Source organism: Chaetodon auriga, chromosome 5 (assembly GCF_051107435.1).
Source record: "Chaetodon auriga isolate fChaAug3 chromosome 5, fChaAug3.hap1, whole genome shotgun sequence".
In the NCBI taxonomy this organism is placed as follows: domain Eukaryota; kingdom Metazoa; phylum Chordata; class Actinopteri; order Chaetodontiformes; family Chaetodontidae; genus Chaetodon; species Chaetodon auriga.
In genome coordinates, this window is record NC_135078.1 from 7,914,439 (window position 1) to 7,986,527 (window position 72,089).

At 41.6% G+C, this 72,089-nt stretch overlaps 1 protein-coding gene across 1 annotated transcript; it reads right to left on the minus strand.

The window, feature by feature from the left end:
* Nucleotides 1-12,322: 12,322 nt before the first annotated feature.
* htr7c (5-hydroxytryptamine (serotonin) receptor 7c) lies at nt 12,323-35,318 on the minus strand. The gene is made up of 2 exons (XM_076729743.1): nt 34,516-35,318; nt 12,323-14,543 (listed from the first exon to the last, which is right to left on the minus strand). The coding sequence occupies exons 1-2, from the start codon at nt 34,980-34,982 to the stop codon at nt 13,805-13,807; spliced, it is 1,206 nt and encodes a 401-aa protein (XP_076585858.1). The 5' UTR covers nt 34,983-35,318; the 3' UTR covers nt 12,323-13,804.
* Between the last annotated feature and the right edge of the window lie 36,771 nt (nt 35,319-72,089).

Here is a 72,089-nt window from a genome sequence, read left to right on the forward strand (position 1 = left end):
TGGAGTGAAGAGCCGGAGTTTATGTACTGTGGTGGTGATTGGTGAATGAGCCTCAGGTGTGCAGAAACCAGGTAAGATTAGATGACAAAATCATTCTTGTCTTTTTTTCTTATCAAGGGCCATTTCAGTTTTTCTAACACCCTTTGAGGACCGTCCCAAATTATTGAACACATGTATCACTCTTACCTCTGGGCTGACTGGAACCGCTTCTCTTTGGGGAGTCGTCTGATGTCAGATGGTAGAGATGATTCCAGCTGCACTTACCACAGTTTTAATTTCACTTCAGATGATTTCATATTTGAGAGCAGAGAGCTGAGAAGCTGCTGGAGCTTGAGGTTCAGCTCTGAGAGGCACTTAGTAATGTCCACCATGAAGGACAAATCACACAAACACTGAGTTTCACATCAGAATTTCCTTCATCTCTCTGAATTATTCCAGACAAACTGACACTCTGGAACAGTTTTAATTTGACTGGTGCTAGCAGCTCCACAGCAGCAACAACACGCTCCTTCACAAATTCTCCTTCTGAATGAGGTTTCAGCTTTATAACTGTTCTTGACAGTTGCCATGATGCAATGATGTGATATCAGCGAGTTTGAGCATGATGTGCTCATATTTCTGAGTTGCTTTTTTGTATTCATGAATTGCCTCGCAGACCAGACAAAACGGTCTTGTGGACCACATATGGCCTAGTTGTAACTTGTAATGCCTATTTTAACCAAGATTTTGATTTAAGTCTATGATGTAGCAAATACAGAGTAGTCCTTGTTGCCAGGTTTACTGTGGAAATGAATAAGGTAACTTTCATTGTTTATTGTCTGTGTCTCGTCTCAGATTTATGCCTAATAACTTGATTGTACTCCAATCTGTGCCGTTATGTATGAAGTGTACTGTATTGTTTCATCACAAAACCAAACCAGGCAGCCAGATCTTTGGGGACATTTCCACATATAATCTTTAGCACAGAAGCTAATAACAGTAAAGCATGTTTTGTTGGAGGAGAACAAATGAAGGTATGACAGAGAAAAGTGAGAAAAGTGATGGATGATGGTATCCATGGTATCTGTATTTAATTCCTCCCACATAACAACATGCTCATTATTTGATTTCAGAGCACTGGTGTCTATCAAATATGCACAAGTCAGCTGACCCATTCAAGCAGTGCTGTGCTATCCTTTAGGGGCCTGAGTAATACAAGCTGAGCTATCAGCAGAGAAAATCTCAGCTACTAAATCTGCTCTCCCGCCCTCGCCGCTTGCATGCAGACAGGGTCACAAATAGAGATGACTCCAACCCAAATAAATCCTGGTAGTGGAACGCATAGTGCATGGCTCATCCAGGCCTTTTGACTCCGTAGTGCACCCAATAACCTTGACCAAAATAAGAATCACCCCCGCTGTCTGAGGCAGGTAGCCCTCATTTCTGATGATATCGTGAGTAATGTGGACAATTACACTACACCTCACATTTACCAGGTTTGGGAGAATGGAAAAGAAGTGAAACATCACTGAATGATGCCCAGATGGAGCATAATATGATTCATGAGCAAAGAGGGTTTGTTTTGGTGCATGTGAAAGAATGGAATAAAAGAACATTTGTACTTTCACCATCCTCCTCAATTGTATTGTACTGGCACTCAAGGTTTGTTTATAGGTGCAGTAAATGAAAATGCAGTAATATGCAATAGTGAAACGAACTCACTACTGCAAATGAACTTTGTTTAAGAAGTGTTCCTGAGCCGCTGGGGTAAAATCCTTTATCCAATCATGTGTTCACAAAGTGGTGAACCTACCTCCATCCTTGCTTGTGAATGACTGAGCGTTTCCAGGATGCCCCTTTCATACCCGATCATGATACTATTAGTGTTACCAATGAACCTGTTTACCTGTGGACAGACAAACAGGTGTTTTTAGAGCATTCCACATCTTTCCAGTCTTTTGTTGCTCCTGTCCCACCTTGCTTAAAACATGGTGCTGGCATCAAATTCAGATTCATTGTTTTCAGTTAAGTATTGTCAAGAAGGATCAGTAAATTATCACATTCTGTTTTATTTCTGTTGTACACAGTGTACCAACTTTTTTTGTAAGTGGGGTTGTAATTTTACACCCACAAAGTGCAACTAAAAGAGTGTTTGATATGTGTAGTGTGGATGTGTGTGCTTGTAGAGTATAAATGTGCTATTTTGTTGCAGGACAATATTGTGTTAATGTGGTGTCTAATAAAAAACATCACATTTTGTATGTCTGGCTTAATGTAAAGGATTTGAATTGATAAAACTGCAGAGAAAATGGTTTCACAGTGAAATAGAACCACTCAGTCTGTATTGCTGACAATAGGTTACAGCTCTATTGATTTTAAGAAAGACTAGGCCTGTGAAAAAATGCAGTCACCTTGCAGGTTGTGTGATGCACGTAAATGAGGAGGCGGTCAGTTATTTTTGGTCATGGCTTGCGAATCTGTGTGCATCTAAGCCATTTTACAAAAAAGAAAAAAAACACTTGCAGGATGTAGACAGTTTCTACGTCCTTTTTATTTTCTATCAAACAAAAAAAGTCCATTCTGAAACCATCAATCCTGTTCATTACTATGATTGCATCTGCTCCTCCATGCTTTGAAATCAGTAATTATAGACCAGCTGAGTTGTGTGAGATGCCACATGGAGGCTGAAGCCAGGAGCATCAGCATCTTGTGTCAGTGAGCATTGAAATCTCAAGATGGAAGCAGTAACCAATGCTGTCCTTTAAAGCTTGTGTCCTGAAGGTCGTTTGGGCTGCATGAGTTGCATTTAGCCTCTGTAAAGCACCGCTGCCTTTGGAAAGGTCATAAATGCTATACAAATATCACAAAACCAGCATGCCATCGTCAGTATCGAAGCATGGAGACGGCCCTCATAGTGTCAAGGAAATCAATACAGGGAAAAGGCAGTTATTTAGCCCAATCTCACAAATCACAATTTGCCTCAGAGGGCTTAAGGTTTTGGTGATTGGCACTGCTCAGGTGAAACACCCAGTGCGTTCTATGGATGGCAACACCAGCCTATCAGTCAGTCCAACACTTTGATCCAAATCAAAATACCTCAGCATCAACTGGATGGGTCTCCATGAACTTTTGTTCAGACATTTATGTTCTCCAGAGGATGAAGCCTATTGGCGATGATAATCTCATGACTTTTCCTGTAGCGCCACCGCAAAATTTTATTTTGAGAAATACTGGCTTGTGAACAAATTCCTGCTAAACTAAAGATATTTTCATTGGATGTATTTTGTGTGTTGTGCTAAAAGCTGTGCTAACACATGATAGCACTGTCACTGTGAGTATGCTGACGTTAGCATTTAGCGCAAAGCGTCAAAAATTCAATTACCAACTGTTTATCTCATAATAATTGCATACCAGTGGTGGATGGAAATGTACATTAGTTGTCATTTTCTTTTACTATTTTTCTTGCAAATGTGGTAAAAAATAATCTCTAAATTTGAATGGAAACTGAGCTACAGGCCACTAGTATGATTGTAGACTCTTGTTATTGTAGCAAACCACAAACATCAAATGCATCACTTCCTTTACAACAGAATCAAAGATCTTGTTGTTTGAAACGGTAAATATGCCAGCTAGCATTCAGAAACACACACAACACTACAATCATGATTGCAGTAAACTGGCAATGAAGATTAATTCTTAAAGCTTCAATTTTACTGCCCATGACATAATCAGAGATTTGATGGAGAGGAAGTGCTTTGAGAAAACTCTTGTCTTGCTCCTGCTCCTCATCACAGACAGTAAACCTGAGTGACCGTGGGGCAGTGCACTGTGGAAGTTGACGGGAGCGAATAGAGCTGAGATTTGAGAGCAATCAGACAAGGTGTCAGGATGACAAATCCTCGCGCCGGCTCGTCCCCACAGATCCGCAACAATGTGCAGTGACAAGAGGTGAGGTCGGATTGACTGCTGCTGTAACTGGCTCAGACAGCACAGGAACACCTGAGTGTACTTGAGTCTGCACTCACAGACCAGCTGCTGTCAGTCCTCGCTCAGCACCCTGCTGCACCGACAGAGCCTTAACAAACTGACATAGGCAAGCTGTGCGATTTAATTCCCACCTCACCCACACGTCACGACTTCTCAGGCTGTCTCTCTCTCACACACACACACACACACACACACACACACACACATACACACACACACACACAAACACACACACATACACATACACACACAAACAGAGAGAGAGAGTAACTAACCCCAACTTTTGTGCAATTAGTGGCAGTTAAAGATTTTCAGAGGATGGCAACTGATGGCAGTGAAGTTGAGCCATATAAAAATGTGCTCAGTGTCCTGGTTAGATATGATAAAACGGTTTACATAATGTGGATCAGTGCACACTTGTATACTGTGCTCTGTTTACATAAACAAACTTAGGAAGCCCGCAGAGAGTAGTCTGTGAGGATTTTTTGCATTTCAGGAAAAAGAAAGTTGGTGAAACATTTAGACATTGAAAGTTGTAGTCAGTGTTGGCTACCGAACAGAATGCAAGTGAAGCTGCAAAAGGCACAGATCACACCAAAATCTCATCAAACAGGAAATTAGTTATTTAGACTTCACAGCAAAGTACAAACCGTCTGATCCACTGCAGAGAGCACTTCTGGGTATTTCAGTTCCATTGTGAAGATGTCTACTGCGGCTTAAACTGACTACATAATGCTCCAAGTTTAGCGCACTAACCATCAGCATAAGTGAATCTAAAAGCCACTGTGTATAAAAATTTGAATTTCAAATGAGTTTAAATGATCCAACAATTACATAATAATTCTACATAGAGTGGCTTTTATACAATTAATGTTTTGTACATTGTTATCTCTAGCATAAAAGGCCTGCTACTTAACGTCCCCTCAGCATGATAAATGGTGTTGCATTTTAAATCCGAGTCCAGCAGACAATCACTGACAAAGAATTAAATCATGACAAATAATGTTCTTTCCAGGTCAGGTCATTTCCTGTCACTTCATAAGCAGCATACCGAGGGTGCTGGGGGCAAAGGACAGTCCATTATCCTCAATCTCACCAAACTGCTGTTTTCTTTCACTGTTCCCAAAAGACAGAGAAAAGGCAAAGTAGTTTAGCAGATAACAAGCAGATGACCACATGTCATTTCTGATGATGTCATCAGGGTTATATCAACCAAGGCTGGAAAGTTTGAAAGTTGAAATGCACTACAAATTGCAGGTGTGGACAGAAAATGGGACTGAAGTGGGATTATTCTTGACTTGAAATAATGGTTGATGATATTTGTAAATTATAATAATTTTACAGTGAAGACTGATTTAGAGACTTGGTTTTTTTTAGTTTATGTTCATCATCAGTTGTCATAGATGTGTACAGTGTGTAGGTTCTGTGGAGGACCCAATGTAGGTTGTTGGTTATGGATGCAGTGGATATCACAAATAATTATGCAGTATTTTTAAACATAGTAGCATGTGGCAGATTATACTTCAAGCAACTCAATCTCAATATCTTGAGCCAGGCAGCTCTATGGGAGTTTTAATTTCTGGAGGATCTAACTGCAGAAACTTACCAGTCTGTCTGAAAAATCTGGTTTACAAGACACTTCCAGTTACTGAAAGAATCAGATTTTAATGGAAAAACAGAACTGTAAAGAACAGAACTCTTCCAACCCTGGTGTGCATATGGTCTTTTGCATTGAGTGCTTTTCATTAATGCACAATGAGCTCCCTGAAAACAAGGGATGAGTTAAGGAGTGCAACTACTTTGATGTACTAAGCATATTAAGTGAATATGGAAATGGCAGTATTAGAACATATGGGTGGCTTTCAAACAGACACACACACACACACACACACACACACACACACACACACACACACACACACACACTTACAGATCTGTATCACAGATGCAGTGCAAAAACAATGGACAGCCTCATCCTATACACATCGTGTAGGAGGGCTCTGAGTCTTGGCAGTCTGCGATGTGAACATGTGTGAAAATACAAGGCAATGAGTCAACACCCAGATACTCCGCAGCTAAAGTAAAACACAACATCCATGACAGCAAAATCAATAAAACTTAAGCAGGCAGATATCTACTGTGTTCACTTTGAAGTGTACAGCGGCAGGTGCCCTCATGTACAGTTCCTTTGATGCTGGCAACCTTAAAAAGCATGCATTTACCTTCCAGCAGTATGACAGAACCTAATTACAGAAAGCGGCCTCCAGAAAATAAAATGAGGGGAAAGAAACTATTTTGGTTGTCACTTTGACACTTTGCAGATAACTTCTCTGCATGTTAATTTGCTACAGGCCCATCCCTGCAGGAAGTGGCATGGACTAATAGTAAACTCTCGTGCTGTGATTGGTCGCTGGTGGTGGCCGTGGGAGGAAGTTGATATTTCAGGACACAGCACATAAATCGGATTAACACATAATTGACATGTTTACCGGGGTATTTATAGCTTCCATTTGATTGGAAAGTAGGGAACAAGGCTAAATTCACGGTCCAATTACATTTGAGGATATAACTGCGGGGTACGCATGTGCCCACGCTACCTTACAAATCTGATTTACTTTGCTCTGTGCTTGAAATTAATTGAGGCTGACCTTGAAAAGGCGTAGGTAATTGAGATACTTCTTGCAGCTGCGTTGAAATGAATGACCACTTTTATGTTAAGCGTAAAAACAGTGAAACATTATAAACTAATAGAATGAAATTATGTAAATTTGCAAACCTGTAGCTGAACATGTCACAGAGTGAGGCTACAGGCAAAGAGCATTTAATTCAAATGAGCTGCCGTTGGTGTGTCACATTTGCCTAAATCGCGTTTTCTGTGTCAGTGCCCATAGGAAGTAACAAATAAGGACTTCACAGTAAAATACAAACAAAAAAAGAGTATGCTGTCGAAGATTTCTACCAGTCTTCAGCCTTTGAAGAAGAATCAGGGGGAGACATTCCCCTTTATTGTCAGACATCATGCACATGCAGGACACTGCACACGAAGGTGAAATTTGTCTTCCGCGTTTCACCCATCCCGGTCGTCCTTCCTCCACGGCAGACCAGGAGCGGTGGGCTGCCATCCAAGCGACTTTTTGTCACCATTGGTCAGGTGGTGGTCTTCTTGCATGTTTTTAGTGGGGGTATATTTTACGGAGGATACCCCAGGTGAACACGGGGAGAACATGCAAACTCCACACAGAAAGGCCCTCTTTTTTTGCAGCAGGCACCGAAGGCATGGTGGAGGACACACCCCCGGTGCCCGCAGCGAGAATCGAACCCGGGACCTTCTTGCTGTGAGGCGACACCGTGCCACCGTGCCACCAGCTCTTCAGTGTGAAGCTTCACAGACCAAATTCATGCTAAACACAAGCATGCTTTGTGTACTTTACCGGCTTCACCTTATATGATATCTATGTTCAAAAGCTCCAAACAGCTGCCTCTCACTGCCATTTAAAGCTGGCAGATGCCACAGGTTTGGTGACATCTTTGTTGCTAAGTGGTTGTTGCTTCTGTGCTGCACTTCTGACTGTAGTGGTCACTTGTCAGCCAAACAGAGTCGGGTGGGTGGACAGTTAACATTCTTCTCATTCAGTTGATGCAAACCGTTTCAAGATAAAATCACAACAGCAGGTACAGTCAACGGCAACAACAAACAACCATTTCTAAAATTACCTCAACTACAGTATGAAGTCTCATAGTAATTCATTGATTGGCAAACTTTTGTACAGACATTCATGGGCCCCAGTGGATGAATCCTACTGACTTTGGTGATGTCTCAGGTTTCGTTTAGTGCCATCAGCAGGTCAAAGTTCCCATCACCCTCAGCTCTACTTTGCGCTGGGTTGGTTACATGTCAAAAAAATATTTAGTCTAAAACATAATAATCAACAGAAAGCTGTTCTATCATAATCAAAATTACCCAGCAGATGTGCTAAACTTGCTACAGATGCTAAAGGCTACCTTGTGTTGTCTGCATGAGTCATTGAGGCAGGTGCGGTGTTAGGGGTGGGCCTGATGGGCCTGGGCCCACCCACTTGTACAACTGGCCCACCCTAAACGACTTGGAGAATTTTTAATAAAAACACTAACACTAAAAACACTAACAAAAATATTTTAATAAAGCCCTTAAAACAAAAACTTTCCATTTGAAAAAAAAAAAATATATACAACACTTATTTGGCTATTATCATGTGAGGTCTAGTCCGGTCACAGTGAGCCATCATTGGTCACTGCAGACATGTTACGCTTGCGCACGCATGTCACAGTCTGGCGGTTGTTCGGCAAAAAATGGTGACTGAGAAGGGCAGTGGATTCTATATCGTAGGCACAGGCTGCTACACTTAAATGAATGCATCGCTATGGGACAACAGTTTCATCCGTTTTTAGACAGTCTTTCGCCCTCTGTTTCATGTTGAATACAGTAACACGTCATTTTCCAACTATGTAGAAGCGGTGTATTTAGGAAATTATATCATTGCTTTTTTTATATTCCTGCAAATGCATTTCCCATCGAAACTAGAACTTGTAGAAAATGTAGATAATATGGGAGGTAGAGCTAAATACTCCTACCTGACTTGACTGTCTTCAGATTACCTTCACAGACAGTTAAAGTCATGAATGAACGGCGCAGTGCACCATGCTCTCTCTCTCCTGTTAAAAGTCATTGTAGCTCACCCAGTACTCTGAGTACTCTGTTTCTTCCTCTCCTTGCAATCAATTTAAAGAGTAATCCAGTCAGATCAAACAAAAATGAATTAACAGGCATTAAAATGTCTGTTTTAATAATGAATTGATGTATTGATCCACTTGATCCATCGCGAAAATATAGATAACCATATAACACAAACAACACATAAGGTCTATCTGCATTGTGTATGACAAGACAAATATTGTTTGTTCATATTATACATGCATTTACAGATTGTTTCATTGCTTTACTGCTCTATAAAAGTCAGTGGTTGAGATAAGGATAAGGATTGGTTACTTATCTGAAAATGTGTCAGATTATTGCCTTGTTGCCCACTTGCTGGTCACCATAGGCTAACTGCTGTAGGAATCATCAAACAAAGGCTCTTTCCTAATCAGAGTGTTTACATACGAGGGTGTAAGGGACACATTGCAAGATAGTAAAATTGCAGGGCTTCAGATCTCTTTCCCCATGCTTAATCAAAGCTTCCCAACTTAATTACTGGGTCAGATTAAAAATAGCAAAGCCAGAGTGTATGTTCCCCTGTCAGCCCCCACAGCCTGTCAGAGCTGGCAACTGAGCCTGTGGGCAGCATATGTGACAGACTCATCTGCTACTATCATTTCCCCCTTTAATGAATTTACTACATCACACATAAAGGTTTCACCCTGTTCTCCCGTTCACTGATAATGATGACACACATCGGGAGTCAGCGCAGGAGGCAAGCCACACGGACTGAGAGAGCAGCCTCAGCCACAATGAACATCTTAGGGGAGACACACAAAGTCCACACAGGCTGCCTGCTATTTCATGTGCTAAAATGAAATGTCAATATGCTGTCCGAGGCCACATTCCCACTCTTTACTTCAGAGAGATTCAAACATTTTTCTGTCGCTGTGCCCCAAATAGACACACATTAGGCTACAAAGCCCCATTTAAATAGATTTTACACCTTGGACTCTGATTTGGGTTTCGGTGTTTGTTGAATTAGTGCTGAATTATGTAACAGTGTTCAGTGCACTTGGAGAGATACTCATGGTGACAATGAAAAGTATAATTAGAAAAGTCCTTATGCTCTAATTGGGAACAGTCACACTAAATCATCTGACAGATGGCAGCGTGCGGGAACTGGCCAAATGTACCGCCAACCCAAATAAGCAGATGATTTTTGGAATACTACGTGATGACATAGTAAAGAACATTAAAACAGCTTTGGAAATTTGAACTGAAATCAGATATTTTGGGTGTCATTTAGCAAGTGAGTGTAAAGCAGGTAGAAGCTATAAGCAGATCCACATCAATTCAACAACAAAATGCCTGTCATCTTTCCACTTTAGTACAATAAAATAAACCGAATTCTGCTTGAGAGAGCAATAGTAACCTTCAATGGTTTGATGCTACCTGATTTGTTGATCAGTACAGTCCACCCTTTAGGTCCAGAGACTGAAATATCTAAAACACTATTGATTTTAATTATATTTTGCACAGACATTAATGGCCCCCAGAGGATGAATCCTAATGACTTTGGTGATGCCTCAATTTTTCATCTAGTGCCATCAACAGGTCAAAATATGATTCTGATTTATGACCAAATATCTGCAAAACCATTGATATTTCCATCACCCTCAGCTCTACATTGTGCTATTTGCTAAATGTCAGCATGCTGAAATGGTAAGCTAAGATGTGAACTCGGTTCAGCATGTTAAAGCAGCTGTAATCAGTGTAATCAAACGATCGATCAAACGACTATATGTGAAAGGGTGATGAATACTCAGTAATTATCACTCAACTCCTCTCAGCTGTTTTAGCCCATTGTTTTGGTTGTATGGCCTGCAACTTTACAGATTTGGTTCATTCCCTCAGTTCTCATAGTATCGTTTTCAACTGCAGAGTCCGTTATTTCCCGTAGGAGTCCGTAGAGAAGAAACAGCGCTTGAAGGAGACGAAGCATTCACCAGGTGACCAGAAACACGACTCCAAATGAATGCTATGTTGGTATACGGCTGGATGCGTAAAATAAGTAACTGTTTGCAAACAAGTTTGCCAAATCAGCTTTAGAGGGTGATAATATATCAATGTTTTGTTCACAGCTTGTCCTCAGGACAATCAAGTAGCCAAAAATGTTCTTGTGAGTGTATGAGCAGTGTATTGCTGATGTTGGCATTTAATTCAATGCTGTGCCCAAGTACAATATCACAGAGCACGTGTGGCTGTAGACTGTTAGTCGTGTTAGCTTTGTAACAAAGCCGTTGGAGTTTTTTTTATTTTCCTAATGATTTAAACTGATGATTATCATCACATTATCCTTGTACTTAGAAACACAGCCTGAATAAGTCTGCATTGATATGGTAACACACATTTACACATTGCACCTGACTGCTCACTCCATCTGCTTCTGCTTGTGAGACCAAGTCTAACTTATTCCACTCTGGTTTGAACATTTGAACTACAAACCTTCTGACCACAAGACACAACCCATCACACATGTCCATCTCCTGTGTCTCTCCAGCACAGTTTGAGCCATGAAAGCAAGCAGACAGCTGTCAACCAGACTCTGAATAAAAGATTTTGCTTTGAGCAGACGGAGAATAAAGGCATTTTGTTCTTTTTCTGAGGGGTGGGGGGTCGTCATCATCCTCAAGCACATCTTCAGAATCCTTGCAGTAGCGCAACGGCCTTGCTGCATATTCTTCAGAATGTTTCAAAGGCTAGTCGTCTTTATTCACCGTGATACACCTATGAATGTCGTCAGCAAGGACAATGGATTTTGTGCAACAAGCTGTGTGCATCAGGCTGTTGATGAGTTTATGCTCTCTGAGGCTATTGACACACTGTCAGAATGTATTTAGGATATTGATAACTGGATGTCAAGTCATTTTTTACAGTGACAAGAAGGAAATCCTGGGTATTGGGACAAAAATAAATTTTTGAGTGGATTTAAATATTTTAATGCTCGTTTATTAGGCCCTACATGGTCTGGCACCCCAATATTTCTCTGACACGCTTGTGAGCCATAAACCAGCAAGACCCCTCCGGTCACCTGGAGCAGACTGTCCGGTTATCGCCACAAAAACTGGTGAACTGCCTTTAGCTTTTATGTGGCTTGAATATTCTACTCAGTCATGTTAGCTGTGAAACACTGCCGTCTTTTAAAACTCAACTGAAAACAGCAATCTGATTTGCCCGCCCTAATTTTTTATTTTTACATCTTTTATTGGTTTTCTCACGTCTCATTTTTTTTTTTTTTTACTGTTGATTGTAATTATCATTTTTATATAATTTCATGCTATCCTCAATTTCGTAATGGTTCGAATTCGCATCTTATTTTTAGTGGCTGGTTGCTGGTCTTAATTATTTGAGTCTCTTTATGGTTTTTAACTCATGTATTATGCATGTGTTTGTTTTATTAATGTTTATGATGATGTTTTACTATCCACATTTGCCTCCACCTGGGATAAAAGTTTATTAAAAAAAAAGTTTTGCTTGACCGATATGGATTGTCTCCTGTTAGAAAACCACAGAAAAATTATCCATCAATTCTTCAAGTCTAAAGAACAAGAACTCTATCACTGCACCAGTTACGTGTGCATGATTGTATATCATCTGAGGTTACCAAGGCCACGGTGACATTTTAACCAAGTGTTTCTTTATTTACAAAGTGATGAAATGCTTTGCCACTTCCCCAGCTTCTCTCTGAGGATAACGACAAAACGGTCAGACAGAGCAATAACAGAGCAGTTGTAGACATATTGATCCGACACAATATAAAATAGCATTTAATTACAAAATGAGGTGAGACAGCGGCACATCTCTTTAGAATTTCCTCTGAACAGATGCACCGCTGTCTCACATCAGTATTCTCAAAAATCGAGGTAGAAAAAGCACACACTGCTCAAATGATGACTGATTTGACACGGGTTCATACAGGTCACCAAAAAGTTCAACTTGGAGTGTAGTCAGCAGGGAAGTGACCACATCCTGGTTCAAAAGGGAGACAAAAACACTGTTGACAACCAGTGGACCAAAAGAGTCTCAAGAACATGTAAATTCTCAAAGTGAAATTTCAGAGTTCAACTGGTTTAGCTGTACAAAACCAATAAGGTCGGCAGCCAAATGTGGAATGACACCGATGAAGGCAAAATAACACGAGTGAAAACAGTCCACAGTATCATGGTTTCTGACACATACCGTATTGAGTTCATTTTGAATTCAAGTGTCCAATAAAGTGTTTGGGTGAAACATGGAAACACTACTGCCAAACTGTCACTCACTATCCAGAATCTCTTATGATTTATGTTTACAGTGGCATGTAAGACAAATATGCTTTGAGCAGACACTAAGCAAACTACTTTCACTTTCCTTTTATAGCAACAAACACTAAGATTTCATGAATGGAGAAAGGATTTTAACACCAATTTCCACCCACCTCCATTCCCTTGGCATGAGCACATTTTAAACATTTGTGAAATATTTAAGGTGCCCTGTTAAATTTAGTGAGAGGACCAAATTGAAAGCTATGACTGAGGTGATACAAATATTATTTAACACTGGCACTAACAACAATACATCTCCAAGTGTTCAAATATCTGTTTGAAATTAATCTGGGAGGTGCTCAAATGCATTTTAAGATGAAGATGTTCAGAAGACATCGTGCAACAAAACAAATGTTTTTCCTTATCAAACATCAATTTTGTGAATATACAGAAATCTGTTTGCTTTCTGTTCCCTTTGAAAGCCCGAGGATGATTGATTGTGTTTACATGTCATTTGCTTTGTCACTACATTATCCTACCATAAATCCAGAGCCACCACTGAATTGTGGCATATGCACAAAAGCAGTGTCGACTTGAATAGCCCATCAAGTACGCTCTATGATTTTCTTTCCCAAAATAGAATGACTGAGTCACACACACACTGAAGTGATCGCGCTGTCTCTCTGCCTTTGCGGAGGGGCTATAGAGCCACCATCAGTGACTCCCATTCTGTCAGTCTTTGTCTTATCTACAGGCCTGCTGTGTACAAGTCGCCCTTTAAGCACCAAGTGTACAAGCACAGGGCCACCAAACCCCACCTTTTCAGAGTCAGTATAAGCTGCCGGAGTGCCCTGCTTTAAACTTTAAGAGCCTCATGCACGCCCACAGCAGACAGTCGGCGGTTGATGTTGCGATAACGACAGCGGAGAAGGTCACGATAAGTGGATCGCAGGTCGCGGTTGAAGAAGGCGTAGATGAAGGGGTTCATTAGGGAGTTGGCGTAACCTAACCAGAGCAGCGTGCGCTCCAGCCAGATGGGCACACAGCTACACTCTACTCCACAGATAAAGGGCCTGGCAGTGGACAGGATGAAGAACGGCAGCCAGCACACGGCGAAGACCCCCACGATCACCCCCAGTGTTGTCGCTGCTTTCTGCTCCCGCTTGAAGATGGAGATGTTTCTGCGTTCACGGTTCAGCAGGCGGGACAAGGCGGCACAGTCCTCTGCCACACCAGGCGGCTTCAGGCCCTGCATTCGCAGCGCCTCATTAGCCACCGTTTCCAGCCGCTCGCGACGTGAAAGGTCAGTGAAGCGGTGTTTGGCGCCACTCTTGCGAGCCGCCCTGAAGATCTTGTAGTACATGACCAGCATGACCAGCATAGGGATATAGAAGGCTACAGCTGTGGAGTAGATGGTGTAGCCAAAGTCTTGGCTGATGAGGCACACACCGGCTGTGTGGACGTTTTTGGCCCAGCCGCAGAAAGGTGGCAAGGTGATGGAAGCTGACACCAGCCATACTCCCAGGATCATCTTCGCCATCAGCTGACCGTTCTGCCGCGCTGGGTAGGTGAGAGGCCGTGTGATCCCCAGATATCTGGCAGGAAAGGAGACAAAAGAAGTATCAGGACTAACTTCCAGACAGGCTTTGCTTTTTGACTAAAGGCGTTTGAAGCTACTTTGACATTTGCTCCAAACCCTTTAATACCTCGTCCAGTGCAGTAGCTTCATCACAGCACAAACAAGGAGGGTTATTCACTTGTGACACATAAGGCCTGTCTTCATTGAGATGAAACAGCAGTGTGGTAGACGTCTCAGGAAGAGGTCATAAGCTCAGTCACTGCCTGGAGGGCCTTTAGCTGCTTTTCTTTGGCTTTGGAGGAGCTTAGCAGGTAGAGAGGGAGCTATCAATCAAATGGGCAGCACAGTGGTTTCAAATAGCAGCTGGAGGTGTCAGAAAAATAAAGATAAAGTGAGGTGTGAAAGGCTTGAATTTGTACAAAACTGTGAAAATAGCCACTATTCCTACAAAATGATAAATCTGTGTGTACATCTCAGCGTGTTTTGGCTCTGTGCCCACAGCCTTCATCAGCATCAAATGCATCATTGATGAAAGCTGTGGGCTATATATGACAGTCCTGGCTGTTTTTCTGCTTTCTGCTCCATTGTTAATCAAGATAGAAAGCTTTAGGGACCACTGGCCAATCTGTCTCATCATCCACCAGTGGTGCTAGCAGCACTGTGGACACCAAATTCAGCTCAGTCAGCCGAGGCTGGGTTCTTCACTTTATCAATGGCTTTTAGATGTTGAGTGTCAGATTCAGTGTGAAAGTGTTACTTTATCTTTACACAGTAGCCTTAATGTTTATAAAGCGCACTTCAGCGCTTGTTACAAATGCCACGGGACTGTGTAGAATCTGCACTTAATATTCTGTTACAGTCAGATTGAAGGACAGGCATTAATCAAAAAACTTGGTTGTCAAACATTCTTGATGCCAAAATTATTCAGAAATCCATTCCAGTGCTTTTGCAAAAACTTTGCTGGCAAACAGTGCAGCAAGAAACAGTCTTTTGGAAATACAAAGTCGAATTTATCCAAGTTTTAGTTCACCACAAGCATGGAGTCCAGTATCTCAGCTGCACACACACACACACACACACACACACACACAGAGGGAGAGAGAGAAAGAGAGAGAGAGACGGTTCTAATGTTTTTTTTATCAGCTTAAGAAAGTCACCACATGTGTAATGTGATTGGCACTTGAGGCATTTGACTTACATGCAACTCACATCACAATTTGTCAGCATTGCCATGACAGCAAGTGAAATGGCTGCAATTCATTGGAGACAGGTGTCATTATTTTGGAGGCTCAGGTGGTCAGGTGGTGGCATCGTGAGCCATAAGAACAAAAAATACATCAAAGCAATTAACTACTACAACTAAGTTAAATTTGGTAATGCATGTAAGTCAATTCGAATCCTCTGGAATCACATGTCCGAAGCCCAGAAAGACTTTGAGGTTTCCATTTAAACTCAGGTGCAACACACTATTACAGTGTCCTTCTTCATGATTCCTTGGCTCAGGTTCCATATTATGTAAGAACTGCTGTTTATTCAACTACCAGTCCCTCAAACCACTGCTCTGCCGAGCTTACTTAAAATGTACGTAAGCTTTACAGGGGGGACTGAACACATCCAGGCGAGCAATGTCAAATAGATACAAGACAGATCCTGAGATGGGTACACTCCACGCGGTGGGAATTCTTAGGAATACATAATGGAAACCCAGTAATGCAACACTCCTCTTTGAATGCATTATTCAGTAATGAGGAAGGTGGCTGTGGAGCTTATTTGTGGGGATATTTGTGTGTCTGTGGGGGGTGGAGGGCAGTTCTCCACAAAACTATGACTCATCTTTGGCCCTTTAGAAGGCAGAGCTGTTTTCAGACGATAAAAAAAATCCTCTCACCATCCTTGTGGAGACAAACAACTGCCAGGTTGGATAAGACAGCACACATTTTAACACTTCATTACACAGCTTCCTGCATGTGTTTTAGCAGGATGAGCTGATGCAAACGTCTGTGAATCCTCCTGTCTTGTGCGTTTTTGACACAAAGAGATTGAACTTTACTGACCTTTGTCAGTCAGGAACAGAATACAGCATGCACAGCAGTTATATAACAAGGAGCACTGCAAAATGTGACGTACTACAACATACCAAGTAAACACATGAAAATAAGTGCAATATTCTTAGAATATAATGTAAGTGTAAATCAGTGAAAGACTTTTAAAATTGCAATAACTGACTGGCCACTTGGGGGCAGCAGAAATAAGCTATAAACAACACTGGCATATCATCACATTCACAAGCTGTTAGGGACATTGTCGGACTTGTATCTCTGTCCACTTGATAAATGTAAGTCCAACTCCAACATTCACTTATGCTTTTAGCTCTGTTCTCCATAAACTCCTGAAGAAAACAGCTGGCTTTTTAGCTGCTAAATGCTCCACTATGTTCACAAGCTAGTTGCTAACAGTGTACTGTAAGTCTGCTGTTTGCTGCTGATCAGGTAGTGTTCAGTGTACCATGGGTTTTTAGAGCTTTTCAGTTGAAAAAAGCTGCCTGTAGCAGCTGGAAAATACCGAGAGCTGTGGGAGTGAATAATGGTAATGATACCAAAACAAGGAGCTTCAAGATACGAAAAGATCAGTAGAGCTAAGAGGGCCTGCAAAATCAGGTTACATAGCACATCGTCATGCTAAAAAAAAAAAAAAAAAAAAAAAAAAAGTGGCAAAGGATTATAATCACCTCCCAGCAAACACCATGTGCTAAACAGTAAACGTGACGCACACAGGGAGTTTAGAGGGTTTTCTTCATATCTTTGGTGGATTTGGGACATATCCACAGCTGCAGCAGCCCGCGGGGATTACCCAGCCACAGACAAACAGTGTGCCCGAGCTAATGGAGAATTCCATTACTTCCGCTAGGCTACCAGCTCGGGCACAGTAAAGTGAACTTTTTCTGCGCTGAAACACTGTAATCGGCCCTGGTGAGCAACAGTCGTCAGTCATCTCCAGGAGCACCTCTCAAACCTTTTATGTCTGAGAGGGGATACACTGTAAAATATTTACCAAGCTGCAGCTGGTTTGGGCAGAGGAGAGGTAAATTTAGAACAGGTTCTCCTGAAAAGAAAGTGACAAGACGGGGAAGTCTATCAAATGACTTTTTTCAGAAACTTTGCACTGGAGAATCCTCACTCATTCATCTTAGTGAGGCATACAAAATTCCTATGTCACTGCACTTGAGGGCAATCCAAAATGAGCGTGTGAAAAAGTGGTTGGCCATTTTAGGGAAAATATCTTTTTTTGTGTGTTACAGTGTGACTGAAGTGGGCACAAAGATGCAGACGTCGCCTGAGGTCAAAGCATTGTTGTTGAAGAACTGCCTCTTCAAGACCTGAGATGTGCATCTTGCCTGCTTTTTATCCAGCAGTCAGGAGTGTGCATTCACTGCTTTCATGCCTGGTTTGCTTTACATCAAGTGAATGAGAGTGCTGGAAAAAGGGGAAGACCTGCAAACACCCAATCCATTGTTCACTCTATCCTCAGTGTAAACTCTTGTTGTTAGAGAAAAATCAGGTATCTGCAAAATATTTAAAAGAAAAGCTTGTTTTCTTAATGCTTTTTTGGTGTATGGTGTTCTAATAGCAGGTTTTAGCAGGCTGACTTCCCCTGAACCAGTATGATTTCTCTTTAGGCAAATGATAGCTGAAAACAAAAAGAAACTGTTCATTTCAACAAAAGTATCATCATAGAGTATTTACTCTGAGATGCCCTAGACTGAAGAGCGCCAAATCTGTCGAGTGAGAGTTCTGGGATTTCTCCAACATCAGACAACAAACTCAGTCCTCAAGGAATGCTTCAACTCTCTTATTCTATTTGACAAACCTCCGTAAGACAGAGATTGAGCTGCTTCTCTCACAGAGCGCACTGCACAACATCAGCAGAGCTGTAATTTCCTCCTCAACAAGGATGCAAAGGAGCAATCCCATCTGTTTCATACTTAACGCAGAATCCAGCCTTACTTCTGCTCAGGATACGGTTGGGATGAATGAGTAAAATAGCAGCAGTAGTTTTTTTTAAATCTCATTTAGACTCTTACATAAGCCAGACTGGTTCATGCCTGGACAGATGTACTTCTTCCCTCAGATTTGTCTGTTACCGCCAGCCACAGGACTGCCAACTTAGGTCAGGCTGGTGTCAAATGCCCTGTGAATAACTGTTGGCACTTCTTAAAGCCTACATGCAGAAGAATATGCTTGGGAATTGCCACCTAAGACAAAAGAAATAATAACCAGAAAGTTTGTAGGTCAAACTAAAGGTCAGATCACATATATTTTCCCCACATATCATTATGTTTCCACTTAGCCCTATTGATATCCAATCAAGGAGACAGCTGCTAATTACTCTTTAATTACTGTTTAATTGTTTTTGTATCAGGGACATAGGGAGAAATAAAGCTGCATGGGCTGCTATATGTAAGGTTTATATTTCATTCAATTTTTCTTTTTTATGGTGAAACATAAGCACTTAGCCTCAGTATTTTTAGCCACACTAGCTGTGTGGCTCCAGGGATGGCAATGTCGGTCAGTCAGCCGGTCCAGCACTTTGGCCCAGACTAAAATATCTTAACAACAACTCCTGGATGGATTGCCATGAAATTTTGTGCAGACATTCATGCCCTGTCAGGATTTGTAACACAGTCAATTTTCCCATCTTATAATTAATAAAACTCCAAAAATGACTAAGCACTATTACATTGACATTCCCATCAGCCGCAGCTTTACTATGAGTTGAGTGACAATTCCAAATGTTAGCATGCCAACATCGTAAACTAAGATTACAAGCATTGTAAACTTTATATCTGCTAAACATCAACATGTTGTCAATGTCACTGTGAGCATTTTAGCATGCTCACATTAACATTTATCTCAAAGCACCGCTATGCCTGAGAGTAGCCTCACAGAGGTACTAGCATGGCTGCAGACTGTTAGTCTTATTATATGGTAGTTTTTCCATCTCTTATTTTCCCTTCACAGTTCAGAGTTAGTATAAGATCAGATTTACAAGACTGTGAGATAAAGATCATTCCACTTCCCGTTCTCATCTTAACAGGAAGTGTTGCGAAACAATTATACATGGTTTCTCTACCCAAGAGGAATAGAGAAATTTACTCACCAACACAAACCTTGAAATCAGTCAAACACTCCTACAGATTCAGAATCAAAAGCACAACACAAAAAGCAGAAAGCAATGGTCATATATACAGACACAAAGGGGATTCTGATGGTTGCTGCAGTCCTATAAGGACTTCTAACAGCGACTACCTTGAGGGCCATGTGTGACACTAAAATCATGGAAAATCCTTAGCATGATTCAGGATCTCTGGCCCCTTGTGGGCTCCCTAAATAATTCTGGTTTCCAACCCCCACAGGCTGCAGCCCTGACTACCCTTTCAAAACTGCCTCATGCTTCATTTTATACCGTTAATTGTGTTGCAGTTGTAAGCTTTTCTAAATGGTGAGCTATCCACAGAATCACTGTGTGTACTTGAAAGACACACCTAAAAACAATGCTTCCATTCCTCTGATTTTAAGTCCTGACACCTTTATGATGTCTGTTTTACTTCCTCCTAATTGCTGTAAAGCAGCAATGTGGATATTTTATTGCCTTCGCCGCACAGCACACCACCTGTTCCCGTCTGTGGTTTACTGGCTCTCACAGCAATAGAGATGATGGGCAGCTATTAATGCCATGGTGATGAATGGATTCTCCTTCCAACAGTCAGCGTGTCCATCCCTGTCAGAGCTGGGTGTCCTTGGACAACAAAGCAAACACCCCACGGGCTCTACAAAACAGAGCAAAGAATAGCGTAATACAGTAGAGGAGATATGGTGACTGAAAGCCTACACATAAGGTCATTCATCACATCTGAAGGCAAAAGAGCATGTCACTGCTCCAACACTTGAATGAGATTTGGAAATCCTGGCGTTGTGTACCGAGGGGTGAGACATAATAATCACTGGAATGACGCCACATACTTTGGAGTCCTTGGTGGGAGGCATTCATAGAGTTGCTCTCATTTGACCCTGATTACTTACTCTCCTCCACACGTCTGGTCAAGTGGTCAATCCCTCGGGGGGGGGGGGGGGGGGGCTTTTGCCGTATGCAAATACATACACAAATGCCTGCTACTTATGGCAAAATTATGGCAAAATTGATACCATGTGGTAATTCTGAAGCTCCAGCTAGCAGCCGGTTAGTTTGGCTTTGCATTAACACAAGAAACAGAGGAAACAGCTAGCCTGCCTTGGTCAGAAGGCAACAAAACAAGCACCTCTAAAGCTCATTGATTAACATGTTATATCCACTGAAGTCCTTCAACACATTGTGTAGGTCTGGACTCCAGGAAGTTACAGTGCCAAGCAATAGTCTGGCCCTGTTTCCAGTCTTGATGCTAAGCTAAGCTTTCCAGCATCTGACAGCAGCGCATGTTAGAGCTATAGTTCAGTGACCAGCTCCATATATAAAAGTGCTCTTCACCACCACCCAGCATCAATTGGCCTTTACTTCTATTATTGCTGCTGCTAGCTGGTCTTCACTGGCCAATAGCTGTCACGCTCTGCATCACAAACCACCCAACCTTCACCATGTTACCTGATTTAAGCGACTGCTGCTGCTATTTTCCATTGCTGCTACTGCTGATTTCTGTTTCTGGTTAGTGCAGCAGTCACCTCTGCATGACATGCTGAAACACACCACTGACCTCCTGCCTTTATCTATACATCACTGCACTTCAAAGCTGAGTACAGTATCTGTAGTTCATTTTAGATTAGAGAAAAAGAAAAAAAAAACAACACTTGAAAATCCCATCACACACATTATTTAATGTTGTTCTCTTCCTTTTTCAGCTCACTCTCCGGACTCCCAGTCCCAGCGGACTCTGACAACATCATCCAGCCGCGATCTTTCACTGCCGTTTCGACCCCTTCATTCTGATAATGGCAGTCTCAGAGAGCTGCTCTCAGCTCTCTCAGTCCTAAGGATACTTCGAAAGCACTCACACGTCTCTTGATCTGTCAATATATCATTCGGCCCACAACAGTGTTACATGTGGCTCCGTTCATTCCATTACTAGTTCTGTGTATTTTCCGTTCCTTCTCCAGAGATGGATTTGTGATTGAGTAACTACTTTGAATAGAATCCTCCAACTGTATTTTTTAGTACACTATTGACGGGTGTTTGTGACCAACGATCAGGGTAATGATCTAAATGTAAATGAAATATATTGTCAGGGAACATTTTGCATATTGATTCAGTATCAACATTTTGAGATTTGCCAGATATGTTTCCCCCCAAAGGTATGTGCTGTTCCAAGTTGAACAAGTTAAAGTCAAAGTGAAGGAAAGTAGTGATGACTATAGAGCACATTAACATCCAGGATCTGAACTTAGTCAGCAGCGAGGGTCACCGCCTAAATTATCAGATTAAATGTTACAGCCATGATCTGGCTTCATGCCAAGTTATCTAGTACGATATTAAATTAATGTCACCTACTCTGAAGAGAAATAGGAATGACCAACTGCAGAGAGCACAGATTGCCATTAGTCGTTATTTCATAAATTTGCAAAAGATCATATTTCTCTGTTAATGCCTCTGTCATTTTCATGGATTCACCTCTAAAAAATAAGCAAAAATAATGAGGCAAACACAAAATGTACATGTGCATAACAACAAAGAGGCTTTACTTTATTTTCTGACCCTGTTAGGAAGCTCACCAGTGTCACCTTGTGTCTCTGGTCTTTTGGGTGGTATAGCATGTGGTGTGCATTGTTTCCTGAATCTAGGCCAGAATGTTTTTCACAAGAGATGAGACGAACTAAAATAAACAAGACAGTTCTCTGTGTCGCCGGACTCTTATCAGTCTGCCTCGTCACGCCGTTTACTTTTACTTTCTGAATGGATTTTTTGCCTGCTTGTTAAGCATTTAGCCATTTTTTGCTCCCTGTCAATTCCTTAATGGACTTCCATTATGATGGCAGCCATGGTGACCAGATTTGTGATGCAGCTACAACAAATCTAAAGACCTCTCTCTCACACCCAGAAAATAAATCTAATACCAACATGTATATGCATGCAGTGGTACAAGCTTGGAAAGAATCTTTAGTTTGCATGTAATGTGGCATGTGAAATGCTATTAATGCCCAACAAAATGTACATTTACTGTGGTCAGCATCCCAAATGTGAAAACTCATTTAGTGAGATCCCAAAACGCCCTCTCAAATATTAATGAGTGCACACACTCTCGCTTCATTATTATACAATGACTGGAGTCTGTTAGTGGAAGGTGAATAAGTGCCAGCGAGTCCATCTTCCTCTCTTTTTCCTGTCATGATGATGTGAGAGAGTGAGTGTGAAGAGCCCCTCCATCTTTGTCACCTTCCCTTTGGTTCTGTCACCGAGTGCACTCGCTCTCAAAAGACACCTCCAAAACTAAATAAGCTTAGAGGAAGTCTCAGACGTGGAGGAGGAATCTAATTGTCCACTTCCTCCCGTTTTACTTCTGACCTTTTAGAAAAAATGTTGAACAGTTTTAGTTACCAAGGATACCACAGGCTGCTCCTCTTTTCAGCCGACTCGCTTTCTTCCAATTTGGCATCTAGCAAGCAGTTAGTATAGCTGAAGTAGCTGTGTGGCCCATTATATGTCATCATTTCATGGCTCTGCAAATAAAAAAGGACAGTGAGGAGGAGTTGAATCCAACTTGTTCCTGAGTCACTACACACTACCATGTAACATAGAGGCAAATGTTGAGGACTGCTCTTTTTTCCACTTCGTAGTCTCTTACTGACCTTTATTTATGGGACATAGAAATATCAGATATTAAAAAACCCAGCTAAGAGCGAGTGAATCCTACTGATACCTGTATTACACCTGAATTCTGTCATTTAATCCTCAGAATTCATCTTGTGCACACAGAAAATATGAGTCACTGTGATGTAATTCTGACACATTATAATTCAAGGTTGCTCAATCACGTTTTCAGTTTCATATGCCTCATATCCATTTTTTATTTAGAGGTAAAACACAACAACAACAAAACAGACCAAAATCCCCAAATCAAACCCGTACAATTCACATATAGCGCTCAAAGTTCCACTAGAATTAAATGCAGCCTTCATCTCTCCACTACAATAAACCTCTTCCATCGTTATCTCCACCAGGTGTAGGCCTGGAGGGGATCATGCATTTGGTCATGTGTGTGTGTGTGTAATCTCGCATACTGGTGGACCCATCCGCCTAAAATTTTTGTGCACATTTATGACTGTATGCCCAGGGACCTCTCATGGTTGCGGTGATTCACGTTTTTTTTTAAAAGCCTATTTAATTGGCTGTTCTGTTTTATAACCTACTGTCTCTGACTGCTGACTGCTTACTCCTTTTAACCAGACAGCAGTGATCAACAACTGCCTCAGTTTGCACCCAGACACATCTGGCGGCAGTGATGTGCAAATCGGCTCCGACGTCATCTTAATTCCCATGTGCTCGTAAATCGCCTACCCGAGCAGTTGTGTTGAGCAGCACAAGCTTTCCAGGTGATTTCCAGGTGATTTCTTTAGTGTGTGTTGTTTGATGTCGATAATGATCAATTAACATGAGATCTTTACTGATCCTATCAGCGTGTTGGAGATTGAAATAATCTGTGAAGTTACGCTGCTGTGCCTGGCGTGTAGATGCGCACAGTGTCTCTGTTATCGTATCGTTTCTGCTAAGGGGGCATCGCTGCAGGTAATGTTAGCGCTATTTTTCTCATTAATGATGAATTATTTCACCTACCCACAATCCATCTGCTATTAATCAGGCTGTTAATTTTTACAACCCGGCACACCCGATGTGCAGATTACCCATGGTACTGCAATCCGCACTTCACTGCCTGGCAGGGGTCTGCACTCTGCTGAGAGTATTCCTCTAATTCAAAATCTTTTTAGTGTCAGTTTTCTTCAGAATAGACAGAAACTCCTCCATTCAACAAATTCACACCAAGAGCCCGGAAAATAAAGCTTTTCCCATTAAAATAACAAGATAATTTAGCTATATAAAAGTTTGTTTCTGCACAAAGTATCATCGCAAAACACCTCTTGTGAACCTCTCTTGGAAAGGTAGATATTGTACAACATGACATTACGAGAAATGATGATACCATAGGCTCAAATTCCATAGAGCAAAAATGCATTCAGCAGTATCAATATTGCCCTAAATCATAAAACATTTTTCTGGACTCATATATTTTCATAAAGCCTGGCTGTGTTTAAAGGACTCTGAATTGCCTTGTTGAGGGCCGCTATACAGATAAACCTGCCTTACCTTGCCTAAGGCCTCTCTCTCTAAAGAGCTACCTATATAGGCCAACAGTTGTCTCATCACTGTGTTTAAATAGCAGCTCATATGTAACATCATCAAAGAATCAGAGATGTACAGGTGTTCTTCATAATGTAGATTCTTGTGCTTTTCAGAATTTTCAACCTAATCGAGAGGGAGGAGAATTTAGGACTTTGTGTTCTCCTAAATGATTCATTGGATCTATATGTCTTCAGCCACGTTGATTGTGCCATTTTAATGGAAAACATGGAACCTATAAATCAATCAATTGGGTACTATCCTATAAAGAGACATTTAGATAAAACAAATGGGAAAAGTGCACAAACAGAATACTGTATGTTCAGCTATGTCAGATGTAATCATTCAGACTCAAAGCGTTGACAGCAGTTTTCCTGCTTACATCTGCAAGACTGAATATTTTTCAAGAGAACAAAGCAAATTTCACATAATTTGATTTTACACCAGATGACAAGATCAGAAACATAAGATATGGAAATGGAACTAGGTTCCTGTCTGAGCACAGCGTGTCCTAACCAGACAAACCCATGACTGATGACAGGAATATTCATTACAAGAGCAATTTTACTGCTGTTTGTCTCGTCTACGAGCAGTGAGCAGTGTCTACGGGAGACAGTAATTCTAACTTACTCAGCTATTCTTCACATTAAATGTACAGTACCACATTTCTACAGGAATCATCTGCTAATCTGAAGGCTCGACAAAGCAAAATACCATTCGAGGTGAGTAAACCCAGCTGTGACAACAAGGTAATAATACTGATCCAATGAAATAAAGGTCACTCTTGTGGTGCCAGAGCAGTGCACATAATGATGGGAAAGAAACAGTCCATCAAGTAATAATGCTAAACAACACGAGACTGATATGAACGAAACACATGAAGGTGTTTGTTTCTTATATAAGTATATTTCGTCTACTGTGGATGGCTTAAAATCACGAGTCAATATGCCAGATTTGGGGAGATGAAGTGAATCACTCATCTGCGCCTGCCAGACCATTGGCTCCACATTCACATGCACCACAGTATGAGCATTAAGTTTTATCAGTTGGGAAGTAAAGAAAAGTACTTGTGGTTCTTTTGAAGAGGTGTCTTAAATTTACACAAACCATGGACAGTTTTGAACTTTGCAGTGGCATAGTGTAAATATAGTAAACACACCGGGTTTACTGGACGCATAGATCCTCACAGACACACCCACACAATGCACAAACACTGGCAAACTGTTCTCAGATAGCTAGCTAATATTTTTAGCCATAGCTGCTGAGTGGCTCGAGGGATGGCAACCTTGGTCGTTCTACCACTTTGGTTCAGACGGAAATATCTCAAGTACTTTTGGATGGATTGCCATGGAAGTTTTTTACAGGCAATTGTGCTCCCCAGAGGATGAATCCAACTGACTTTGATTAATTCTTAATCTTTGGTGGTGTGCCACCATCTCAACATCTACTGGATGGACTGACGCAAAATTTGGCACAGACATTCACTGTTCCCAGAGAAGGCATCCAAAATGTCCAAATGGAATCCCTAACTGTTCCTCTTTTTCCACCATGACGTTCACATTTCCGGTTTGAAATGTTTCGCTGCCTGTTGGATGGATTGCCAGGATATTTGGTATACATTCTTGCCCGATCTGGATGAACTTTACTAACTTTGACTGTCCTCTGACTCTTCACGTAGCACCATTATTAGGTCAAACAACATATCTGCAAAACATCAGCATGCTAGTGTTGTCATTCTGCGCATATTAACATGCTGATGACAGCATTTAGCTCACCCCTGTGTCTAGGAACAGCACCGAGCGGTTTGCATGGCTAGAGACTCAGTCTTGTAGGGAGACTGACATTAAAAAACATCAGCATTTAACTCAAAAGTGAGACAATAAGAAGTTATATTGAGGAGTAGTGCTTGTAGCACAGTGGCTCTTTGTAAGAAGTTAGTGAAAGGGACACAAAATCACACACAGCTTTGAACTTAGGTGTTGTATCTAGAAACAGTAATTATGCACTCTCCTGTCTTACTGGGGCTAATCTGCTGTGTTGGCTACATCCTTAGACACACACACACACACACACACACACACACACAATCCGCCAACACTGGCAAACTCTTCTGAGCTCCTATGAGCTAATAATATATTTTCAAAGTCTTTTTACTTTGAATAATTTAAGTTTTCTACTCAACATCGACCTACTGTATACAAATCTGTTTTCATGGAGCTTTGAGGATAAACATCCAGAGACAGTTGGACCATGTTGCTGTTTGTTTTTATCTTTTAACAGGTAACTAACTTATGTGTCCCTAAAACCTTTTTCTGATGGTCAGAGTATGCACAAGTGATTTAAAGATGCGGCTGCAACCAACAAAAACCATCTCATCATCATTCTGACTCAATGATATAATGATAAAATCCAAAGCTTAAAGCTACTTAAAGACCTTGTGGTGAGATTCTTTTGGTCAACTGCTGTTTTCCTTTGGTCCATAATGAATTTTTAATCTCAAATGTTAATCCACTGGATTACATTTGATGTTGCTTGTGACTGGAACTTTCATATTCCCAGTGTGTCACATATACACTCACAGGCATTTCAAAGCATGCAGGGCTGCCCACAGTGCAGTGACCTAGTTAGTGGTCAGTTCTGGGGTTCAGTGTGTTGCTCAAGGGCAGTTTGGCAGCGATAGGTTGCCATAACTCAATTTTCTATTTCACAGCTGGAATGCAAACTTTGTTCAGTGCTGGAGGTTAAAGTACTAACTTCTCAGCATCTGCCTGACCTGACAAAGATGAAGAATTTCAGCTATGAAGTCACATTTAAGGACATCCATTTAACATTTTCATCATACAATGCTTGAGTAATTAGTTCAGAATTGATCAAGAACTACAATAGAGTGATGCATCAGTGAGATAAGGCAGTTATTGAAAGAGATTGTTTTGAAAAGCTGTTGTCTTTGGCAGCATTATAGTATTTGCTCAAATACAGACATTTATGGTTTCTGCTCCAACATAAATACACATGGATGCACAAGATTGGTCATCAGATTAAAAGCTAACTTGTCAGTAATTGTTTATAGGATCATTCATACTGCTGATTTAATGGACTGTATAAACACTGAGGCCGTGCACACAGAACCAAAGGCCAACACATGTGTTGCATAGTTATTCTGCAGCAGCAGCAGCAGCAGCAATATGCTAAATGTCCAAAACATATTATCTGCAATCACCAGCATGATGTGTGTGTGTGTTTGTGTGTTTCTCTCAGCTGCATCAACAGGAAGCCCATTATCTCACAGCTCGGTAAATGCTTGTTGACCCTTTCTTAAATCTTAATGAGTAACAGACCCCACCTTTGTCATGCCAAACACGAAGCATGATTGATGCCACACTAAAGTCACTCAGCACTTTGCCCTTTTCTTCTTCCTACACCTGCAGATTGCTGGGTGGGTGACAAGCTGGGAATAGTCAAATAAAACTCAGACCTCTACGAGTGCGCTGGCTACTCATCTATCATCGTTCATGTTCATGGGTTTTTTTTAACAGTTTTCACCAACCCTTGGTTCACCAAAACATCAATAACTGTGTAGAATTTCAGCTAAAGGACACATGAAACAGAAACCTCAAATTATGGTCAGATGGTTTTTACCTGAAAGAATGGACATGCAAATGATTTAAAAAAAAAAAAAAAACAACAGCCCGTAACAGCACCGTTCATAACCTAACCTGTCATTTGTGAAAGCACTTTGGTTGGATATTTTCATTTTAGTCTTTGATCCATCGACACCACTGGCACTATTCAGATATGATGCAGAGCTGGATCTGGTTCAAGAGTCCGCTGATTAGTTATGTAGGCAAATCTGATTTAAGTGGCTCTCTACAGAGACAGGCAATAAATCAACAAAATAAATCACATCGCAGACCATGTGCCAGTGAGGCGTGAATCTCTGTGCTGTTTAAACACATGTAGCAGTTTCAAATTGTATTTTTCTCTGTCATAAATTCTAACCAGTCCATTATAAGAGCAGGGACCAGCCTCTCTCAGCCTCTCTCAGCCTGCTAAGGCTTTGACTGAGCTGTTGACATTTTGATGGCTTAGCAAAATATGTCTTGAGGGAGGCTGGTATGGCAAACACTCTGTCATATCAAGTGTTTATGTGATAAAGAGTGTAATTTATATTGTGAATTAATATTGGTCACGTTCTCTATAATTTTCCTTGGTTTGGTTACCTTGACTGATTGACATGAGCTGTCATGGACCATGCATGTTTGCTTTTAAGATATTTCTATATGATTTAGAAGACGTTGCATAGGCCCATCATAGAAAAATATGATTCCTAGAATACTAAACACTGGTACAGACATTGCATGTCCAGTCTGTCGCATTTAACAAGAAATCCAAAGCCTGAAAAGAATAAAATCTGCTAAATATGGTAACTTCCATATGGTGTGAAAGCAGCACACCATGATGAACCCAAGCTGGACCTGCTGTAGCAGCCACAGATTTGACAACGAGCCAGAGGTAAATATATTCGTTTTACTAATAAACCAATGAGAAGACCTCAAATGATGGTTGCTTACACCATGACAGATAAACTGCTCCAAATCTCAAGTGAGCTCTCATCTAAAAACCTCTCAGTGACAATAATCTGGCAACAGACCAATCAAATAGTCGACACGACCAAATTTTTGCTCTCCTTCCTTTGATTTTCTGCTCTTAAACATCTCGGGCCCCTTTGGGCCCATTCCCACGTACTGATCACATGACCAGCGGACGATTTGTCTCGCACTTCATGCGCTTCTCTAATAAAAGTCAAACAGACAGAAAACTGAGCTGTGGTTGATAGTACAAGCAGCACTTATCAATGATTAACTTGCCAAATGCCTTCTCCCAGCATTTTTATTTCATGGCTCTCTGAAATATTTTCATTGACGGCAGTTTTGCTCTGGAAGAAGTGCTCGTTTACAAGATATGGGTAATGATGGATTTTAAATTTAAATATTGCTCCCTCTTTAAAGATGAGAGTGGGCTGTCTTGTCTGCGTATGAAACAGCCGTAGTGGCTTGTAACATTAAACGTGTCTCTTGTGGCTTTTAGAATCTCTAAAATGCAGCACTCTCTGTAAACTGGTTGTGATCACAGGATTTAAGAATTCAGTGTAAAATCCTATTTAGTACCGAAACACACTTTCTGTCCCGATTTAGCATTCCTTTATAAGCGTGAACTGCCTTTGATCTGATCGCACTGGCCTTGCAGGAGATGTCCAATCCTCCACATTTCAGCGAGGTGGCCGACAAGTGGGAAGTGAATAGTGCCTGAGAGAGTGGAGCTTAGGCGTCACATCACATTACCTGAGGATGCGTCAGCTAGGTCAAGTCATCTGTGTCTGCTGCTGCGTATTGATGTTCCCCAGCTGCACTAAGCAAGCGTTGTCTCTCCTGGGACAAACTTACGCGTCAACCTCACAAAAATATTATCAGATGTCTGGGGTGGGTCGATGTGCGAGCTGTGTGTGAACTCGGCTCATCATTGACACAGGATGTGAAGGCTGTGGCTAATCCTGCTGCCATCTAAGGGCCCTAGCCATAGCGTGATTTCCCACCTCAAATCCCCTGCAGAAGCTTACGGGTGTGATCACACCTACACTGTATTTTCTTTAGTCTGAAGCTTGGTGGAAGAGTTTACTTTACTGCAGTTATGTGATATTTTTTCTTGACCTACATCCCAGCCATTTTCCACAAGTTCACTGATACTTAAGCCAGGCTCTATTTGATTTTCTGCAAATTTAGCTGCTGTCTGTCTCTTGCTATACCATTCCTTCACCATTCCTTTAGCACTGCCTTTTCTTAGATGTCTGAGGAACTACAGAAAAGGACTACCCTCTCTTCCGACTGTTGTGAATAAATCATTCATATTTGACGTTTGAATTATTGAACATACAACATATTACTCTCAGTGAAGGTAAAAACTGACTGTAACCAAAAGAGATACTAACATTTAAGGAAGTGGGCACGAAAGCGGCTAAGCCTCTGCTGAAAGTGCATGCTGGGATATCTTGTGAAAGAGCAGACCTACATTCATTGAGACAGGAGGCCTTGGGTATATAACTTCTCGTTTATTCCCTTCACAACACTGAGACTGGACTCTTCTGCCGTGACTGGGTCAATGCTGTGGTGTGTTAGGTTCAATGTGCAGTGTTGAATCTCCACTTAAAAGGCTGGAGGTGGTGATGGGCACTCATCCATAAGCATGGCTTTCACAGCCATAAATCAGCATTTGCACATACACTACAAAATCAATACTTCTGAAGAGGACTCTGGAGTCGTTTTCATGTGGGCCAGGCTACATAACCTTTCTTCAAGTCTACCAATAGCTTACTGTTATTGGTTAAGAATGGTTACTAAACTATGTTTTCTAAGGGAAAGGATTGCTATAGAAGGCGCTTTTTATAGCAGTTTGCAGGAGGGAAAAGAGGCAATTGGTTGGACATTCAGATTTGGAATTAATGTACGATTATTTGTTTATTATTTAAGTGAAATGTTATTCAAAAAGCTGAAAGGTAATTTCTCACCTCCATTAGATGCATAATGCTCAGTAAGTAGGGTTGGGTGCATACACACTATAAAAAGTTTGGCTGTTGATATTTCTGGGTGTTAAGGGGCAATTTTGAATTTTGCATCAACTTTTATTTGCTCTGTATTTAATTTGCTACATGACATAAAAGACAGTCAGATAAATTGTTCCACTCTAGTTATTTCATCCATTAATGTTTTTTTCAATTGATTTTCCACAAAATGACATACATTTTATCATGATATGCATTGAGACCGTGATATAAAATTACATACACCATGATACAGAAAATTTGATTCATTTTGCCCACCTCTAATATGAAGTCGCAGATAGTGTTCAGTCCCCCTAATCTAGAGGGTTAGGGTTAGGGTACTCTGTGTACTGCTTCACACCCATTAACCACAGTGAGAAGACATTGTTTGCTGAGACAGGAAATGTGTTTCCTTTCCCAGCCACTGCCATCTCTTTAGCTGCTCAGAAATCAAACAGTCTTTTAAAAAGTACTTAAACTTTTGTTTAAATATTTAAAATGTCTTTGAAAAGCACCATTTAACCACAAGATGATTGCATCTTGAGCTTCAGTCACTATGTAATAGGATCATCGTGCACATTTCCTTCTGAATATGGACCACTAAATGGTAACAGCAACTAAAATCATCTTTAAGCAGGTCCTGCATTAGTAAAGGTGTGCTCCTCACTCACAATGAGTACTTACTCAGTCTATAAACAGAGTCTTCTTCAGATTGAGAGAGAGCCTTCTTCAGGTGTGGAGTTTGAAAAACATGGACATTTACCCGGCAAGGAGGGTCTAAAAAAAGACACTATTGACTTGCAATATGAGAAATGTAGGACTGTTTTGTCCTGATCCATCCTTAAGACTAACACTCAGGATAGCTCCTGCTCTGCAGCATCAATTTTAATCATTCTTTTCTAAATATATCCCCTGCTCCCCAATTTTATGGAAGTGCAATACATTGCTGGTGTAACTCTATAACTATTCTTGAGACCCTGACGTATTAAGTACAAGGGGCCAGGGTCAAAAGTATTTTTAAATCTTGGTTATTTAAGTTTATATGCTGGGGTCCAAAATGTCATTGCTCTCCCAGAGCCCCACATGGTTTAAGTTAGACTCATGTTGAGTGGATGATGAATGTCATGAGTCCTTGCAGGATCGGTAATTCATTGGCCCTGTGTTCGAGGGACCACTCCTCTAGCACCAAATTGTCCATACTGGCACATACAGTGCAGCATCTCCTCTGTCACCCTAAAGGAGCTCTAAGAGACAATCAATATCCCTCTGTGCAGCAGAGCACCTAGTCTTCAGGGACTGCATAATCCCCGCAAACAACCCTGTACACTGCTGAGCCTCACTTGCTGCACTCAGCCTTACTTCAGCTTTATTTTAAAATGCATGTCCTTGTATGGGAATCCTAAATGACAGAGCGCCCAAATTAGAGCTAATCATGTGTCTAATTGGCAATTCTCATCCTAATGAATTATCTCTATGATTCCCACTGTGAATCATATGCCAAACACACTCTGCATTGTTTAATTAGAACAAGCCTGTTTTCATGGAGATCAACACAAACAGTTTACAGAAGTGTCTGTTCAGCTTGTGTGGGGATGAAAATAATCCTAAACTGACGTCCCATTTAAATTTAAATTCTCGGTTGATCTTGCAGTCAACATGATGCAGGGAGACATGGAAAAGATCCTCTTGACTTGTGTGGTTGTGCGGATGTGCACTTAGATTTCATGGTAGCAGATTCAGTCACCTATCTTTTCAGACATGCTTGCTCACAGGTGGGTCCATTTGTCCTTTCTGAGCATATGAGCAATTCACAACAGCCATGAGACCCGACAGAGCCGGTTTGCCACACTCCCACTTATCTCCCACTGGAATACAAAGCAATCGCACTGTATCACAGCATGATATCTGTGATCCAGTTCCTCCCATAATTAGCTCTTCAGGCATACTTAAGTTTCTTGTCCTCAGTGTATCCACAAGAAGGAAACATGCATAATTCTGGGCATAATGCATTGAGGGAATAACGCCTGATTGGTGAGCTGGAGGAAATAATCAGATAGTTAATACTAACATGAATCTCTGTCTTCATTATGGTTAGTGAGGCAGAACAATGACACCGATCACTTGACTTTCATTTCATTGTGGATTATAGTGGGAGCAGTGGACAAGTCTCATTTGTCACAAGCTGCGAGCCTCAGCGCTGGCATTAAGAGCTGTAGTATACCTGAGATGCAGAGTGGATCTCGATGGGTGGGGAGGAGCGCTCAGGTTCTACTTTCCCCATTCTGAATGTGGGATTTAAACCAACTCACAGTGGGGCATTTGGGAATGAACTTTCATGAATAATTTTGGAACAGCATGTTGTTGCAAAACACCAGGGTGGTAAACCTCATATTTATATGTGTTAAGTGAGACAAGAAAGCTGTTTTAGGGTTTGCTCAGATGTGAACTTTACTGACTGCACTGTTTGTGTAAAGTGAATTCCAGCATTTGCTCTGGCTTGATTGTTAAGGGGGCTTAATAACAGAGAACAGGTGCGACCTGTGAGCCCTCAACAGCGATAAAGGACGATGCTGAAAAATCTATCAGTCAAAGCAGCTTTATGGTAGTGCTGTATTGATCCGAAATGTGTAATTACAGGAAACACTACCCATGGTTAAGTCTTTCAAATGAATTAATGGGGCTATAAATTAATCACTGTCCGCTTCTTAATTTTCTGGTTTAGTGATTTCAGCGGCACAGATGGCAGATCATCAATCAGAGGAATGGTTGATCTTGATTCAGCATTCAAATCTCAAAAACGACCAGTTATTTGATTAACAGTTCATTACCCTATCTGGCACTTGATCTGTTCCTGCTCTCAATGTGCTTAAATGGTTTAAAGCAGCTTACAAAAGGCCATATACAGTATGTATTTTCCACGTCATTTCAAACGCACTGCATGCGTAATTTTGGTGCCATTTAAAATCGATAGGCTCCAATATCAAAGCAGCTTTAGTTGTTAACTTTGGAAACTTACCTATCAACGCTGATCACACACAGGGTCATGATTGAAGCAGTGCAGCACATTACATCCATGCCGATGAAGATATTGCAGAACACCTCTCCAAAAAGCCACTTGCCCCCGGTGAGGTCTGTCACTATTACAAACGGCATCACAACTATAGCCACTGACAGGTCCGCCACTGCTAGGGATACCAGAAGGTAGTTTGAAGGTTGCCTCAGTTTCTTCACCACGCACACCGCAATCACCACCAGCGTGTTTCCCATGACGGTGACCGCCGTGATTATCGCCAACATCACCCCGATAATGATCTTCTCTGGGCGCCCGAAATCCTGCAGCTGCTCCCCGCACGACTCGTTCCACATGGTTGTGGGACTGATAGTGACGAGGACGTTGTACAGAAGCTGCAGAGTGCCATTGATAACTTCGGAAATATCCTCCTTCTTGTTAAAAGTGAGCTCAATTCCCGAAGTATTGAACATCACGACGTTATCTCGGTGCGGGTGCAAGGGACGCCTCGCCAGCGCGGTCCAGTTACGCGCATATTTGGATATGTGTGACCTGCTCTCGGCTCCTGACCAGCGGTTTTACATCGAGGATGTTGCAGCTGCACCACAGCAGAGCTACCAACAACTCACTAAGGCTCCTGACTGGTTCCTGTTTAAGAATGATCCGTCTGGGGAAGTGCTATAGATGCGTGCTCCATCCCCAGAGAGAAAAACAACTTCTACTTTGAAACTACGGAACGAAAAGAAGTTGCAGAAGCTAAACATCGCTGCTCCCGAAGTGTTTCTCAGTGCACTACAGTGTACTTTCTGGCAAGTTGCGCTGCGCAAACCGCACCTATTTGTGCATGACGCATCACTTAAGACGCACAGACAGCCTACTAACTGAATAAGGGATACGGCAGTGCTTTTAAAGTGGATTCAGGCGTGCAGAAGCATACATTTTTTAGTGGGTGTTTGTGCATTTGAGGCACAGGGTTCCCTCTCACACTTTAATTAGCATTGTGACAGGTAATGAGAATATGTGCTGACCACGACATAAAGATTCTGCTTTATTAATAGCATTTATAACACTCTTTTATATGTGACTGTGAATTCATCTAACAGAAATCACACATATTATCACACATTATATTTCGACTCCGCAGTACACATCTATATGTACAGTGATGTCAGAATGAGCTGTTTGGCATCCCTGTGAGAGACTTTTTTCTTTTTTTTTAAAGCCCTGAAAAACAGCCAGTCCTTTTTTGGAAATAAATAAATAAATAAATAAATAAAAACCATGCACCAAAGTTTTAAAAATTTTCCCACATGCCTCTTGAATTTGAAGAGACAGGAAATGATCCTCATGGCACGTTGCCACTGCCTCCAACAAGCAAAAATCACCTGTTTATAAATAGAGCATCTCAAACACTCAAAAGCAAAACCATTGAGCAAAAAGTTTAGTTTTTTTTTTTCTTGTAGTGTACAATATGCTTTTCTATCACGCTGATGCTTTTCTCGGTCACGTCAGCTCCTCAAATTTTAGCGCTGAAGACAAATCAAAAGAGAAAGTCCAGCACTGCTGATGATGCTGGGAGACAGTGAGGACATATGGGAAAGCTTCCCAGGACTTTGGCTGCTTACATCATCATCCAGGCAGCAACAGCTGTGGCGTGTTTGTCCCCTCTGGCTCTGGAGGGGCCCATGCTGTTTCCCACAATTCCCTTAGCCTGTCATCACGGCCCCCTCACATGCTAAGCCACCACAGCCATGGCCTTTATTCACCATTACCTACCACTCAGTCTGACAGACAGGTCAGTAATGATTGTCATATCAGATTAATGCCAGTGACCATTACCAGTTTCTGCTAGACCTCCTGCTGTCAGGGAAATTTGGCCTGTTTACACTGAGAATATAACAGATGCCTGGATGTCGGAGCAGATGGGTCACGTTTCCAGGGTGGAAAGCCTCTGAGGTGAGTACTCTGGGTTTATGTAAATCAACCTGTCAACATGTCAGTGTCTCATTCAGCCTGTCTGAGGGTCTTGTAATGAGAGGGGTTAAACAAGCATGGATTACACATGCTTTGGGAGCAATGGTGACAGATGGTTGACAATACAAATTCCAATCAACCTGCTGCAAATTGTTATTGGAGGTCTTTCGTCTTTGTGGAATGAGCTACGTAGACAGGCCATCAGGCATCGTCAGTTTGTGTCTCTTTGTAGTTCTTTTCTGTCTCTGTGGTTATTTTGGACCTTTTTGTGGTCATTTTTAGTCTCTTTGTGTACATTTTTGGTGTCTTTGTGGTCATTTTGTATTTTCGGTCTGGGAGCTGAAGAGGGATGGCTGGAGAGGGACAGAGGAGGAGACCTCAAGTGGATGGCCCATGGGTTTGACAGGGGCACAGGGGCACGGCCTGGGAGCAAGCATCATGAGTGGAGCAGGTCTGGATCGCGACCAAGAAGCACAGCCAAAAGGCGGAGCCACCACGGCTTGGGTGCTAGTGACGCAAACAGGGCCGCTGATGAGGGTGGTGGTCAGGACCAGAGTCTGGCAGCTGAGCAGGGGACCCGGCAACAGCGCAGCAGAGCTGGAGACTGGTGACAGGGCTGCATAACTGCAGGTGGCAGGAGTGCTGGTGGAGCAGGGGAAACCAGGGACTGTTGAAGCCCAGGAACAGCAGACACCTGCAGCACAGGAGGTGTAGAAACTCTTAAGACAAGCTGATGCCTTTTAATCAACCTAAATCTCTTTTAATAGACGTAGAGTGATGTGAATGTGGGTGTTTGAATTGTTGTGATCTCACATGTTGTTGTCTTTGGCCTGTTTGTTGTAAAAGGCAGGGACAGGGCAAAATACATTGTAGCAGATACCACTCAATGCAAATTTTCTGCATTTTTCATCTGCCTCTATTGTTTCCTATGTATTGTAATTTAATTTTTATTGATTTTTTTAAATATAGTTTTTATTGTAGATGTACTGTGTGTATTGTTATCAGGGCATCATTACAAATGACAGCTAGCGCTCAATGTGGTTGAATAAAAGGTAATATAAAAAGTGGACAGCTGCAGCTCAAAAACTGGTGGCTGTTGCAGCTGTTAGGGGCCCGCTGCCTTCCTCTTCCATTTCCTTGCGGTTCCTTGTTTTTTCCCCTCTCCCTCTCTGTGTTCTGTGTGTCCTTGTGTGTGTGTGTATGTGTGTGTGCCTGGACTGGGCGGTTCCTCCTCCATGTTGATCATCCACACCTGTCTCCCTTTGCCAGTCAGCCATCACAGCTGCAGCTCATCCACTCATCAGACGCTACAGGATAAATACTCGGCTTTTCTCACCAATCTTTGTCAGATGGTTCTTTTGCCTGCTTGGTAAACTCATTGCAGCCTCAAGAAAACCCCTTGAACTTGTTCTTTGAGAACTTCTGAAAGATATTTCTTCCTTGCTGTTAACCCATGTCTTTTTTCAATAAATCCCTCATTCAGTTTGATAATCTGTTTATGTGTTCTGCTTTTGAGTGTAACTTGCCACTCAGTCGTAACAGCAACTCAGGGACTGGCAGCTACTGCAGTTGTGGAATTAGGAACTGCTGCAGTTCAGGAACAGGAGTCCACTGCAGGTCTGGAGTAACTGGTGTCAGACAGGCCGCCGACTGGGAACCAGAAGCAGGAGTTGGCCAGGCAGATGACAGGGAACCTGACAGGACTGGTGGCAGCTGTGTGGCACTGGGCAGCTGAGACTTTATCGCATCACAAGTCATAATGACCACGATGTCCGCTGTGCCTTCCACAGGACCCTGTGGGAATGGCCAGACAAGTTCCCTTCAGTGGTGACTGTCAGATGTCAGAATGGTTCACTGATGGCTCGAAGGATTCAGGGAAGCAGGCATCAGGGTTGCTGACTCAGGACAGGCAGAACTGAGTAGTGGACTAACCAACTCAGGATAGGAAGGGCTGCAGGCTAATGGACCCAAGCCTGGACCCAAACTGACTGGAGTCAAAGGCTTGAAGTGACGGTTGGTTGTTGGTAGACCAGGAAGTCTGCTAGATGCAAGCAAACAGGTGTGCAGGCTGAAGACTAGCAGGCTAGGAACCAGATTAGCAGGTAGGAAGCCAGGAATTTGGCTGACAGCTAGCAGGCTGGATGCTACTAAGTCAAGGTGCAGACCAGAAGCAAGCGAGTGGGATACTGGCAGGCTGTTAGCTTGCGGACTGGATGCTAGAAATTAGGGGCTGAGGCTCAGGCAGATGACTGTGAACTTGAGGCCGAGGCTTGAATGGCAAGGAGACTGCAGTGACACACTCAGTAGGAACAGGATGAAGAGGAGAGTTAACACTGCCACCAGGAACGTGCCACCACCTAGGCAAAGTCAGGATCCTGCTTTCAGAGAGGAGTGAGGTGCCTCAGGAAGTTTGGATCTCCATAAAAAAAAAAAATAACATTCTGCGTCACACCAAAGTCGTGTTGGAAAAAGACAAGCAGAACTGGTGGCTGTCTGTTTCTGCTGGGTCCATGTTTGGCCAGATCATTCTGTTACAGTGTTGCAGGAAGGAACCAAGCACAGGACACAGACTCGGGAGATTAGATGAGGTTTAGGAAAGTTTGCTGGGAGAAGATGGCTGGGAGTGGAGGAGTGATGGCAAATAGCGTGGGCAGGCTGGAATTGCGGGCTGGAATTACACGAGGATTAGAAGGCAAGTAGGTAGCAGGGAGGCAGGCAGATGAGGCATGATCCTGAGCACAAGGAAAAGACAGTTGGTACAATCCAAGATTAAAGCGCAAACAACAGATTTCTCGCCAGAGAGGCCTGGAGCATGTCTCTACCATGTTGAGCTGATGGATGGCTGTTGTGCAGGAAGAAGCTGAGCCTGGAGTCAGGAGGGAAACCACGCCCGCACCACAAACACACAGAGAGCCAGAAAACAGGAACACAGGAGAAGAGGGGAACACACAAGGGGAATAACTGAAGGCACATCCATGGCCGTGACAGTAACTTCAAACAGAGGGCCCTGGGCCAGTGCTCAGCAGGCCCCTTCAGTGATCCATCCAAGTTTGTGGTGCTTGCAGGCATCACGTATGTATGGAATCTGTTCTAACTCTTGAGCAATGAATTTGTTGTTGAAGTCTGGTGCAACCAGATTCAACCATCATTAAAACCGGAGTGAGGTTTGTCAGACGTGAAAGTGTAATTTGAACCAATTAGAGGAAAACCTCAAAATGTAAAACTTGTTTTGATCCCCTTTGCTACTGAAATCCCCGGTGGCCTGTTTGGGTGTGAGGTTACTAAGACTCTGTCCAATAAAGAAACCTCATGTGAGTCCATCTAACTTTAGCGCCCAAGCCCAAGATACCTTTTAATTGGGCACTAAGAAGCTTAATGAAACTGAAATATGAAGTAAAGATGTCCTTTCACAGGCACGCGGCAGGCTGCCATCAAGTTTTACATTTTGACCTGCAATTACACCAATATATCAATCATTTTCTGATCGTTAAATGTCAGAACACGCTGCCAAAAGCAACCCTTTAGGTCTTATCCAGACATGCTGCATTAGACATAAATAAGTAATGCTCTTGACTATGTCGATTCGGAGCCCATCTGTGCCTCTGACATGAACTGGCATGATGTTATCAGTCAGTCAGTTGAAGTCAAACGTCTGTCCTTTAGATGCAGATTACAGCTGAAAGCAGGCAGGTGGAGATCATCCCTCTTCACAGGCCAGGGGGGAGATAAACATTGTTTATCTTGTTTTCTTGGCAGCAAATTGAGGAGTTACAAACATGACCTTAATAAAGTGACACAATCAGGCAAGGAGCAGGAGCTAGGCAGCAAACAGGTAATTTCATCACCAAAATGTAACACAGGAGCGTAATAGAACAACACATTTGCTTTAGAAGTACCAGGGTGCAGAAATCTACTTACTATTAGACAAGCGATTTCCACCAGCTTACTACAGAAGCATTCTCAATAATACATGATCTCAGTGCATATATGTATCAACCTTTGTTGAGTAGTTTTACTATCGAACCACACACAATCTATCAAATCGTATTTAGATGAACTATTGCTTGTTTTGGTCATTAACTTTGTGATAAGGTCACACTTGAAAATCAAGCTCTGCATCAGTGTAGGCAAAGTGTTGAGCCTAAATGGAAATGTCAAAGATGGAAAGTGCCGTCTTGAGGAAAAGAATGATTTGAGAGTAATGTCTAAAATATAAAGCAGAACTCACTCACAACTTTCGTGTCGTTTTTTTTTTTTTCGCAGTGCAGAAAAACAAATTCGGAAAGAGGTTATGTCTTAGAAAGTGAGAATAAGTATTCAAAACTCAAACTGCGTTGCAGCAAAGAAAGAGGTCATGTCATTTTGTAAAAAACAAAAAACATCCTATTGAGACCATTTGCAAAAGTGTTTGGTCAGACACATTCATGAAGGAATAGTCCACTGGACACACTTAAAGGTCCACTATGGATTTAGGGGGATGTCGTATAATATTGATTTTTATGTTTTCATTAGTGTGTAATCTCCTGAAAATGAGAATGATTATGTTTTCTTTACCTTAGAATGGAGCAGGTCCTCTTCCATGGAATCTGCCACGTTGCATGTTTCTACAGTAGCCCACAAAAAGCCTGATTCGCATCAGGCCTGCAGAGCCACCACATTGAGTGGTGAAAGTGCCTTGCTCAAAGGAACATTACTGATTAATAAAAGTACCTACTGGAAGTCTAAATACAAGGTCACAGCCTCCTCCGGGTTGAGACCTTTTTTCTCAACAGGTAAAAATGTGCTGATTGCTGATTATCCCCATGAATCTGAAACAAGGCTTTCTGTAATTAGGATAAAATGAACCTTCCTACTGACAAGCTGTTAGCTGTTCTATTTCACATTTCCATTTTGCTGAGACATTTATTCAGAGCAGTGACTCAGTATACAACATACATGAATGTTCCTACATTGACACAATAAGTATCGAATCACACATAATCTATTAATTGCTGCTGTCAATCTTAACACATTCAAATGTTGGTTTGGTCTTTGGTTTTTGGGTCCAGTGCTGACTTTCATTATGGAAGGTCAATGTGTCTCTCATATCTGTGGCAGTTACCTGTACATGTCACTAGATGGCATCACATCCTTTTAAACTAAAATCATTTCCAAGCCTCATCAGGTTCCCTTTCTGTTTTTGCTCTTGATGTGATGCTGTCCTCCAAGCACTAATGACGAAATGGACTCCATTGAAGAATAACTTTCTAAAAATAGAAAAAGGCAAACCCATCAATGTAACAATATCTCACTGTTAATCCCTCAAGTTCTTAAAGTTGACTGCAGGAGAGTTCACGTGACAGCAGTGAAAGGCTCCATCCCATCTGGTCACCCCACAAAAAGCAGTTGATATGAAAGGAGCACAGAATGGTCACTTTCTGGAACAGTGATTAATTTATTCCTCCAGAGAGCAGGTGTGAACACAAAGTCATCACCTCGATACCTCTGGGAGCATTTCTGTGATTATTTCAAAAGAGTCTAAGAGTAATTGCCAATATGCCTGACCGGTGACCTGAAAACTAAAGCTCTGTGGACTTTTGGAATTTTAAGAGTGTTCGTCCACCTCCTTCAGCATTTGTATTAAAAAAAAAAAAAAAAAAATGTTTTCACAGAGCAAAGACACACAAATCTGTGCATGTCAGCAGCTGACCTTGAGGAGGAAGTGAAGCATCTCATCATGATTATCATTTTAGTTGTGCTTTTTTGTGTCCAAAATAAATGTTCATTGTTGTAAAGTGAGACAATCAGCGGAAGATTTGTAAGACTTGTCATTGTTAGTAATTCCTCATGAATGGCTGTAATACACACAGCGAATACAGAATTTGGGTAATTTCTGAAAAGTTAACAGAGCATTGTACATAAGTATCGCAGTGCTCAGTGTCGTGACAGTGCAACTGCTGTATTCTACATAGATCAGAGGCATAATTAATGCGCGATGATGAATAATTTGTGAATAACTGAGCAAAAGACCAAATGCAGTTTTAATGTTAGAGAATCCATTTAGCAGATGTTGCAATACAATTTCATGATACAGCATTCTGTTTTACTGGAGGTTAGTAATCTGTTACGTGGTTGCATTACTTGGATAATAACAAGACTGAATCATTTTATAATTCATTCATTTTTAATGTCAATTGGAGGACATGTAGGTCCCTGACCTTAATAACAATAATAATAATAATTGATAATTATGTACAATTGCACATTTGCATGCTTGATTTAAATTTCTCAGGCACCTGTACGCCTGACGTACAGAGGTGGTAACCACCAGAGGGCAACAAAACAATATCGTAAAACACAGTTAAAAAAGATTGACAGGTTCTGTGAACCAATGCTGTGCTGCAGAATCTGCTGATTATCCAATAAGAGCTTGAACTTGGAGGAAAGATACAACCAATCAACTCTTTCTGCTGAATTAATTTAGTTCTGTGTCCACACACTCTGCTAGGTTGGAGACGTATCCCTGAAGTCAGACAACTACTCAATAGATAGCCAGCTAGCATTGTGTTAGGCTGATGTCACCACTTTAAGCACTGCTAACTTATTTGCCTGGTAAATGTTGCCTGGCCAATTTCCACATGCTGTTTCCAGCAGCTCTCATAGAGTCCCTGCATATCCGTAAACTTACAGAAGAGGAAAACATAGCTATGGAAGTGCTAGAAAAATGCCTTGGTGAACAAAACAGTTCAATCTGTAGATAAAATGGTCCTAAATACAGTACATCTGTAAGTATTTCATAAGGCAACGTTAGGCCTGACTTTTGTATCTCTACTTCTAACCACGGCAGTGCTAGTTTTTGGCCTTCCTACTAATGCTATGCACAGACAGCTCTCACTTGTCCTTTGCATGTTTTAATCTCTGATAGAGACCTTGAAACAGTTCACTCATATACAGCTCCCGTCTCACTGTCAAGGGAGTTCTATATCAAGGACTAATGTTATATAGCGAGCTCATTGGCTAAATGGAAAAACATTTTCGCACACCACTCAGGCCATTCTCTCTGCTTCATTAATTACATCATTGCTGTCGCACAATTACCGTGAAGTTCAACACTGGCTGGTTGGGCATCTGAGCGTGTTTTCACCAAATTAATAATTGTAAAGCTTTGTGGTCATTTGTGTTATGGTGTGCTGCTCTGCTCACATTAAGCATTTGTTTCATGCTTGTTCAAAAGGACAAACAAGCCATACTCTGTGGGAATGCTGCCCAATATCCCAAAGTCTTTCTTTTCTTTGTTTTCATGATCATTCATTTTTGATATTTTTAGGACAAGAAATAGAATTGCTAGACAAAGAAAAAGGAGATGTGCTTGCTACACAAGCAAGACATTGTTTAATTTTAAGTGAAAAGACGAAGATGATGTGAGGCCTTTGCATTTATATTTACAATAGGTATACTGTACACTAGGACTGTCGAAATCATTTAAGTTTGACTCACCTTTCATGTTCTGCTGATGAAACTGAGGTTGTGTTTCCAAAGATTCCAGTTGGTGTCAGTGTCCACGCATTCTGGAAGACTTCAATGTCCCAGACAGCTGGGAAGAATACCGGTGACTAATGCAGACAACATATTTTAAAAGTTTGTTCAGTATTGAATGACAGTGCAGCAGTCAACAGCTACGAAATACGCTGCAGTGTAATCCCTGCAGGTGTTTGCACACTGTCAATGTACATCCACTGAAAGTGTTTGATTTTTCCTCTGTCAGGCTGAGATTGTTACCCTAAGAGTCTGACAACAGTATGGCAAGGATCCCAACAGAGATAGGTGGGTAGATAGATAGACCTTCTTGTTGAAGAGTAAGCAAGGTCCGTTCTGTTTAAACAGAAAATATGGTGACCCTGAGGGTTAAAACACACTGACATTTCAAGGAATGCAACGACATTTCACAAAACACAACATTTCACAAAACAGGACATTTCATGGCGCATAAAGATGACACGGACAGACAGAGCGGGACTGTGCAGCAGGGAGTTATTCAGACCATCAGGAAGGACGTGAGAAATACACACAAACCTCTTTGATTGTAATATATATATTTGATATACTGTATGCACGCTGCTCAGCAGTAGTGTCCCACAGTGTCTCCCTCTCCTCTCGCTCTGTGCAGATGCAGGCAGGAGTGACAGTGAGTTACTATGGTTACGAGGATGCTCTCTTCCATCACTCTGAAGCGTTCTCATGGTTCTCAGTAGGACGTTTGTTGGTCAGTACAATGCAAAACATGAATGTAACTGTACCTCATGACTGAAATCTAGTTATACAGACAAACTTGTGGTTAACATTATACAGCTTTGCTAACACCCTCTCCTGCTGTTCAGTGCAAAATACTGAGATGGTAGTCCACACTGTAAATAAATATATTAAAACTGATAACATGGTGTCATTAAATATGTGACTATATGTGGTGAAATTAAATATGGGACTCAAAGCAATTTGACAGTAGTTGTGCCATGTCTAAGATTCTCCAGCAGGGGGTGTAGTTTGAAACCATGAGAGCTGATTGTTCATGCAAAGAATTCAGAAATGGTGTATGTGTACAGTCGGGTTGTCCACAAATATTCTCAAATTGAATCTATATTTAAATTGCAACAAAATCCACAAATTTGATTGTATAAATTAAGATTTGATTGTGGAGAAAAAAGCCAGCCATTTTCATTCTCAAAACCACCATACTCCATTGACAAAAACAATAATTTTACCATGCAGATCATTGTAACACTTCATTCAAACTCCACAGAAACAAACTCACCAAAACCGTCTTGGTTAGTCTTCCCACTGTCCCAACAATCAACAGCTCTGGTTTGGTCAAACCCTTAATTGACTGAGTTAAGTGATGCAGTAGTTTGTGTTGCACCTTCGGTTCTGTAAATGTAAGAGCAGCTTTCAAACGTGTGCAGATAGTAAGATTTGGATAGTTTCTCATAATGGTTAGCATTGAGAGTCGCATAATAAATACAATTTGTATTTGTAATTGATGAATGATTCTGATACTCTGATGTTGCCTTCAGCGTGGTTAAAGTGGATATTTAGCTTTCATGAATGTCAGAAAAATATTCACCCCAAGCCTTGACACCCCAAACTGACCTCCAGCTGCCATTATGTGTCTGTGGAAAGCTGTCATTCTTAGCTGGCTGTGAGTCTAGCTCGTCAGAGGCTTAATTTGTGTATCGCAGTTATATTACTCATCCACCTATTGGACGCTAAAAAAAGTGCATCTTTTATTCTGTTTCCTCTGTATGTCTTCTGTATATGTACTCAGACATGCTCATAAAAGTTTAAACAGTGAATATGCCATGACAAAACCATACAGAGCTGTGTACGTAGATGTCATGCTCTGTGATGAAGTCATACATATTTAAATAGCAGTTATGTAAGATGTGACGTTCTGAGTGTGTTTGTCCTCTGAGACAGAACAGTGAATATCCTCAACCATGATCACCTTCCCCTCTGGAAATGTGGTGGGATTAAGAGGTTAATTGGAGACTTGAATTGATGAATCGGTCATTTTATGTGTTGACATCTGTCACCGGCTACAGCAACCGCACCAACTGCATTGATGCCATTGAGTCGAATAAGTCCCCTGAAGACACCTTCACTCTGATGGATGGTACAAACACCTTTGTGGAGCATTTTTATGTAAATCACCCACTTGGTGCATCTGATTTCTTTCTTTTAAAGCACTTTGAGCTGCAATTCCTATGTGAAAAGTGTGATACAAATACATTTTATTATTATTATTACTTCAGGTGAGGCTGCTTTGTCCATAAACTCATTGAGACTGAGGCCTTTCTGTGGATTTGTGCATTGAATGATGAGTGTTTATTCAACTCAGAGCAGAATTGCAAGTCTGATAGTGTTTTCTGTTTGAAAGACTTATTTATTGTCATTTCATTGCACTGGCTTCCATATTTTAACTGCAAGAACTACAGGATTACTATCAAAGAGATGGAGCAGCCTCTGCTCAGGCATCAGCCGAAGGAGAGGTCCAAGCCAGGAGGGAAGATGAAGCCTCCACATCAGATGTTTTAACATAGTGAGAAACGTGTCTGACTGTGTCAGCTGTATTTCTTCTAACAATAAAGTAAAGCTCTTCACAGGGGACCACTCAGCTGACATAACCTCAATTCTTCTTGCATCAGATTGCCACCTTGTGGTGACAATAAGTCTTGGAATAAATGCTTGTGTTCAGTAATGCTTGTTCCATATACAAATGAATACTGCGGGTTGTTCATTAGTCCATCAGAAGCATAATGACATAAAGAGGAATGTATATCAAACATATGCTGTGAGCAGTAAACGGTTAACTGTGTCGATCATTTAAAATACTAATTTATTGCAGCAATCAGTGCAGAGATCCATTTAGCTTTCCTTCATGACGGAAATCCCTGAGAAAATGAGGAAGGACTTCAGAGCTATGAAGGAACATTTGATGTGTCAGCACAATGTTCTTCCTCTCAGATGCTGCTCTCATACCTTCAATAACTGACATGAAGCAGCTGCAAAGATTCCATGTTCCTACAATGCGAAAATCACTTCTGCTGCTACTTTCAGATTCAACCTTGAATACTCAGTACAAAGAGTGTGTCACTTCAGAGAAAACAGTCTGAAGTCCACATGTTAAACAATGCAACTCAGTTTTCTCGCAGGGCAAGACAGCACTGCACAGTGCCTGTGGGCCACGTCGGTAACAGCTGAAGCCTGAGGCATTATGTTTTCAGGTTGTCTGTCTGTCCGTACGTCCATCTCTCGCATTCTTGTGAACGCAGTATCTCAGGAACGGCATGAAACTTCGACTTAAGGATGAACTTATGGACTTTGGTGATCAAAGGTCATTGCAACCACACATCACACATTTTTCCTCCTCTTTTATCAGACATATAGTGTTGTCATAACACAACATAGAAAACTTTTGAACTGGAACATTGAAGGAGTGAGGCAGTAGCATTTTCCGGTGACAGTTTTCACAGTTGATGGACTTGTGATCTGTGCATATTTAATTCCTAAACTCTGTGTGTAGTGATGGTGGCCACAGTGGCTGTCTACCCTCAGCCTGTAACCTCATGTGTTCATGTGCCTTGGCATCAGGAACGGTTTCTGTATTCATTCGTTTCTTCACCATCTTGGCCCATCTTACTCTTAGATCCCTGTGAATATCTGGGTCATCTTCTACCCTCACAGAGCAGGCTGAGGAGCTGCTTTCCACTTGTAACAAGGTGGCCAGGCCTATTAGGATGCGTCTGGAGCGGCCTATTTGTGTGGAGCTGAGAGATGATCGTACTGAGTGTTATGTCAAGAGCATCAACTCTGAGCTCACCACTGAGGTAAGACATAAAAAATCTAGATGAGCTTAAAAAGTAATGTAATACTACTTGCATCACACAGTGTGTCCACATCAAGTGTTTGTCATGCTCATACGCCTGCATGCTTTTAACAAGCTGATGCTGTATTTTAGCCTTGCCTGCCAACTTGTAGCTCACATAGTCTGTGAGTGAGTGAGTGAGTGAGTGCTGATAAAGAGAAGGATTCACTTCCTGCAGTCATCGACTGAAAGATCATGTCATGTTGGTGCTGCCAAAGTATCTCCTGTGTGTGGGAAACAGATGTCAAGTTCAAAACGCAGCTTCAAGAAGTGACCATGGAGCTGAAGCCAATTAACAGCTCGATGTTTTACAGTACAAGACCAGCACACATATGAGCAAGTGTTAGCGTTTGTTACTGAAAGAGATAGAATGCTCTGAGCCACTCAGGCTTATTGGCTGCATATTGTTTGTGTTAGAAATGAAGAGTGTCTGGCATCACCTTTGCAAATATTTGTCCTGCAGTAATTATATTTTAATTAATTGGTGATTTGATATGTTCTGCATGAATGTCCTCCTCCCTGAATTCATAAACAACAAATCCATGTGACTGAACAGCTCTCGCTGTGACTAAAAAGCAGTTGTTGTGTTGTTGCTGGCAACTAAAAACTTTTGTTCTCTCTCTGTTTTTAACTGTGCTGCAGTGGTTGCTGCAGAAACAAGACTGCAAAATGATTGACAGTGGTTCCAGTTTGGTTGCTTTGGGCAACATCAGTAACGGTTATTGTCGAGTCCTGATTGATTTTGCCCATTAAGTGCAAACTAGATTTGCATTGCTGTTCATGACTTTTCCATGTAGCTCCCTTGGATGAAACAAAAAAAGAAAAACACAAAGGTCAAAGGTCAACTTCACTGTGACTGTGTAAAACTCTTGTCTGGCCATTATTCAACACCATAACTCAGGAACAGAGGGAGAGAGTGTGACAATAAATGTTTTGAAATAAAATAAATGAAATAAATGTAGACAAGGCCGTTTATGGAAAGTCCTCATTTCCTTTTAGGGGACACAGACACGACCCCGTCCCCCCTCTCAGTTTATATTCATAACACTAATCTAATAAGACTCCATCAGCTCCTGGTGGTCAACATGGGGGGACACCTGATGTGACTGGTGCAGGGCTGCAGCCAACTATAGGTACGGCAAAGGATGCTTCTCTGTACCACTATAGCTACTCCAAAACAGTCAGACAGATTGTCCACATGTGTAGCTGGGGAAGGTCCTGGCCTGTAACACATGCTGGCGTGGAATGCAACCATTATTAACCAGCTCTGTCCAGCTCTCTGAGCAGTGTTCTCTGCTGTTTTAACACTTACGGCAAGACACGGCATCATTTCACAATAATTTGAATTTAATAGATTTTACGAGAGAATATATCATCTTGCATGGACGAGCAACTGATCCACCCAATGAGGGACATGGTGTCGCACTGAGGGCAACTCCATGGCCGAGGTGTGGAGGCAGGTCCAGGAGGGCCACTGTGAGGAGCACCTGCACAGAAAAAAGCTCTACACCACCATCCTCAGCCAGCTCAACAAACCCAGTATCATCAAAAGTAAGTCAGATGTGAGTTATTTGTTTGTTTTTTTTTCCAGTATAAAGAAATATGACTGCTCTGTCAGATTTAGCAAACATATCATTTCCATCAAAAACAAAATACAACAGGAACCCATGCTGTTACAGGAATGGCGGAGCTCTGTGGCTTTCTCAGAACACTCCAAGTGAGCAGGAGAAAATAAACCACATGATGAATCTCTCTGCTCTGATACACCGCCTCAACCAGAGGAGCCAGGAGTTTTTTGGTAAGGTGGAGGAGGTATATTGTGAGACAGTGAAAGCAACAATCCAACTGCACCAAGGAAAAATCTACATCTGCCCAACCAGGTTGTAATTCCTAAGCTTGAAGGTGATCAAAGGTGATCCATCCGAATCATCTTTGGTACAAAAACTGGAGTTCATCAAGCGTCACTCAACTGCCCACCTGCTGGACCTGATGCTCTGCATCAACAGCTGTGGCTTCATCCGGACTGCGGCGCAAAGGCTCGAGGGTGAATACAGAAGCATCAGATCACCAAAATGTACCAGCGCATGCAGCAAAGAGTGATCGTGGATGACCATGAACTCGGGATTCACATCCTGAAAATCAACTCAAAGTGTTTTATTGAGTTCACTGGGACACAGGAGGGCCTGTTGGCTAGAAATGTGACAGATGAAGGTTTCGGTGTCCTCCGCTGTCATCAGAATGTTTTGAGCAATAGCCAACCCCCAGCAGCTTTCAGATGAGAGGCCACATCCTCGTGCAGTATGAGGGCATTGCATCTCAGACAGGGACCAGGAAACTGAAACGGAGCCTCAAACATTTCTCTGTTGCAATTCAGAAAGATACAAGAGCAAAATCTAAATACTTGACGGTTAGGAAAAGACAAACCGTTGGGTCCGCTTTTGATAAGATAAGCTGTGTTTTACTGGGAAAACAAAATAAATAAATAAATAAATAAATCAGCAACGTGAATAAATTACATAAATTATGGACTATTTGCTGGTACAAATATCTTTGAGATTGTGCTGTTGTAGCAGTACTTTTCAATGGCTTCAGGAGGTATCACAATACAAGCTGATTTAAATCTGAAATGTCCAATATCACATATACAGAATACACACACATGATGTCAACAGTCTTGTAGACTCCTGTGAATGAAGTGGGAACCTGGACTGCATAATTTTTCATAGTGGGGGACTGTGTCTGCAATCTCATCTGAAAATTTTGTCATGTTTTGAATGATTTTACAGGCAACTGCCTGGAGAGGTCATGAACAGCAATGCAAATCTAGCCTGCACTTAATGGGCTAAAACATGCAAAATCAATCAGGACTCGACAGTAACCGTTACTGATGTTGCCCAAAGCAACTAAACTGGAACCACTGTCAATCATTTTACAGTCTTGCTTCTGCAGCAACCACTGCAGCACAGTTAAAAACAGAAAGAGAACAAAAGTTTTTAGTTGCCAGCAACAACACGACAACTGCTTTTTAGTCACAGCGAGAGCTGTTCAGTCACATGGATTTGTTGTTTATGAATTCAGGGAGGAGGACATTCATGCAGAACATATCAAATCACCAATTAATTAAAATATAATTACTGCAGGACAAATATTTGCAAAGGTGATGCCAGACACTCTTCATTTCTAACACAAACAATATGCAGCCAATAAGCCTGAGTGGCTCAGAGCATTCTATCTCTTTCAGTAACAAACGCTAACACTTGCTCATATGTGTGCTGGTCTTGTACTGTAAAACATCGAGCTGTTAATTGGCTTCAGCTCCATGGTCACTTCTTGAAGCTGCGTTGTAAACTTGACATCTGTTTCCCACACACAGGAGATACTTTGGCAGCACCAACATGACATGATCTTTCAGTCGATGACTGCAGGAAGTGAATCCTTCTCTTTATCAGCACTCACTCACTCACTCACCGACTATGTGAGCTACAAGTTGGCAGGCAAGGCTAAAATACAGCATCAGCTTGTTAAAAGCATGCAGGCGTATGAGCATGAAAAACACTTGATGTGGAAACACTGTGTGTGCAAATAGTATAAAATTACTTTTTAAGCTCATCTAGATTTTTTATGTCTTACCTCAGTGGTGAGCTCAGAGTTGATGCTCTTGACATAACACTCAGTACGATCATCTCTCAGCTCCACACAAATAGGCTGCTCCAGACGCATCCCAATAGGCCTGGCCACCTTGTTAAAAGTGGAAAGCAGCTCCTCAGCCTGCTCTGCACAGCTGTGAGAGGATGACCCAGATATTCACAGGGATCTAAGAGTAAGATGGGCCAAGATGGTGAAGAAACAAATGAATCAGTTATTCAGACAGTCTTCTTCTTCTTTTTCTTCTTCTTCTTTTTAAAGTTATATGCAGTTTGGACTTTTTTAATGTAGAGAACAAAAAGCCTTTTTGTTCTTTTAGGTTCTCAAGGTTAGAGTTTGACTCTTCGGTCAAAAAGTCAAATTCTAACATCGTTCAGTCAGATTCTCAATCAGCACTTCAAATGCACACAAGAGCTCTATTCAGGTTCTGCTTCTTTTTCATGTCACTGAGCTGCTCAGTGAGAGCAGGCTGAGACGACAGGACATGAGAAAATGTCATGCAACGTGATGTTTATCGAAAAACTCAAGGTGCAGGATTTTATTGAGGGCTTTGTGAAGGACAGCAGTACAAATACCAGGCCAACTCCGTCTTTGTTTCAGACCTTGCTGAGATTACTTTCATTCTTAGCTTCCACTTGAGCCAGCAAATGAGAGCGTCTTCATGTTAGTCTGGCAGCTAATGCTAACATTATGAGTCAAGCACTTAAAGATTCTGTTTCTCATTTTTGAAGTCTTTTCCTTTATTCCAGTCATGGGCTACGTCATATGATGGAGGATATGTTTTCATCTTGATTTACTGCAATGATTTGTGACACTGTCTGCTTATAAGACTCTGTGAAACATGAACGTCACTGAAGTACCGTTTGTCTTCTTGCACTTTTTTTCAGAAGTCTTAATTTCTTAAAGTTTATGAAAATTAAGCCTTATATGTCATTAAATAGCCTACATTTAAACTACTGGAGTCTTAGTCATAACAGAAATATGAATTTCATCTATCTTTTTCTTTGCTAACTCCCCCAAAATATAACATATTTGGTCAAAATTGCCGATGTAAAACAAAACTGAATACTGCAGAGAAAGAGACCTGCTACACTTAACTTACTGGGACAATTCCTGTGGTCGATGAAGCCAACACACATTTTATTTACCCGCCATACTGATCTGCAGAGGGAATATGTGAAACTAATGGTCAGGAAAAACACTTTGGGAGAAAAGAAAGGGAAGAAGAGAAAATTCCCCAGAATATGTGTCTTCCACCCAGTCCTGCACCTCATTTTTCTGATGGTGAATTAAAACTTGGTACTCCTTCCAAAAAAAAAAAGACGGGTAGAGAAGAGAGAGATCACCTGAAACCGGAAAAACACCCCCCCACAAGATATGATATTGTACATTTAGTATACATTTAAGGTGTCAAAACTGCAGGGAACAAAGATAGAACCCTATAATCACAAAAAGATGAAAAATTGCTTTTATCACATTAGAAAAGACCCACAGGCACTGTGCAGTGAGATGCATTGTTTAACATGTGGACTTCACAATGGTTCCTCTGCAGTGACACACTCTTTGTACTGAGTATTCAAGGTTGAATCTGAAAGCAGCAGCAGAAGTGATCTCCAGTCTCCATTGGCTGAGCTCCTTCAGATTCTCAGGGTTGGTGCTGATGTTCTTCAGAAGCTGTTTTATGGAGTGGGTGTGCTACTCACCGCTCACATTGATGTGCATGGTCAGCTCCTACGATATATGGAAAAGACATTCTCACTGAGTGTGTGTCCACGAGTTTTTTTTATTACCAGTTCTTATACAAATGCTTTGAGATGACATGTATTATTGAGGCTAAAACTTCTAAAAATGATGATGTTCAGGCCTAGTGCACGTCCAGCCCTAAAGATCAGATTTATAAATGGACTGACAGTCCATACCAGTAAAACCAGTCTGTTCCAGTGTCTCTTCAGAATTTGACATTACATTAAAATGATGAGTGCTCAAACCTGCTGTGACTCTTGTGTTGTGACTCTAACTGAGCTTTACAAACCTACCATGACTGCTTCATAACAATGAATTTTTTTTTTTTCACAATCTCTCATTTCTTAAACCAATACATGCTGTCTTCATCATCGTAGGAATGTGTAATCTGCTTCGTGTCGGTTATTGAAGGTATGAGAGCAGCCTCTGAGAGGAAGAACATTGTGCTGACACATCAAATGTTCCTTCATAGCTCTGAAGTCCTTCCTCATTTTCTCAGGGATTTCCATCATGAAGGAAAGCTAAATGGATCTCTGCACTGATGATTTGCTGCAATAAATCAGTATTTTAAATGATCGACACAGTTAAGTGTTTACTGCTCACAGCATATGTTTGATATACTTTCCTCTTTGTGTCATTATGCTTCTGATGGACTAATGAACAACCGACAGCATTCATTTGGATATGGAACAAGTTTTACTGAACCTGTGTTGGTTGTTCAAGAAAAATGTGGAACGGCTTCACATGACGCCATTTCAGGTATTGTAAAGCAACTGTTTTTATTTTGAGTATTTTAGTGTGGAAGCCAGTGCAATGAAATGACAATAAATGAGTGTTTCAAACACAAAACACTATCAGACTTCCATTGCTGCTCTGAGTTGAATAAACACTCATCATTCAATGCACAAATCCACAGAAAGGCCTCAGTCTCAGTGAGTTCATGGACAGAGCAGCCTCACCTGTGGTAGTAATAATAATAATAAACTGTATTTGTATCACACTTTTCACATAGGAATTGCAGCTCAAAGTGCTTTAAAAGAAAGAAATCACATGCACCAAATGGGTGCTTTACATAAAAATACTCCACAGAGGTGTTTTTGTACCATCCATCAAAGTGAAGGTGTCTTCAGGTGACTTGTTCCACTCAATGGCATCAAAGCGGTTGGTGCGGTTGCTGTAGCCGGTGTTGAAGATGAGGTCCTCGGTGCATTTGTCTCTTTGCTCTGTTGGTGCAACATGTTTCTGGCAGACAGCAGATACCAATGGTCAGTTCTCTCTGACCTTCTGTTGAAAACAGAAAGTGCAAAACAAGATTATTTCAGTGTAAAAATCATCTATAGATGTAATAGATAAAGTGTCCGATTCATCGATTCACTGCCCTCCAACTCACCTCTTAATCCCACCACATTTCCAGAGGGGAAGGTTATAGTGGTTGAGGATATTCACTGTTCTGTCTCAGAGGACAGACGCACTCAGAACGTCACATCTTGCACAACTGCTATTTAAATATGTATGACTTTATCACAGAGCATGACATCTACGTACACAGCTCTGTGTGGTTTTGTCATGGCATATTCACTGTTTAAACTTGTATGACCATGTCAGAGTACGTATATAGAAAGACATACAGGGGAAACAGAATAAAAGATGCACTCTTGATTTTATTATAGTGTACAATAAAACAGATTTCCTCACAGCTTATTGTTGATGTTTAGTCACTTTAAAGTATGCCATTTCAAAGTATCTTCAGTGAGATGGGAAGACACTGTAAGCAAGCACTGTAGCAACTGAGTATGTAATACTTTGTGAAAATAAGAATCTAATGTTTTACAATGAAAAACGTATCTGTGAAATTGCTTCTATTGGCATGCTGTTGTTGATTTGCTGGGTGAACTCAGATGTCATCCAGTGCAGAGTCATTCCTCAAGACTTTGTGGGACACGTCCACCCGCTGGTACAGGCCTCCGTCTGTGCACTTGATACAGGTTGAATGGCCTGGCCACACTTCAAAGCCTTCAAAAACAAACAAACTGGATATTGAATGAAAGAGAGCTGACATGATGTTAGCTGGCATTGGCCCTCTGGTGTTAGAACTCAGTACTAACTGATGTTTTCCAGGAACGATAGCATTTTCTGGATCGTAATGACTTCGACCACCAGCTTCAGTCCTGTGAGTTTCAAAACCCTTGAAAAACACGAAACGCATTAGGTCACATCCTGTCATTTGATTCTAATAGTAACATATGACAATAAAATAATGTGGCAAATAATTATGGATCCTTAGGTTATTTTATTAAAGGAGTTTTAGAAATACAAGGAGTTATTTGTCAAAACACAAGTAACTCAGAAGCAACAATGGATTAGGTGAATACAAAAGAAAGAAAAAGGGGAAATTGTATCCTTGTATCCTAGCCTTTGCCCCCCGAAAGCCCACAGAGCTTTGGTTTTCAGGTCACCGGTCAGGCATATTGGCAATTACTCTTAGACTCTTTTGAAATAATCACAGAAATGCTCCCAGAGGTATCGAGGTGATGACTTTGTGTTCACACCTGCTCTCTGGAGGAATAAATTAATCACTGTTCCAGAAAGTGACCATTCTGTGCTCCTTTCATATCAACTGCTTTTTGTGGGGTGACCAGATGGGATGGAGCCTTTCACTGCTGTCACGTGAACTCTCCTGCAGTCAACTTTAAGAACTTGAGGGATTAACAGTGAGATATTGTTACATTGATGGGTTTGCCTTTTTCTATTTTTAGAAAGTTAGTCTTCAATGGAGTCCATTTCATCGTTGGTGCTTGGAGGACAGCATCACATCAAGAGCAAAAACAGAAAGGGAACCTGATGAGGCTTGGAAATGATTTTAGTTTGAAAGGATGTGATGCCATCTAGTGACACGTACGGGTAAGTGCCACAGATATGAGAGACACATTGACCTTCCATAATGAAAGTCTGCACTGGACCCAAAAACCAAAGACCAAACCAACATTTGAATATGTTAAGATTGACAGCAGCAATTAATAGATTATGTGTGATTCTACACCTACTGTGCCAATGTAGGATCATTCTGTTTTATCCTAACTGGAGAAAGCCTTGTTTCAGTAGAAAACAACATCAAAGACAGCACTAATACCGTCACTGGGTGGATGAGGTCTCTGTCGGCTCTGGCGCTTCGCTAATCAGCATCACTTTCTTCAGGTGTGCTCACCTTCAAATACAGCGGGTAGAGCGTGAGGCTAACAGGTGATCAACCCGTTTCAAATGCCGGAACACCCTTCGTATTTACGTCAGGAGAAAGAAGGTACCCTCAAAAAGACAACCACACAGAACCTGTAGGGTCTGTGTCAGTACCCCACCTCATGATGCTGATGCGCATCAATAAGCGGTGATTGTCAATGGTAAGAGCGGGGGTGTTGGGTGCTTGCACGCCAAACTTCATTCATGAATCTTACAGATTCGTTTCCCGTTTATGTACAAACGCTTGCACGTGGTAAAATGTAAAAAAGGAAAAAAAAAAATGTAATTTTTAGAAATAAGATGGTCTTAAAATAAATTCGGCATATAAACATATACATACAAACATATTATGTTTGCCAGCGTCGAGGAAAAGGCAATTTATTGGAAAGATAGTGCAACTGGTTCCTTCCTTGCCTCCAGCCATCATGGCATATCACGCAATAATACTAATTTTAGCATCTGCTGATTCACTTGAGGATGAACATACATGTAGGCATATTGTAAAGTTGTGTCTATTTATTGACTATTATTTTCTACAGTATTTGTTGACTGTTGAATTGGTATTTTTGTGGGTGTCCCAACTCTTCTGAAGACCCATAACTCATGACTATAGTTGCCTCTCAGTTGTGTCAATCCTTTGCAGATTTATCAGCCTGGTTGTACAAACTGAACTCCACTTCTTAATTGGCATTTTTCCACAGTTTATGGTCCACAACACAAGCCATGCAGAGAGAAGATTTATCCTAATCACCTGTGAAATCTAATCAAACAACCCTGCAATAACTAACTGCTGAACTATGTGTGAGAGGTGAATCAGCTCTCGTATTTTATGACTTGATTAACGTGAATGTATCGTGAGGGATATACTCAGCTGTATGTGGGTCAGTGTAACAGGCTACAGACTGTAGCTGTACTGTTCTTAGGAACATGACCACAGCGCTAAAATCCTCTGAACAGGAAATGTCTGTCCATTAAGAGGACCGGTGGAAGACAGACAGTTTGACAGACGGTCAAAATAGCAGTGTGGGTGATCTCTCTCTCTGTTTCTCATTTCACTGAGAGTTAAGAGTTGAGGTGATACCTGCTGGATGTTTATGAGCACGCTAACAGAAGGCCAGTCTGTTTTGCATGTTCTTTTTTTTTTCCCTTTCCAGTAGAACAGACAATGCAAATTTCTGTCCTGTTGATGTCCACAAATTTGGAGCATGAATGCAGTTGTGTTGTACAGTGCAGTATTGCTTATTCGGACACAGACGGGCATCCAGACTTACAGCAAGAGCAGATTAGTCCAGGGCCAGTGTGTTAGAAATGACCGCAGCTCTCCATAAGTGGAGGTAGGTACTTCCTGTCATTAGGTTTCTTTTAAAGCAAGAAAATGTCTTGTACATTTTATTTCAAGTTTGAGGTTTATGTGGAACCTGAGTGTTTTCCTTTATGCTGCATTTCAAATACCTCAGTTCTTTGGAAAGGCTCCGCTTTGAGTATGACTACAAAAACTAAAAATGTATTCATCTGATGCTGATCTCCACAACAAAGGTGCTATATACTGTGAACAGTATATACAGTGTATACAGTCCAGTTTGTTATTGATGATGATGATGACATGGTGTCAAAGTGCGGTGGGCCATCACTTTTCCTCCTGAAGTTACAATTTAAAATTTGACTAGAAATGCTGTTGCATTCCACTGTTTTTATAATAGAAAGACAAAAGTTTGATCTTCCAGCAGCAGCGTAGTTGTTGTTTTTCAATATTTTTTTTCACTTACCGATGCTGGGAAGCAATTAGTCACCAAAAAAAAGAAAAAAAAAAATCAACTGAGACAAGTGGAAGTATTTAGGGTGGTTTTTGCTGAATCAGCTGGCATGTAGAGTCTGTATGATGATGTTGTTGTGTTGTCAGTGGTTTAAGCTTTACCAGATGAGCAGTGTTATTCTTACTAAAACAAACTATAATATTTTCAACACTTCAGTATGTCATTCCAGCACCATGTTCATTAACATGCTGCTATGACAGCCTCCACTCCTCTGGCTTCAGTCTTTCTGCTGGATGTTGGACCTGGCTGCAGGGATTTGACCCCATTCAGCCACATGAGCATTAGTGACGTCCAACACTGAGGTTGGGTGATTTGTCTGGTTTGTTCAGTTCATCCCAAAGGTGTTGGGTGGGTTTGAGTTCAGAGTTCTTGTTTTTGGTTTTCCCAGTTTGGTAATGTGGGAAAACTATTTCTGAATGGAGCTGGCTTTGGGCAAGAGTACACAAAACAGGAAAGACACAAAGGTGGAAGAACCGCTGTGCAGAATATTATTGTACTCTGTTGCATTACCTTTCAATTCACTGGAACTAAGGGACCCAGACCAAACACAGGTGTCCACATGCCTTTAGCCTTATGACCCTAATGCCACCATTTAGTTTCCAGTGTGTCCTGTTGTCCTCCTGTTGGATCGCAGTGTATTAATGGTCCCTTTTCATCTATAGATCTGACTCTCGATTTGAAGACTGAGGCTATACAAGAAGAATCTTCATCATTTCTTCTGTCTGATGCCTGCTGACAGCTGAACTCTCAACATCCTCCATCCGTTCATCTGCTTGGAGCTTCACCCTCTTCTTCTCTCCCTGAATCACTCCTGCATCCGTCTGTCCTGCTGTCATGGATCCCTGCAGAGACACACACCTGAGCTCTCTCTCATGTGGTAACATCACAGCTCCTGGCTTACCAAGTGCACCTCCATGCTCACCTGATCCTTACAATAATTCCCACAATCCATCTCTGTCACCCACCTTACCGTCTTCTCCGGTCATCCAGACAGGTCATAGCTACCTGACTGTTTTGAGGCACAACTCCCCTCTCTATCAGGCCTCTTCAGGCCAAGATGGAGATCAAATCCTGGTTGAGGCACCAGACTACTCTGCCTCACCGTTTCCAGCCTCAGATCCAGGCTTTGGCGTCAGATGCAGGCCTCCGTCCAGCCTCGCTCCAGTGTCGTCTCCACCTCAAACGCCATCTGCTGTGTCTGCTCCCACATTGAACCCTTACCCTGCTCCCGCCACACCCCTCTCCTGCCAGGTGTCCGTCATCATCCCGTCCCCAGACCTCCGCCCGTCTCCTCTCCATTCTCAGTTCTCAGAGGAAACCTGCCCGGACCTGGAGTGCTCCATCTGCTTCAGCCAGTTCAACAACATCTTCCGCTGTCCCAAGATGCTTCAATGCAAACACACGTTCTGCCTGGAGTGCCTGGCACGCATCAACGTCAAGTCAGCTCAGCCGAACGCCATCCAGTGCCCGCTGTGCCGCAGCCTCACGCCCCTACCTGCCCTCGGGCTGCCCAGACTGGCCACAGACTCAGACGTGCTGTCTTACCTGCCGGCCGCCATGCAGAGAGTCTACAGCATCCGCTTCCTCCGCAACAAAGGGAAGCTGCAGGTCAAAAGGTCAGGCTGATGGATTTTTGAGATTAACCTTTGAAAAAGATGATATAACAGTTTGTAAACATGCTTATTTTTCTGTTTTTATGCTTGCCTTTCAAAAGCTTAACCCCTCAATGGTTCCCTGATGCCCCCGAGAATTAATTTCATGTTTGCACATTTTGCTAGTTGTTCTCACATGTATCAGCCTGAGTTCTGTTGGTCAGTTTTCTCCTCTGTCAGGCCTGTTATGATGTGTACATTTACAGTGTCTCTGGACTACAATAAGAACACCTCTGACGGTCAGGAGTGAAAGAGGTGAAAAGCCATACCACCACACTGCAGATATGAGAATGACATAGAAAGTGAAGCAACAACTCAGAGTTTAAATGAAGACTGGCTCTGATCTAATGGTCTGTGTAATTAAAATTTAAAATGTCTGCTTGGTATTGGAAAGGAATAAGCAAACTGCAAAACAACTGACAAGTAGGAATCAATTGATTACGACACAGAAATGAATCCAAGTAAATCTGATTTGGAGGTTTCATTTTTTCGCAGGAAAGTTGCAGGTTAAAAGTCTGCTTTGTTTGGCTTATCAGTACTCATTTTTCCACATCTATGTGAAAAGAAATTGTTGAACATGATTTATTTTTTTCTTCCGGTGAGCCAAATAAAAGAATCTTGGAATTAAAATGACAAAAGAATTTGAATAGATTAAACCTAAAATTCACAGCCTCATTCGATCAATAACATTCCGTTTCTCATTAAGGTCATCTGAGGGTCATCAGCGATGGGGTCAGAGGTCGCTGACGTCTCTGAGATCAGTGAACCGCTCTCTGGACGTGGGACTTCCCAGCCCGCCTGTCGGGGGTCGCAGCGGAGCGGACGGCGTGGGCGGAGCTCTGTTTAGACTAACGGGCCGGCCGGCGTGCCGAGCCTTCCTCCTGACATCTGTGGTGATGATGATGGTGCTGTTGACGGGCATCATCATCTTCCTACTCACCTTGAAGAACGGCACCAACAGTGAGTGACAGCACATTACATCACATCCAGTCTTTTTGTGTCTGTGATGGAAAAACACAAAACCCATCGAACAGTAAAATTCCAGGGACTTTTTTTGTCTGAATGTAGTTAATGAGCAACATCTGTTTCACTGCTGTGGTTAAAAGATGAAAACTGATCCAGATGGACAATAAAACCCATCGTTCCAGGCTGTTGTGCAACAAAAGGCTTTTAACTCGCTGACGACATCCAAAGTCAAGACAGAGAAGAACTGTTCTTAAATCAGCACTCTGGGAATCAGTGGTGATGGAAAATTACACCTGAGCTGAGAAAGAACCTCAGAAACTGAGAAGCAGTGGTCTTTAATGTGCTTTATAACATCTAACTTGGGACAAAAGTTTCAAATAATCACACATATGTCTTAAAATACAGACTTTCCACTCACTTTTTTTAATGCAGATTGCTCACATTAAGTCACAAAATGACAATTGTGTAACAGCTGCGTTGGTATCAGAAGTTGGCAGCAGTGGCTTGGAAGCTGAGAGGCAATGGACTTTAATTTGCTTCCAGACACTTAGCGTGTGCCAAAAGCTGAATGATTAGCCTGCTGTTTACAAAAGAACTGGACCTCAGAACTCCCTGCTCAGTTTTATTGCTTCACGCCACAGAATGGCGGTCAGGTATTAAAACCTGCAAAATGCTTCAATTATTCACATCAAGTTTTGGAAAAAATATCTTTTTCAGGATACACAATGGTGAGCAAGTAATATGAGATGGCTGATCTGAAGCAGTAAAGATAAGAAGCATCAGACTAATAGCATTTTTATTATGTTAAAAACAGGGCAAATTTTTCAGTGACTTCCATCCATCTGCAGATAAAAACCCAACAGAACACTTTTGAGTCCAGAAACATTAATTTACTTTCACTTTGTCACTTTAGGACTTAAAGCTCAATTGAAACACAGTGCTACTGAAATGTGGATTGTGACCAGCCTGTAGCTTTCTCACTTTAAACATGAGATTACATAAACTTGTACCAGTTGTCTTCATATTCTCCTGTTTTAACTGATTCTGGCAACTTTTAAGCACTTTACAAAGAAAACTCAATGACTGAATGCCAGATGTTTGATTCTGTGTGTATTTATTCCCTGCCTGTTGTGTACATCAGAAGCTGTCTCCTCTTGCTGGAGCTGCAGCTCTGCCCTTGGACTTAAACAAATGCTTTAAACAGAAGTCATGCAAATGACTTGAGCCACTGCCACAGTTACAGTCTGACGCAGAGAGCAGATGTCAGGTGATTATGATGGGTGCTGAAACATTAATGTACAACGGTGGCTTTGTTACCAACACGATGTGACGACTGATCAAGTACAGCTGGAGTGTGCAGGATCAGTTGACCCACATAACCAAAAACCCATTATTCCACTCAGTTATCTCTATGCGGATAATTCGGGTTTTCTTTGTCCAGGTTTTCACATCTCCGTCTCTGAAGTATCAGAACGTCCTCCCAGAAATGCCCCATGTCACAGGGACTATTTCTTCAGTATACAAATATCTGAAAGCTTGGACTAATAAAACCAAAACCATCTGTATGGAGAGACACATGAAGGATGGACTTTTTCTGGAGTTCTGGTGAATTGACCCTTTTTAAAGAGGCAAAAAGGTGCCTGTGGCTAAACAGTTATGTTCCTGAAATAAGCTTTAATCTAAAGAACATTCAGCCTCCAGCTCATCATCCTGCAAGAGGCTGGGCGTTGGCGGACTGGCCCCTGAGTGCTGGATTACTATAGAAGCTTAGTTATGTTTGAAGTCACTGACATGTTTTAAGTTGATTATGTTCATCTGTTTATTCTTGTTCTCAGATGAAAATGAGAGAAGTGCCCATGAGCAAGATGTTTCCCAAAAAGCACTTTGACTTGCAAATCAAACTCTAACTGAAAGCAGGAACTACCTTCACTGCGTCATCCCCCAAAATCAGCCATCAGCTGAAATACGTATATTAAAATTCTTTACCTTACATTGCAAATATGTGTGATGGTTTAAGACTGAGAGGACATTTTAATCCAATGTTCATCTTGTTTTTCTGAATTATTTTGTGTCCTGTATGTTTTTAGGCTCTGACCTGTTTTACTGTGTCATGTAAAATAAATAATTTTATATATTTATAGAACTGTTTTAGCAAAGTTTGAGACATCACCATGTTTTCCTCGTGTTAAACTTGAATAAATTCTTTTTTTGAATCATACAGTTTTTCTTCATTACGGAGGAGTAAGTTTCAAAGTTCACTCACATTTCCTCTTTCAAAACATTAGATCAGTTCAACTTTCTTTTTGAATTTAGAAAACAGTGCATCCATGTTGTTGCTGTATTATTATATAGAATTTAAAGTCCTGTGTGTTAGAAATAATTTGACCAACATGAGTTTGCTGGACAAGTTTAGAGTTTTAGAGATAAAGTACAAATTAAGATTAGTTATATATATAGTTATACCGAAGTATTTAGTCTACTGACGTCTCCCTCTGCTGGTACAGAGCAAACCTGTGTCCTGATTACTGCTAAAATGTCAAGTTACAATTTATTATTATTATTATTATTATTATTATTATTATTATTATTATTTAACCCTCCAAGGGCATTACAATCTGCACAGCATACAACTCTATTTATCCTTAGACCCTCCATTCAGGTGAGGAAAAACCTCTAAAATGAAATAACAGTAGTTACAGAAGAAAACCAGACACAATATTTGGTAAATTTTGGCAAATTAAAAGCATATGTGTGCAGAAGATAAGATATTCCTTTATTAGTACCACAGTGGGAAAATTTCCAGAAAATATGTCAAGCTGCTTGGGATGCCACAAAGTACTGGTAGCACCTGGAATACAAAAACCTCCATATGCAAACAGGAGGCAAAACTCACACATTGAGGCGAGACAAGCTCTTTGAAGAGGATGAAACAGTTCATTTCAGATGATGGGAGAACAGTTATGAACAAACACAAAGCAAACACTGGTGGAAGGTGACATGGATCATTTAAAACATTGATCAAAGCTGTATATTTGGAATTTTTTTTAATTAATACAACATCTTAAGAAACTAAAAAATCTCCCATAATCCTCTTTTTGTGTTGCACCTTCTGTCACCCAGCAGGTGGAACTGTAGCATCACTGAATGAAGTTTGTATGGCAGCGTGAGGCCAGTTTGTGTGTGTGTTTCTGACTTAAGCTGCTTTTGGTGACACATCTCACACTAAAGACCAGTTAATTGGGAAAACAGTTCATTTCTGGGTCGACGGTTAAGGGTTCAGGCTAGACAAGTAACGGTTATGTAAGTACACAGGATTTTGTTTTCTATGGGGACCTTTTCAACTTTAAACACCAACCTCGTCTGGACCATCATCCTCAAAAGGCGCCTCACTCAGACTATAGAATACTAATAGAGTAATAAAGATGTAGGTTTGTGATCAAAGGTGCAATCGTACTATAAATGATTAAACAGGAGAGATTACTTCAAGCAGTGTTCCTAAATTCTTTCTTCACGAGTCTGAGAGATTTCCCTTCATTATCAGTGTCTGAATGAAAATCATGAAAATAAACCTAAAGCATTTTATATGGTGTTCCTCTGAGTCACCTGTGTTGGCCAGGGCTCATGAAGTAACTTTGAAACTCGTTATGCAGCCGCGCATCAAGCGCCTGCAAGTTCTAATGTAGCTGAACTTGTTAAATTGCAGTTAAAGTGGTAAGTGAGACCCCTGCAGCTCCAGTGTGATGTACTGTTAAGGCCCAACAACAATGCTGAAGGATTTTTCCTCGGACATTGGTGACACTTGTCAGACATTGTCCGATCTGAAAATATACTTGATTACAGACAATTACAGTTCACTTGGTGTATTTCCCATAAATTTTGCTCCTGTGGCTCGATGGGTCACGCTAATTTTGCGCTCACCACCTCTGTTGAGATTTCTGAGATTTGCGGAAATGAGGTGCATCGCGTCTCTGTTTCAAACGGCCTATTTACCCTTGTTAGAAGCACAAAAATGAGGGAAAATGACCAAATAAACATGATCTAAGCAAGTCGACAAAGGTCGACAAGCAAAACACTCTGCCTCTAATTTCAGATCATACAGGGCTCAGGAAAATGGAGAACTAGATGTTAGTGTTTATTGCAGGTGGGTCACACATATAGTAACCCCTTACACAGCACTGCATGTGTTGAAGTTCCTTTTTCTTACTGTATGGAGAGCTGACCATTGATCTTGTATCCAGATGCTGTGTGACTGTTGACAGGCTTAAAGGTGATTTGCAGAACCTTAAATGTTGTCCTTGCTGACCAGCTCATTCTACATCCAAAATCTCCTGCAGCATCTGAAACTGATTTGGATTGGAGATATTCACCCCTGACACTTGTGCTGCTCCTTGAAGCTTAAAGTAAGAAACAACATTAGAATATGTGTCGTTCCATTAAAAGTAGTTCCACTGAATACAGTTCAGCTTGGAAGGTTGAAACAATCATCTTGTGGGAAAGTCTTTTCTGAGCAGCAGTTTCCGCTCAGCGCGATGATGTGAAAATCACTGAGTGTACTATCTCCTCTACATCCTTTATGACACAGAGTGGGTGTGTATGTGGGCACGTTAATAGGTGTCTTTGTGTATGATAGCAGAGGACACACCTTAACAGCACAGTGAACCATTAAACAAGCCTGTTGCCATGGAACCACTGCATTTAAAGAGTTCACATCCTGCTCATGTCTGTCCTGGAGTCTCCGAGAAAAGCTTTCACTGTGTCTTGTGACTTGAGTTTACCATCTTCAAAGGCAGAACAAAAAGCAGAGTAACTACAAGAAGCTGGTATATAGAGGCAGATGAGCTGCTCCTCTGTCCTCTGTCGCAATAGGGAGATCAAAATTGAAATAAACCATTACTAAATCTCAGTGTCACTTCTAAAAATTTTTCTCTCTTCTTTGGGAAAAAATGATTTAAAAAAAATGATTAAAATGCTTCAACAGTGACACCTGCAGGCCATGAAAGAGGGGAAGGTGAGTCTGTGTGAAGTGGTGATGGGGGCCAGAGGAGGACAGGCTCCTGTTGCTCCTCCTGTTGGCTTGTTGTAGTAGTCTTGAAGGACTGTTACGCTAAAAACATTGTTTGGAATCAGGGTCACAGCAGTGGAAGGACGCCATCGAGAGCTGGAGAGCAGTCGGAGAGCCTCGGGCCTCGCTGCTCCAGCTGATCGGGCTGGTGCCCAGCATGCCGCTGCCCTCTGCTCACCCAGGGCTGGATCCCGGTATGGGCGACTCATGAAGGATCTTCACTTTACTTTGTTGTTTAAAGTCATAAAGATGACATTTAAAACCCTCTGGGGTTAAAGCTGCACTGCAGCAGATGAGTTTGACTGAACACCCTGCAGCTTCTTGGACAAGTTTATTGAATTGCTGTTGTATTAGAGTGTATTAGTTCATAAATGTGGAACTCAATGCATATTTTTGTTGTAATTTATGTCTACTTTGTTGTAATCTATTAAGCCTGTATATCTATAGCCTTCATAAATACTCTAATTTTTCGTTGAACATAATAAAGTAGAGATAAGTAGCCAAGTAGTGTAAAATAACATGACAGTGTTGGTTGGTTTTCTTCCTGTTCTCCCGAGTCTTTTGAGTCACCGGACACCACTGAACTACACCCAGGCTAAAGATTCTGCTGCCATGCTGTCTATCAGCTGCTACATGCCCTGTCCCCACCCTGAGCAGTGCAGCACATCACAGTACAACAGTACATCGCAGCCGGGTGTGGCCACAAATAAAACAGAGCAGACCAGTCGCAACAAAGCAAACATCACAGAGGGCTGTGAAGAACGGCAGCCATGACAGAAAGAGCCCCAAAATGACATCTGTCCATGTCCTCGTGACAAAGACCTCTAGTGGCTGCAGGAATTCTAATGGAATGATAGTTGTTTCCTACCAACATATAACAGTAATGGTTTTGGAAGGCACAGACAAACATCTATGTAATAAAAAGATGACAGTTTCTTTGATCCTGCTGAACACTTTAGATGCTGGAGCAACCTGAGCTTCTGTCAGTGAGGGAAAGAGAGGACAGAGGAGGGTTTCTTTAGTTTGTTGACCTCATTCAGAACAAGTTCATCTATCAGTCCAGGACACACACACACACACAGACACACACAGACACACACACACAGACACACACACACACACACACACACACACACACACACACACACACACACACATTGTGTTTGTCTGATAGAAGGCTTGTTGTTGAGGCAGCAGAGAACATCCCATCCACATTGTCTCGTGATGTTTTGCCAATTTCCCAGGATTCCTTCCTGTGCGTGGGCATGCAGGCTGTGAGAGTCTGAAAGTGAACAAACAGTGTTATTGGATGCTCAGATAGAAATGGTCTGATGCAGCTGATTAGAGACAAACTTTTGTGCTCCAAAAGCGCAATTTTAAATGAAATGCTACGTATATACAGAGCCTTGATGTTTAAATGTAGTTACAGTAACAGGCCAGTAATGTGACCATGGTCTGTTTTTGGATCTTGCAGCAGTTCTTCAGAGACACTGAAACTGGGATTATGTCATCTCAGATTAAATTAAAAATACTTTTAATACATGTTCTGCTGCAATGAAAACATTTCATCATGTTGAACTCTTTCTCCTGGTTGTCGATCTCTTCGCAAAGATCACGCTCTCAGGGCCTCTAACAGATCCGTGTTCTCGTTCAGCAGGAGCTTCACCAGCTGCTCCCTGCGCTGAGCCCTCTCCTCCTGCAGAATGTTTGAGGTCCTCGTATTAACGCAGTCCTCCAATGTCTTCTGCATCTCCTCAGTCATCCTGTTAAGGACAGTTGAAGGTAAGGCTAAACATTTACCTTTTACAAATCAATATTTTAACGCAACAACCAAACCAACGTCAAAAAAGGAGATCAGTATGAAACGTTCTCCTGCAGATGTAATGGTAACTGTAAGTTTATCTGCAGTCTTAGTGCATGGATGCTTTCTCTCTCAGGTGGGGGGAGTGATTAGGAATTTCCAGGTGATAGGCCAGCGTTTGTGGGTCTGGCCGATGAATGGGAATGCTTAGAGAGGCATGAGGGCTTTCTGAGAGGCATATACAGACACAGGCTAGTGTGAAGCTCTCCAGCTCCTCTCTGGGATTAGGCGCTGGTTTGACATGCATAGGTTAAAGCCCCCTTTGCCCCCCCCCCCGCTTCTGTCACTGATGTTTCCAAAAAGCGGCCCTGTCATGTCTCAGGGTCCAAGGAGATGGCAGCTCGGATATAGAAGCCAGTGTGCGCGCTGTCCTGCTACATTACATGTGCAGTTGCCCTGCTCAGTGTTTGTGCACTACAGAGATCAATCTCAGGGGCTTCCTATGTCTGCACAGCACCTGTCACACTGGTTGTAAGAGCCTGTTTTGCAAGTGTATTTCTCCTCTGGGATGGATCCCTGGAACGCATCAGAGAGCACTCCGCCATAGAAATTTAATTTTCCATGTCTTTGCATGTCAGTGGAAGACATTTACACTGCATCCTCTTGGTCTTCCCCGTGTTCTTTCATTCATTTTTTATCTGCGGGATGTCTCTTGTGCCAACTGTTTTGTCAGACTGATTCGGCTGTGCACTCTCCTTCCTGCTTATCACATGGAGCACTAGCTTCAGGTGTGTGTTTGTGTTTGTGGTACTGGAAGAACCCTGTGTGGCATAGACCATAGTCAGCTTCACCCTTATCCCAGTAGTGATTGGTAGGGAGGGAGACAGCTGAAGAAGAAGCTGATTTTGGTGAGCCAACACTCAGTCTCAATGAAATTTATACTCAAGGTCGGATCATGTGTGGTCGTGGATTAAAGTTTTCAGTGCTGTGTGGGCATGCGAGGGGATAAAATAGTCTTTGAGGACTGCACCTGTACTCATGTACTCATCATTCACAGCAACAGAAGATGTGTGATCTGTCGCTCTGCCCTAAAAAGTTGATCCAACTTAATTAAGCTTTGACACACAGTTGTAGTTTGTGGTTGTAGTTCATCACTTTCTGCAGGACACAGGGGTTGTGGGAAGGTTATGTGAAGATTTAAGATGTTATGATCTGCAGATTCTTGTTTCGCCTCAGGATTCTTTAGTCACAGTATTACAGACTTTCCCTCGCCACACACACACACACACACACACACACACACACACACACACACACAACAAACTCACGCAACCCACTGCTCTATTAATACCTGTGCATACAGACAGAGGTTTTCCCTCAGTCTGTGGCTGCCAAACCAAAGTGTTTCTCAAATTACTGGGTTTAACCTCACACGCAGACAGACACACGTGCACACACACACACACACACACACACACACACACACACATAACGATAATGGTAACATGATGATCAGGTATCATGTTTATAACATGCACACCTTCTTAGTTTAGCATGCTAGCAGGCTGAAGTCGTGGTCGCATTATATTTCACTGCACTCAGGAAAGGGAGTGAAGTAACATTTCTGATGTGGGTAATAAATACCCTGCAGACTGGAGATACATCTTTATCATTTTGTGCTACAAAATCAACTTAATGGTCCAGTGTAGGATTTAGTGGCATCTTCCAACCCATTGAACACCTGTGTCCCCCTATGGCAGTCACCAAAAATGACCTCTCTAGAGCCAGTGTTTGGTTTGTCCATTCTGGGCTACTGTGGCAACAAGGAGGTCCAAAATGGTGGAAGGGGACCTGCTCCCTCTGTAGATAAGGTCACAAAACACATCTATTTTTATTCTTATTTGATTGCACACTAATGAAATTACAAACGTTAATATTAAAGTACATTTCAGCCAATAGATCCCCCTAAATGCTAAACACTGGACCTTTAAATACAATTTTAAATAAGCCCAGTCATTCACATCTTTTCATAATCAGAACTTCTTAAAGTAAAATATCTAGGACTCGAGTTTATTGTGAGTTGAACCTGAGTTCACTGAACCCAGCACGCACGTCTGTGAGGATACCTTCAGGTACAGTAAGTCATTTTCATAGCTGAGGTTTCTCCTCTGCACACACTGTCATAACCTGTGTGCTGTCCTGCACGCTACCTCCACCTCCCACAAATATTCAGCCTGAGGGCAGTGTACTGTACCTCAGTTGTCTGTGTGCTACTGTCTGTTTTTCTTGGCTGTATTTATGTCCTCTGCATCCACCCACCACAGCTTAGCCTGGGAGGATGATTCCTTTAAAATATGAATGATGTGCTCTTTGCACGTAAAGTGAGGGGAATATGTTTTCTCAGCAGGAAAGGATTAGACAAAGGGTGGCACGAGGGGAAACACAAACTAACTTGTGGTGGTAAATGAGAGTGTGGAGGTCAAGGAAGCAGATTCAGTTTCCAGTTATCCAAAAGCAAAACTTCCTGAGATGAATCAATCTGAAACTATCTTGAAGCATTTATTTTCATTTTCTAACACTGTCATGTGAGAACCAGAGGGAAATTGTCTTTCATGTGCCTGCTGTTGTCACATAATCGTTCATTCTGCACATTATTTAAGCTTTTTTCAATAACTTCAACATCATGAAGCAAATGAACATACAAATACACAGCAACAATGGCAAAAATGACGGAAAGCAACACAAATAAGAAAAATAAATCCCAAATAATCAGCTTCAGCTTCATCACCCAGAGCAAACAATAGACTTTCAGTCTTATTCACAGTATACTCAGATTTTTTTTATTTTTTTTATTTTTTATTTTTTTTTGGCAATTTGTCCTTATACATAAAACATTAGAAAAATGTGAGTACATTATAACATTGTTAAAGCCTATAGCCAGGACTGTACAACAGCAACTATGTCTTTGACATCTTGTCATCAGTACTTTATTCCCAAGAATTTGGAGGTTTAAGTATTTTAAGGCTCCAGATATTCAGATATGGCTGCATTCAAGAATGAGGAGAAAGAGGATTCAGTTATCTCTCCACCTGAATTTTACTAATGGCAGTATGTAGAAGACTTAAAGAAAAAAAATACATAGAAAAAATTAAATTGGAAATTTAGACATTTTTAGACTTTCTTTTTGGTTCCTGGGTGGAGCACCTGAAAGAACACTAAAGGTACTTTAAGGACAAAGTAAAAACGTAGGAACTCAGTATCTCTAAAATCCAGGCTACAACCCTGTCAGCAGCATGACCCCTGAGCTCATCCTGACATGAACAGAATGTGTTTAAAGCAATCAAAATCAAATAAGGAAAGATGTGAGTGGCAATAAAAGTAAAGCAAGAAACACAAAGGAAAATCACCGTGAAGTAACCCAGTGATTACAGAACTTGGGTCTCTGGCACAGCTGATATCAATTGCCATTAATTACTTGTTGACAGCTGAGACACAATCCACAGTTCAGAAGAGAGTACTCACTTAGAAACATGCCTGAACCTGATTATGTCCTTAACAAGTAAGTCAAAGAATATTTGTGGTGAGAGAAGTTAATGTTTGCTGGTAACTCACTTGAATGTGAAGATGTTTTCACCTATCACCACAAATGTTATTTTGTCATTTGCTTTCGGGCTTCGGAGAAAAGTCTCCTGCAACAGTTAGGTCATCTCATAGATTTGCATTCACAAAACCTTTAATTTCATGTTTTAAATCCCAACAACATCAGCAGGGGTTTGTGTTGTGGATGCAGCAGATCAACAGAACCTTAGAACAGAACATGACCTCCTGCAGGCCTCAGGCTGCAGACAGAGCCGGGCAGAGACATGAAATACCTCCCTAAATTATGCCATTAGGAGTGTGTATACAAATAAATCAGCTGTTTGTTTCCCTGTTGTCATGACAGTCTGTAATTAGACTTGTAGACCCACCAAGTATTCATTTGATATTGCCTCAGACATGAAATGGCTTCAAACATCAGCTCCTCCTCCTCGGTGCTCTCGGTAGGGCACTGCTGCCTGGCACTAATGTCACAGAGACATTTAAACACATTAAACACTGATTTTTTTTCCTGTTGTAGGAAGACAGTTGAGTCTATTAAATCCCAAGAAAAACCAACATGTCAGTCCATCTCACAATACAGACTTCTGGCATGTGGCTCTCAGCTCCAAGTCCATAAGTTCCTACTAAAGTGCAACAATATGGTGCACTGATGTGTTTTTAATAGTTTTGGACACCAATTGAGCTCTATGCA

Coding starts and splice junctions, on each gene's coding strand:
- htr7c (XM_076729743.1), bottom strand. CDS start 34,982: ATGTTCAATACTTCGGGAATTGAGCTCACTTTTAACAAGAAGGAGGAT. Junction 14,544..34,515: donor TGTGTGATCAGCGTTGATAG/GTAAGTTTCCAA, acceptor CTTTCCTGCCAG/ATATCTGGGGATCACACGGC.